This window comes from Diadema antillarum, unplaced genomic scaffold (genome assembly GCF_040938485.1).
Source record: "Diadema antillarum isolate AM-2024a unplaced genomic scaffold, OU_Dant_1.0 seq00001004_RagTag, whole genome shotgun sequence".
NCBI classification, from domain to species: Eukaryota; Metazoa; Echinodermata; class Echinoidea; order Diadematoida; family Diadematidae; genus Diadema; species Diadema antillarum.
In genome coordinates this window covers 685,942-746,889 of record NW_027271842.1, presented here as the reverse complement: position 1 = coordinate 746,889, position 60,948 = coordinate 685,942, and the positions used below count along the sequence as shown (strand labels likewise).

Genomic DNA, 60,948 nt, shown 5'->3' with positions numbered 1-60,948 from the left:
CATCTGTGTCAATTTGCAAAAACAACATCTTGCGAAAATGTCCCCGATCTCCTCATTCGTGAAAACAACAGCTTTTACAATACCTCAAATTTACTCTAACAATGTGCAATTGACACAAACTTCAAATTTCGATTTCTTGCAACCTTCTGTTACTTTCACGGGAACTAATTCAGTTTTCACCATGAATGACCGCATGTTTCAGTCTCTTAAGATGTCTTTGTGAGTAATCCATCCATTAATAAATTAATTTCACTTAAAATAAGGCTTGTGCGGAAATGACCAAATGCAATGAAAATGAAAATATAAATATATTAAGTATTGAGCGACAGGAGAAAATGCCGGTAACCCACATAAAATCAGATAATTTTTACAAGCCTTACAGCTTAAGATTCTTCTTTTTCCTCGAAGCTTCAGTGCACTGGAATCCACAGAGGAAGCTTTCCATTCTAATTACATATACAGTATTGGAATTGAGATGTTTTCCTCTAGCGTATTGTTGCATTCTTGAGGGTCGGCGCTCTGACAAAGCCCAGCTTGGTCTGGAACGGCTTGTCTTGCCACACCGCTGTGCCATCATCCGAAGTCTTGAGGTCAACCTGTGTATTTTTCACCAGGGGAAGATAAAGCCAGCAGTAAAAGGATGAAATATTGAAGAAAAGGGACAATGCAATGTTGCAGTATGAGGCACCTGAATGACAGCATGAGTAAAATGGAGGAATATGATACACAAAATATAAAAAAAATCATTCACCTTGCTGTATAACCTCAAGAGTAGTTTTGATGTGTCTCTAGTTGGAAAGAGAAACTAACGACCAATGGCACTTACTATTGTATACTTCTCCAAAAGCACTTTGTCACCAACATGGCTTGCTATGATGTACATTTTTTCCCCCATTACCAATTCGAAAGTACACTTATATTTTCAGTGCTTCATTAACTTCCAATTTTTAAACAATTTGCACTATTGGCTCAAAGGACATCACTTGAACATTGACGCAAATGACAAGCATCACCCACAAAAGTCAGTAATCCCTCACCTGAATTTTCTCAAAGATTTTCTTCTTGGGTTTCAGTTCCTCATCTGGTGTGTTCGTCTCGTATCCCTCGAAGAAAACTCGCTCCCCGGGAGCACTGCCCTCTGGAGGACAAAGCGGTTCAATCTGCCTCGGCTCTTCCCTGTATTTGAAAGATACAAGCAAGTAAGAAGAGATAAACCAGATTATCTCCCCCCCCCCCCCTCCCCCCGAGATTGTGAGCTCAATGTTGGAGAAGATAAAGAGAATTTTCACATTACAAAAATTCTTCAAAATCGTGCACAGCGGTGGGCACTACTTCTCATGAATAATTACTGTTGGAGTATTAACAAAACCTCATATCTAACAAAATGTAAAATGTTCAGGAGAGTGAAAAAAAAAACATGGCAGCTTTCAAAAGCACTTTTACAAATGGGATATCCTTTCCTTTGACACAAAAACATGCCATGGTGGCTTCATTTTGGGGGTAAGACAAAGAGGATTCACACAGAACATTACTTAAGTAATTATCTGACATTCAATTTAAAGAGTGATTTTCATCAAAATTTGAAATACATAGTCTTGTCACCTTTACCAACATAATGCACCTTTGCATGACAAAACGATCCTACATCCAGCAATCCCCTTATTCATACTGACTAATGTACTTCTCTGATTGTTTTTTTTCAATGGTTTTTATACAAAGCAACATATCAGGATGGAATTCTCTTTTCAATGTAACAGAGCTAAACTTTTGGCATCAAACCTACCTGCACGCGCACATAAGCATGGCCTGCGACTCCACACCCCTCATCTTCTGGGGCTTGAGGTTACATAACATCACCACCGTGCGATCGACCAGGCTCTCCAGGGGGACCACGCCTGCTAGGCCGCTGACCACCGTCCTTGGGTTCTCCTCCCCGACGTCAATCTGCTCTATGTAGAGAGAATCTGCATCTGGGTGCTAGAAATCATCCAAGGAAATATGATCACAGCTTTCTGTCTACACCGAACATATCACCATCCCTGACATTTGGCATAGTTTTGCTGGTATGTACATGTACTGTGCATGTCTACTTGTTAGTTTTTCACTGTTCTAGGTGATTTGGATTCTTCATAATAGCCAAGATCACACTGGCAAAACTTTGAGAGAAGTTAAACTGTGAGAAACTTCACAAAGTTTGCTCATTTGTTGACACTGGCAACGAAACCTTGACAAGTTCTCGAAGTTTGTGTCACTTGTGCGCATGCACGACAAAGAAAACAGCATTCACTGTCTGATGGTTTTGGAGGCACTGCAGATAAGACATGGACTGGACACATGACAAACTTTCAGCTGTGGACATCGACTGCAGAAACTTCCAGAAGATTTGCAGGGGGTTTTAATAATTTCGTGAGTTTTAGTGGGAAGTCTCGCAAAAAGTTTGTGAGAAGTTTGCATTCAAATTGGCCAAACTTGGAAGATTTAAAACTTCGTGAAGTTTTACCAGTGCGACCGTGGCTATAGTCTGTTCAATATGATTTCCACAAACAAAATGTATCATAGCAGAATAATCAAAAGTGTGACAACATAATATATTTGCTGTCATAGTGACAAATTTGATTTGAGAATCTCTCAGGATACTTGATATGCCACTCCAGATTCAAAATTTACTTTTATTCATAGAATGACATCAGACGGGGGATGACAAAAGTGGCATGAAAATTTTACTAGATATAGGAACAGTCATGGAATTTTAAAACTTGTGTGGTTTCACAAAGCAATGCTGTTGCTAATGTTCACCTGTTGAGGACGGACTGGTTTTGCTACAACATGCATTTCCCACAGACACTTGCCCGAGTATACTCAGGACTCGTCCTCAACGGGTTAACATATGCAAATTAGATCAAGCGATAATGCTGTCATAGGTAGAATATGTAACTGAAATCACTTTTCCAGTCAATGATTTGGCAGTTACACCTACACTCTCAGTTGTAATAATCATTTCGGCTTTACACTGATTCAGAGTAAAGTATATAGACCCTGACAATTTCTTACTGCATCCATTTCAGAAAGAGCAATTCAGCAAAGACTGTCATGATTTCTTGGTGCAGGGACACATAAAAAAGTTATAGAAGGGGGGGGGGGGGAATCTTTACCTTTTCAGCCGAGAGGATCTTGCCGACCCTCAAGTCCAGCCTCGATGGGATGATTTCCTCCTCGGCCTGGCTCGTCGCACCCTTGTTACCCCCCTCTGCGGAAGAGGAACCAAATTGAAGATATCCATCGTTACCAAGGTTAGTCCTCTTTAATCATACAGCCTATTCTGAGAAATTTGAGATACATCCCCTGTACTTTGAATGTCAGAGACACATGTGACTAGGTTCCCACATATCTATGTTAAAGTTGTAGGAAGTAAGGTCAAAGTAAGTTGGGTAAAGAAAAGAGAAATCAGATATTTACTTTAGTAGTAGTAGTAGCAGTAGTAGTAGTAGTTGTAGTAGTAATAATAGTAATAGCAGTAATAGTAATAGTAGCAGTAGTAATAGTAGTAGTAGTAATAGTAGAAGTAGTAGTAGTAGTAGTAGAATTTGGATGCGTCAGAATTTCTAAGAGAGAAAGCAATTTTCTTCCAGCCACTCACTACACCACCCAAAAATAGCTAACAGGGGAAGTAACATGAACCATATGACGTGTGTGATCAGACGGCGTTTTACTCAGCAAACACTTTGCTCAGTCCCGAAAGATGGTTTGGATAAATGCCATATCATCACTTCATACACATCATCTCAAAAATATCATATCACAAATAGGTACTACAAATTTAATTTGAAAGCATAACTGACAGGAGTATTCTCTACCTCTGTTTGTCTGTCTGTCTGTCTCCCCCCCCCCCCCCTCTCTGGTTCTAGGACAATCACCCCAGTCCCTGACCCTAAGCCTGAACCTAATCCTAACCCTAACCCTAATCTTTACGCTAACCTTATCACTAACCAATATTTAGCTGGGGGGGGGGGGGGGGGGATAATGGTCAAGATATGCTCTCGCTCCCAATCAATGCATCTATGTATTGCTCCATTAATCTGTCCACTTATTTATCTAACTGTCTACATAAATTATATCTATTTGGCAGGTGTTTTTTTTTCCAGTGGCATCTACAAAATGCACATGAAGGTTTCAGAACTTACAGGATGACACAGAGTCTGCATTTCCAAGCCCCCACCCCTCATCCTCCCCACTTCTTTTCTTTCTACTGGATCCAAATTACTAAAGAATAGGTAAACAAGAAAAATGAAAATCAAGTATCTTAGAACAGTAGTTGCGAATACAAGTTCTTACTCTTCTTTGGAGGTGGAGGGTAGGCCTGTGCCGTCAGCTTCTTCATCTCGGGCGTGTCAAACTTCTTCCTGATGGGGTCCATGAGTTTGTTGAGCTCTCTGGTCACTGCCACCTTAAGGTCACCGGGATGGACGTCCTGTAAGAGTAGATGACCACAAGGACATTCCAAAAATAATCAGCTTACCAAAGATTTTTTAAAAATTCGTAACATTTGTTCCCTCGTCACTTTTTAAAAAAAATCTTTGTGTATGTTTTATTCATTCTTTTAAATGAGAATAAAAGCACATGCCAAATTTTGTTAATACCATGAATACATCTTCAGTGAAAACAGTTGAGCAGAACACAAAGTCATGCCCACTTGAAAATTTCCAATGTACAAGTTATTGTTTATCAGAAGTGAAACAGATACAGTCAAACCTGTCTATAGCAACCATCGTCTATAGTGGCCACCTGCCGTATGCGACCACTAAATGCAATCCCCCCCCCCCCCCAAGAGAAAAGCCATGTTAACGATCCTGTCTATAGCGGCCACCTGTCTATAACCACATCTTTTTAATCTCCCTTGGATGGTCACTATTGACAGGTTTGACTGTATTATCCTAGTTGTAAATACACACAAACATGAGGAGATATATTTGCCCACACTCTCAAAATGCCAGCATTTTCTAAAAATGTCTGTCTGCCAAGTGTAATCAGTAAAAAATATACTCACCTGATGTACTTCTTTCAAACTTGGAATGCTAGATTACAGACTGTTGAAATTGTAGAGATAACACTGTGTGCGTCTGAATGTGATCTCTTGCTTTAAAACATCAGAATATGTGACAATTTCATGTAGTATTTATATTCATAATCTCTCAATCTAAATCACTTGAAAACAGCAAACTATAAATACAAGCACACAGAAGAATTGAATTCACATTAAACAATGCCATAGGAAAAGAATATGTGACGTCAGCACAGGCAGTGTTAACAAGTCACAACCGCTTCCAACTTACTCCTTTGGCAAAAGCCTCCTCCAGAGCTTCGTAAGTCGAAAAGCTAACATTTCCTCCGTGTTCTTCACTTCTCTCAACGACAAAGTCTGCATAAAAATGATGGATCATAAACAAAATGATGAGGATGAACATTCATATTTTAGTTAAAACATGACATTTACTTTCACATGGACAAGCACAAGATAGTGTTGTTTCTGTCCTTAGAGTACAATATTGACTACCTGCAGTTTTTTTACATTGCAATTGGAAATGTTCACATGTAAACTGATGAGGGCTAAAGAAGTCATTTCATATGATTGGCTTATTAAAGCTAAAGTCAAAGGAATTCATTCATTCTGCCATGTCACCTACCCTACATATGAAAATGCTTTATTACTGCACATGACATAGATATTGACCACATACATGAAGACGCAAGTGAGTAATTTCAATTACTGTTCTTTCTTACTTCTTTCAAATGAAAATCAATAACATACATGTACAGATTTCTTCAATTATCAACAATGATCACAGCACCATAACAAAGTCCTACCTGTCTTGATGTTTGGCAAGAGCACAAATTTAACAAAGGACAGCACTCCGTTGTTCTCGATGTTGCCCGGCTCACAGAACGCCTTCTTGATTTTCCTCTTCAAGGCTGCAGCATCATCAAGAAGATCAATTTTGGAATCCTTGGAAGGAACAACAAGAGGATTTAGGGACAAATGACAGTTAGCTTGTTGTGACTTTGGAAATGATTACGATTGATGGTACCTTGAAAATCCAAACCTACAACATAGCCATGAATTCATGAATAGCACCTGACTCGCAAAATTCGCAAAAATCAAAACCTCAAGAAATATTTGGCAAATACAGAACTCTGCTTTTCAACCCTAAAATGAGGGAAGACAAGGCTTGACAATGTTTTATAGACACGATACTTGGCAGAAGGAATGATACAGACATACATGATGTGAATTTCTTCAATTAAAATCTATCTCAAAATAAATCATCGGTCACAACGAGGTTTTCATGACATTTTGCAAGTGGTTGCAACCAACATCCAATACTATCTGATGAAACATGAGATTTTACAACTCCGCAACTTGCTCATCTTACATCGTATGTCTGGTTCTGATTATGCTTCGACCAGTTTGTTCATCTTAGATTATTCTTTCTATGAGACACAACACAAATACCATGTGGCACTATCCTCAAATGAGGATTGAGCTTCCAGCTGGAATGCCAAACTTGTTAACAGCATTGCAGCATTCTGTGGGCTTAAAAATGGGGGGAAAACCTCATATCTACTTTTTCTACAATAAATGTGTGAAGTAATATTCTTTGCATTATTAATGTAGCAGTGTGTTGTTCACCCCGTTTTACTACTGCCTCCTAGTTTAATCAGCAGCACGGTGGCTGCCATGGCAAATTTTTTGACATTGCAACTGTTTAATGAATTGGCCTTCATCGACATCGACTTGGAAACGTCAGTGTTTTCCATGAAACCTGCATTACTTTTGAACAGCACAAAATACTGACATTCGGGGGGGGGGGGGGGGGGGGGGGGAAAGAGAAGTAATATAGTTGGCATCTTGGTTCCAGTATAAAAACAAATAAACAAACAAACTAGTGTCACACTCAGATTAAGGACTCACCTCCTCAGAAGAGCTCATCTTTGTGCCAGTTAAACCAGGTACTGTAAAGTGATCACATTAGCAATCAGAGTGAAAACTGTGTACCAAACACAATGGCAGCAATATACAACATTCATGTTTCTACATTAGGTTTACACAGCATTCCCCACGGCTATGGCAATCCCCTAATAGTCTGAAATGTAGTGCACTGTCAGATTTTGGCCATTTTTTCTTGTTGAGTTCAAGATTTTGCTTTCTTTCTTTGCAGCATGGTCTTCTTTTTCTGTATTTTAGATGCGGTGCTGCGTCATTCACCCCATAATACTATGGTCCTCGTAGGTTTATCATCAGCACTGTGGCTGCCACTGCAAATTTTTTGACATTGCAACTGAGTATTCATAAACTGGACTTCATAAGCATCGACGTAATTAAGCACTGATTATTCAGTGTTTTAGTAGTAGCCAAGATGAAAAAATCAGGGGCATACATACTCGGATTGGATTTGAATGAACAATCTCCTCACTGCTACTATCAATGCCTGCTCTCATCTGATACACATACACACATTTAAAAAAAAAAATGTGAGCAAACACACACAAACAAACAAACACGCACAAACACACCACACACACCCAAATCTACATTAAATTCTTTCTGCTGGTATTCTAAAATCTAAATTGAAGCTTCACGCATTTGTGCCAAAGATACTATCGGTACAGGATTATGATGAGTGAACGAGATGACACTACTAACACCAGCAACACCAAAATGAAAAGATGAAGGGAATATTTTCTCACCCATTGGATTCATGAGGTGTATTCTCTTGGCATAGCCGAGTTGTGGAAGGTACTGTAAGGGAAGAGTTAGGTTTGCTTTTGTTGACATCAATCGTTGTATACTGGGTACAAGTATTCTCAATCACACAACATAGAAATTCAACACGGACAACTCAGCCTTTCTTTGCCACAAGTCTTGGTTTGTTTGTTTGTTGTTGTTGTTGTTGGTTTTTTTTTTTGGGGGGGGGAGGGTCATTGTAGGATTCTGGGCAGTGTAAGACAACGAAGAAAAAATAAGAGAAAAATACACTTCACTTTTGTTCTGTGACATTTGCATGCAGGGACAGAGTACTGTAAAAGTGGAAATTTGTGCGTATTTTGCGCAACCTAACACTAGCGCAAAAATAAAAACAGACAAATATTTTTGCTTGCCGTGTGTTCCAGTAGTTGATGTCTTTATTCCGTGTAATTAAAAACACACAAACTTCTTGCCCAGCTGAGAGCGAAATATTAGTTGCGCGAAAATACCCAATTTTACAGTAACCGTTCCCACATAGTGTATCATCTCAAAGCACAATCGATATTGTACATATTGTAAACAAAGGTAACAATATAGCTAAAGTACTCTAATGGTCCACAAAATTTTGCAGTCACTGTGGCATGGGTCAAAGGATGCCGAATCTTGGATGACTATCTTCATGACATGGGCATATATATTTTATCATTCTGTGGCATGATTGAAGGAGTTCAAATGCCTTTTACTAATGGTAACAATCCATACAACGACCTTAATAAGTGTTTAATAACAACAGAGTGTTTGTTAAATAGATGTTTTCAGTCAAATTAAAAGTGGGTGGAATGTTATTGATGGAAACTGTAAGCCATCATATTTGCCAAAACAACAAAAATTTTACACAAGTGAAAACAAACAGTTTTTTACTCTCAGTCTCATATTCTTTCTTTTCCTATTTTTTTTTTTGAGGGGGGGGGGGGGTGGGAGGGGAGACTTTGCCATTATTTCAATTAGGCTTTCCATGCCATAAAGTCTCTTCAGTATACATTTAAATGCATGTTCAGACCTTCACTATAATGATGGCAGTTTCGGCACTTCAGTAAATAAGATTAATGCTTACAGTGAGACAGCGTCATATGTATGAGAAAAGAAAGAATACAAGAGACCCGCGGGTCTAGCGCTCACCTGAGTATCGCAAGTTCACCTTTCACGCAGTCACTAATCTAAATTATTCACAGCTCTACCAAAATTTGACCAGGCATTCTGAAGTAGAAGATGAAAATGTACAATAAGGGCCCAAATTTTTAAAGATTCCTTAATTTGGGGAATTGGGGGCCCCCTGGGGCCCTCTGGGTGGGGCATGGTGCCCATTTTGATAAATTGAGATCCTGACCCCCTAAGGATGCTACCTGCCAAGTTTGACGAAAATCTATCATGAGGTTTTCAGGAAGAAGATGACAATGTACGATTCAGGCCCCCATTTGGACCTTCCTAACCAACCCCCCCCCCCCCCACCCCTGCCCCCAAGAGGGGCACCCCTGGATCTCCTATGAACAAACTCGAAACTACAGTCATTAATGTACTCACTCATAGTATTATCTTAGCTGTATAACTTCTGATTCTAGAGAAAATTTTTAACGATTCCTTCATTTGGGGGGGTTTGGGCCCCCCTGGGGGCCCCCTGGGTAGGACATGGTGCCCATTTTAACAAATTGAGATCCTAACCCCTTAGGGATGCTACCTGCCAAGTTTGGTGAAAATGGGTCATGGGGTTCTAAAAAAGAAGATAAAAATGTACAATTTAGGCCCCATTAGGACCCCTCCTCACCTCCCTCCCCTGGGTCCCAAGGGGGGCACCCCTGATTCTGCCATGAACAAACTTGAAACTGCAGTCATCAATGTACTAACTCATAGTATTAACTTAGCTCCATCACTTCTGGTTCTAGAGAAGAAGATTTTTAAAGATTCCTTAATTTTGGGGGATTTGGGCCCCCTGGAGGTCCCCTGGGGGCCCCCTGGGTGGGGCATGGTGCCCATTTTAACAAATTGAGTTCCTAACCCCCTAGGGATGCTACCTGCCAAGTTTGGTGAAAATGGGTCATGGGGTTCTCAAGAAGAAGATGAAAATGTACAATTTAGGCCCCATTAGAACCCCTCCCCACCCCCCTCCCCTGGGTCCCAAGGGGGGCATCCCTGATTCTGCCATGAACAAACTTGAAACTACAGTCATCAATGAACTAACTCATAGTATTAACTTAGCTCTATCACTTCTGGTTCTAGAGAAGAAGATTTTTAAAGATTCCTTAATTTTGGGGGGTTTGGGCCCCCCTGGGGGCCCCCTGGGTGGGTCATGGTGCCCATTTTAACAAATTGAGTTCCTAACCCCCTAGGGATGCTACCTGCCAAGTTTGATGAAAATCGGTCTTGGGGTTTTCAAGAAGAAGATGAAAATGTAAAAAGTTTACGCACGACGCACGACGGACGACGGACGACGGACGACGGACGACGCACGACGGACGCCGGACGAAGGGCGATCGCAATAGCTCACTTGAGCCTTTGGCTCAGGTGAGCTAATAAGTTAGCACTTTGCAGATACAAACTTACAATCTGATCAGATCCCCTTATAATTTAAATTTTTTTGTATGAGAAATTCAAGATTTGAAATAGAATCGTAAAATTTTCACCTTTTCGGCAAAAGTGAATATCTTCCTCTGGTCGACTCCGCCAAACTGGCAGTCGACCTTGAGGTACTCCTCGTCCAGTGCTTGCAGACCAGGGTAGAGCAGACCGCTCAGGAGAGGATGGTCAACCTGCTTGACCACTTCGGCCCCAGCCTTCTTGGCGTCGTGCTCGGTGACCACAGAGGAGAGACGGTAGACGTCGAGAGTGTACTCCCTGTGGGCGGGAATTGCATGTATAGCCCCCTCGTGTGTTACTGTGAGTGCAAAGTATTTGCAGTGTGGGAGTTTTTGTGAATTTTGTGCTCTGCTAACTACACGAAAAATAAAACCACACAGATTATTGGTGGGTGAGATCTAACTGTGAAAAGAAATAATCTCAATCTCATCGGTCAAAGATATTGTCATGTATAAGGTGTGCTGTGGCTGAAGGCAGCCTGACTTTTAATTTCCCTGCTGAAAACAGCATCATATGAGTACTGCATGTCACGTGTCTGATCAGAAAGCGTTTTTCTCATTCAGAACTTTGCTCAGCCCCGAAAGATGGTTTGGATTAATGCCATTTCATCACTTCAAACACGTGGCTTCTCACAGCTCTCTAACCACTTTAGCATTATTGCATTACTGTATTAAAAAGATGTTATTTTGTCCAACAGATATTTTCACAAATGAGGTTATAGACGTTTTGACAAGATATTGCTTTTGCAAATTGACACCAAGGCTATCACAATTGCATGCCACAGATACTAGTACATACCCAATCATGTAGCGATATTTTGTCATATTGTCAAATTCTTGGCCCAACAGTGATTCACAAAATTTGTGAAAATTGAACCCATGCAAAAATAACAGCTTTTACAGTATCATTCCAGTATGAATATCTTAAGATTCACACTAATGGGGAAACAAACACCATTTTTTAAAAGTAGATTTAAAGGGACACTTTGGCAACTACATTTGAAAATGTGCTCCTTGTTTGGTGAAAGCAATGAAACTTGCGTGCATTTCATTGCATCAGAATGTTACACGTGTTCCTTTAATTCTCTGAGTTGTGATACATCCTACATCATCCAGGCCAGTCAACTATTGCTTATTCCTATTTTTTTTTTCGTAAGTGGAGACATTGTCATCTCATTGAAAAATTCCTACGATCACAAAAAAGAAATAAAAGACTTTGTCGACATAATGTTTAACATCTTTCATAGAATATATTACACAGAGAAAGACAAGGAGTTAGAGATAAACAAAAAAAGAGATGGAGCTATACCAATATAAGCATGCAACAGATGTTAACATATCAGCCTATCTGGTACATCTCCTGTTGACAGAAGTCCTGTGAACGGTTAATGGTAATCAGTATCCCATCAAAGAAGCAACGACTGCATGCAGTTACCTTACTGCATTAACCCTTTATTTACTGCATTTCAAAGAGCACTGCAGATAGAGAGATACATCAATCCTGCTAAACTACACGGTGCCTAACATCCACTGATGTTTGAGGGCATCTACTACTCAGGGATCCTAGTCATTACTGTAACCAACTGTCCACTCAAAGAGGTGGCGACTGTAAACTGTTCACTGACTGCATCCCACCCCTGCCATCTCACCTACTCAGCTGGTAATCGGTGCCGCGCACAAACTTGAGCTTGTCGATCGGCACGGAGATAGACTCCAGCATGGCCTTGATGATTCCCTCATAGTACTTCGTACGCAGCGCCAGCAGGTCCCACGGGGCCTTCATGTTGTCGAGGTAACCGTGGAGATCTGCCAGCAAAACGGTGACCTGTCATGCAGCAAGAAAAGAAAAGCATGCATACACATCATAGATCTCCCCTTGCTAAAATGAAAGGCAAGTACCACCATCTCCTTGGTGTCTGTACCATGAAGATTCTGCCACTCTCGTACACAGATAGTGCACCATTTGAGGTACAGTATGCTCATGGAGAAGATATAGGAACACAACACATCCACAACATTTCTGGTAAAATCCCAAGATTTCTAATGGGAAGCATTAGAAGTGTATTGATAGATGAAGAGGAGGGGACACAGCATTTTTCTCAGCGTGATTTCGATAAATTCCACTGTAAATGCATGGGAATGGACCATGTCACTATCTCACAAGACTTCTGGTTTCCAGGAATAAAGCTAGGCCTAGACTTCACATTGTAATTTCATTTCTTTATTATCAACCTTATCAAGACCACCAGCATAAAAATGCCACAGACATACACACATGCAAAGAGGTCAAGTTGCAAGTACTATGCATTTTCCCTACGGTAGAAATTGAGTATATGAATATAAGAACGATCAAAGTCCATGGAAGACCATTTCGAGTAAACTAAAAAAAACTTCATATCTTTTTTGTTTGTCCAATAATATTCTATTCAACTGTGATGGGAAGGCAACATTGTATATACAAATTAGAACATACATTATTATGACAATTAATCCTATACTATAATACTCGAAGTTGTTGTTGTTGTCGCGGCCTTATGTATTTCCTGTTTTATTTCGGCGTTGCTGGTTTCTCTATCTCCTCCCGAGCCGTCGGCTCCGGGCAGTTGCGACCGTTGCCGTCGGCCGCAGGAGAGTATCCTACATCGAATGGCGTGGGTTTCGTCCCCTCTCCGCCTCCGTGTCGACGTCGAGGACGAAAAAGAAAAATTAATTAGCTACATGCATAATGCATTTTTGTGCGTGACGAAAGAGCCGAGCGTTTCAATATTCACGGAACCTGCGCTGGCCTCCTGCTTTCTCGATCTTCCATCTTTTAGCTTGCAGAGACACTGGGGGATACTAAAGATGATGGTGCAGCGAAATCTCTGACATCTTCCGGCGGACGCGCACGCACACACACAATGTACCTCGCACAAAGAGATTAATCTCTTTGACCTCGCAGAACTCTATACACACTCTACACTGTGTGTATATAGTTCTGTGATGTACCTTTGCCTCCGCCTGTTACGTGTACTGAATGTATTGACGATGGTTACACGAATCTGTGTGTGCGTGATATGGACTACAAGGGCATTTACGTACAGTTCGCCATTATTGGCGTCCCCAAATGAAAACAACGAACGTTGGTTATGTAATTGTATTTTGCACAACTGCAGAATACTATATGCAGCTCAGGTACGTCATTTAGTTTGCTCGCCGTTTGCTCTCAAGTCCGGTGTCATTGTACGCCAACTGTTTAGGACGCGGCTAAATATATTTGCCGATCGTACCCCAGATTACACGCGCAGCTGTGTCCATTCGTTTACTGCAGAGCTGCTGTAATCATACATATTCATAAGATGAGCGGACGTAGAGGAAAACCTCGCTTTACCGACCGCCTATTTTTAAAATTGCAAGTGGAAATAGAATGTGTGGTTCTATGGTCTATCAAACCAAGTTTTGGTGACAAAAAAAAAAAGAGGGAGCAAATGAAGACGAATGCAGTGATGTATATATTCTTCTTTCTTCCATAACATGAAAAAAATATTAAAGAAAAAAAAAAACGAGGTCGTGAGAACCTACTCCCACGGGTGCCTATTAAACCTGATGACTATGATCTCCCCCTCCCCAAATAATAACAATGATGATAAAATTAATAATAATAATAATAATAGTAATAATGATAAGGATAATGATAATAATGATATAATAATAACAATAATAGGAGCAATAATTGTAGGCCTAATATTAATTATGATAATGTACAATCTGAAGCAGATGTAGTTCTATATTAATATGATATATCAAGCCAAGTTTTGGTGATTAAAAACAACAAGGAGGGAGCAAAATTATGAAGACGAAAATATCTTATTTTTCTCTCATAACGTGGGGAAAAGAAACATGAAAAAAAAAACACACACATAACAAACCGAGGCCTTGAGACCAGCCGTGGATTCCCGCGGGTGCCCGCGTGGATGCAAGAGCAGGGGGTAATCAAAGTCATAGTGTTAATATCTTCCTGTGGGCAGAACTTTCGGGGAATCTCATTTGCGTTTTTGGTAATTTTTCCCTGAATGTTTTTGTTTTTTGCCCTGCGGAGGTGGAAATGTGTGTGTGCGTGAGGGGGGGGGGGGAGGGGTGAGGGGCAACAAGACAACTGTTGGACTTCAACGGGTGCAAATAACCCCTCGAAACTCAAGTTCTATAATAAAAGCAAGTAGTGGCGGGAATGATCCCTACCAATGGACCGGATCGCCTGGCATATACTACAAAAATGTATTATAAAATTTCTGGGAAGGGTGGTCATTTAGAAGACAGCACAATTAACGAAAGAATGAGAAGACTTTTCTTTTTATTTCTTCAATAAAAATGTGCAAAATCGTATTATGAGAAAAAAAAAATAAAACCCCTCAGACCCATGGATTTCCACGGGTGCTGCTAGTCCTATACTATAATACTCGAAGTTGTTGTTGTTGTCGCGGCCTTATGTATTTCCTGTTTTATTTCGGCGTTGCTGGTTTCTCTATCTCCTCCCGAGCCGTCGGCTCCGGGCAGTTGCGACCGTTGCCGTCGGCCGCAGGAGAGTATCCTACATCGAATGGCGTGGGTTTCGTCCCCTCTCCGCCTCCGTGTCGACGTCGAGGACGAAAAAGAAAAATTAATTAGCTACATGCATAATGCATTTTTGTGCGTGACGAAAGAGCCGAGCGTTTCAATATTCACGGAACCTGCGCTGGCCTCCTGCTTTCTCGATCTTCCATCTTTTAGCTTGCAGAGACACTGGGGGATACTAAAGATGATGGTGCAGCGAAATCTCTGACATCTTCCGGCGGACGCGCACGCACACACACAATGTACCTCGCACAAAGAGATTAATCTCTTTGACCTCGCAGAACTCTATACACACTCTACACTGTGTGTATATAGTTCTGTGATGTACCTTTGCCTCCGCCTGTTACGTGTACTGAATGTATTGACGATGGTTACACGAATCTGTGTGTGCGTGATATGGACTACAAGGGCATTTACGTACAGTTCGCCATTATTGGCGTCCCCAAATGAAAACAACGAACGTTGGTTATGTAATTGTATTTTGCACAACTGCAGAATACTATATGCAGCTCAGGTACGTCATTTAGTTTGCTCGCCGTTTGCTCTCAAGTCCGGTGTCATTGTACGCCAACTGTTTAGGACGCGGCTAAATATATTTGCCGATCGTACCCCAGATTACACGCGCAGCTGTGTCCATTCGTTTACTGCAGAGCTGCTGTAATCATACATATTCATAAGATGAGCGGACGTAGAGGAAAACCTCGCTTTACCGACCGCCTATTTTTAAAATTGCAAGTGGAAATAGAATGTGTGGTTCTATGGTCTATCAAACCAAGTTTTGGTGACAAAAAAAAAAGAGGGAGCAAATGAAGACGAATGCAGTGATGTATATATTCTTCTTTCTTCCATAACATGAAAAAAATATTAAAGAAAAAAAAATACGAGGTCGTGAGAACCTACTCCCACGGGTGCCTATTAAACCTGATGACTATGATCTCCCCCTCCCCAAATAATAACAATGATGATAAAATTAATAATAATAATAATAATAGTAATAATGATAAGGATAATGATAATAATGATATAATAATAACAATAATAGGAGCAATAATTGTAGGCCTAATATTAATTATGATAATGTACAATCTGAAGCAGATGTAGTTCTATATTAATATGATATATCAAGCCAAGTTTTGGTGATTAAAAACAACAAGGAGGGAGCAAAATTATGAAGACGAAAATATCTTATTTTTCTCTCATAACGTGGGGAAAAGAAACATGAAAAAAAAAAAACACACATAACAAACCGAGGCCTTGAGACCAGCCGTGGATTCCCGCGGGTGCCCGCGTGGATGCAAGAGCAGGGGGTAATCAAAGTCATAGTGTTAATATCTTCCCGTTTCAACGGGAACAACCTGTGGGCAGAACTTTCGGGGAATCTCATTTGCGTTTTTGGTAATTTTTCCCTGAATGTTTTTGTTTTTTGCCCTGCGGAGGTGGAAATGTGTGTGTGCGTGAGGGGGGGGGGGGGGAGGGGTGAGGGGCAACAAGACAACTGTTGGACTTCAACGGGTGCAAATAACCCCTCGAAACTCAAGTTCTATAATAAAAGCAAGTAGTGGCGGGAATGATCCCTACCAATGGACCGGATCGCCAGGCATATACTACAAAAATGTATTATAAAATTTCTGGGAAGGGTGGTCATTTAGAAGACAGCACAATTAACGAAAGAATGAGAAGACTTTTCTTTTTATTTCTTCAATAAAAATGTGCAAAATCGTATTATGAGAAAAAAAAAATAAAACCCCTCAGACCCGTGGATTTCCACGGGTGCTGCTAGTATTAACATTAATTGTGGAGAGGCCATTTTGTGTGATGGACTTGGGTCGTTCTTTGATTCATATGGACTTGGGTCGTTCTTTGATTCATATACATGATATTCTGCTATAGAGATGAGAGAAGGACGAAAGAGGGCGCTATAATAGGAATGTAAGAATGACCCAAGTCCTTCATTCTTACATTGATATAAGATTTAACTCATTTATTTCAGGCACTTCCGGGGGTAATTAGGATTTATCATTTATACACAAGATGAGTCCATGCATAAGCTACAATTTCCCATGTCAAACTGAATTTGGCCAAAAATTGGACTTGGGTCGTTCTAATATTCATATACTCAATTATTAACAGTGAATATACATGTAAACACACTACTTGACTACAGCTGGATAAATTGTAACATATAATTCAATCAGATTATGTGTTCACACTGGTCTCAAAGTTTAGGAGGAGAAAGCCACTCATTACTGAAGTTTTCCCTTTCCCTGCCTGACAAATTTGGCATGTTTGGGTACCTAATCAATAAGAGGAAAATGATATGTTGAGTGATCAATAAGACATCCGCACATATGCACTGTATGAAGAGTAAGAGCTGGTAGCTTGTTCAGGTGTAGGATGATTATCCCACCATGACCTGTAAACCAATCAAGTATGAATGCTTCTTTGCAATGTGCGGGGAGAGGGGGATAAATAAATATGCTATTTAAGCTGTACCTCCACTGTCTGCAACGCGACAAGTGAGAATCTCAAGATTAAAACCTCATCTCGTTTAAAGATAACAGGTTTCCCAAACCACGGCTGTTTTTACCTGGCAGCCCGCTTTCAGGAAGTCGGCGATTTTGCTCATGGGAACGAAGTAGGCGACATGAGGCTTGCCTGTCGTAGCAGTACCCCAGTAGATCGAGATATCCTTGCCTTCTTTCACCAGCTGCTCCAGTTTGTCGCGGCCAAGCGTCTCCTGCACACACCAAGAATGGAAGAATGAGAGAGTATGCAAGTGTGTATTGTGTGCATTTGTGTGTGTGCTTGCTTGCATGAAGACACAATATTTCAGATAGTCTTAGAACAGCTGTATGCTTTAAGAAAAAAAAAAGTCTTGTCTGGATGTAATCTGTATACAAATCCGTTATCAGGTGTTTCTTGTACAACACAATGTGCAACACCTGTAAAACTATCCATTTCCAGTTTTTCTTGTGTTAGTGATTTCTGAAAGTTTGCAGACATACATGTAGCTTCCTTCACTGGAAATCTAGCAGGCTGAACAAAATGGATGGCGACGACTGATATTTTTTTGTTTTTATTTAGGCTCTGAACAGTAAGACATATACTACAGAACGCATAGCAGGAAAACAAACATTACACTATGAACGCATGGGGTATCGTGAATATTACTGCATATTATATCAATATAATGCATGGTAATTTGCAGTAAATTTGAGGCAAACTCATCTGCCTGTTTCTCCTGTTTACAGGTGTACGAAGAATAACTCTTCCATGCATGCCATTCATCTTGGTTCCATCTCATCTAGTCCTGCGACAATTGCTCCCATGAAATATCTTCACACTAAGTGGAACATTAATTCTACCTACAAAATAAACCTAACCCTAGTCCGAATCCTAATCCTCACATCAAACTAAACTTAAAACCCTATCACAACCCTTACCCTAACCCTAAGTTCTTGGAGAAACTACATAAGACTGGGGCAATTGTCGCAGCAGCAAATGTCGTATCACCATTCATCTCACCTGTAGATTCCTCGTGATGAGTTCCAACCTCTCTTCAGGAGATGCCATCGTTCTTAAGTTCTTCTTCTCTCTCTTTTATCTGACTCTGAGCTGAGCTGTAACCTGTTTATTATACAGAAATGAGGAGAAAAGTTAGAGATGGGCAAGTTAGACAAGTTGTAAAGAGAAGTTAGAGATTGGTAAAGGACACATATGACGGGGTCAATTCTAGACCGACATTTTGGTCATCGACCTGCATCCCATTTAAAGCATGGTGGCGTGGGGAGACCATGCAATTGGAAAGCTGGCTAGTTTCTGATATGTAGAGATCGCTGTAACAAATTGTGCATTGTGGAGTGTTTTGTTTTGTTTTGTTTTGTTTTGTTTTGTCTTGTTTTTGTTTTTTTTTCACTGATCTACCCTATGTATGTACACACATAGCCAAAGAATCTTAACTGGAGTTAAATGCTTAAATGCATACATTCACTGACAGGCGATTCTATTTTGGCAGGCCTATGCTATTTGCAGTTATCAAATGTACAACAGTTTTCCAATGATTTTGTGTTGGTGCTTAGAATACAATTAAATGCTTGAATATGATATTGCAAGCAAGAAACCATGGGACTAGCTGCAAGGAATCCTGTCGATTCAGAACAACTGGAACCCAGGCAACGAGGAATTGAGTGCCTTGCATATGGATATCGAGCATAGTTGCTGCTGCCACAGGACTCAAATAAGGGATCTCAAATTTGCAAAAACCATGGTTATCTTAAGTACTTAGCCATTTGCACCACTGAGCTTTACCTCAAATTAAAACAAAGAGTGTTTGAGTGTAGCTTGGTTCATTTTAAGGTCAGGGAAACTTCATTAAGAAAAGAAATTGAACAAGTTTTCAATGAGCTATTGAAGAGAATATTTCTACCCAGAGAAACTTTCTGAACATAGAATCCACCCCATATTCTTCCACCATCTTCACAAGCACAGCGCAAATTCAACTTACTAAAAATCACATTAGTGCTGTATACAAGTAGAAGAATCTAAACACTTCAGTTGCACTTTATCTAAAAATGTTCTGAGGCAGAATCGTAATCCTAAACTTGTTTGAGGCATTTTGGGGCGATAATTAACTATACACAGCCCTGTCGCTGTACACAAGTGTCACGGCCATGCTGATGCACAGGGACGCTGTGCTTTGCATGGCGTCTGATCAGGCTAGGCGATAATATGCAACCATGTTTTCAAACATGTTTAGAAACACAGATTTGAAACGCAATTCACAGGGCGATTTGAAATGCGTTTGAGACCATGATCGTCTTTCTGTGAGTAGATAAACGCAATACTGTTTTGCATGCTGTTTCTCCAAGCTGTTAAGGTCAACTTCCAGTATACGGTACCTACACGCCATCATGTCATTACAAGTGTACAAAAAGCTGACCTACAGTGTAGAGTACTTCACGGATCAAATGGTGCAAAGCAGTTCTGTAGTTTGACCGAAAGATCGGTCTGTATCTGTCCGTCAGGGAAAGTTCCGCGGAGACTGCGTCTGGCTTCACCGATCCCCTCCGTATACGGAGGAGAGCGTTAATGGCAAAAAATAAAAGACTCCTCCGGACAGACGGATCTTTCTGTCTACTCCGTAGTCAACACCCAAATCTCCATTTCATTATTTCTACTAACACTTGTTAGATGTTCAGATAAACGGGCCACCCTAGCAGAGAATTGCGTGTTTCAAACCAAACTAGTATGCATAAATTTATGCAGCACAGCAAGCTACCGCAGGTTCTACAATACTACTAGTACTACCCACGTAAACGTAGCTCCAATATTTTACTTGACCGAAACTTTATACAAGATCGGTCTGTATCTGGTCGTCGGGGATATGTTCCGCAGAGACTGCGTCTAGCTTCACAGATCTCCTCGTCTCTGGAGCTGGAGGAAAGTGATAACGTCTAAAGGATAAAAGACTCCTCCAGACGGACGGATCTTTCTGTCTAAATTTACTCCAATACCAGCTATACAGTATCACGCTCTTTTCTTTCCTTTGATATTTCTTTTCTCTAGTGTCTACAATAGTATTAGTACAAATTTGTATTAAGTAGTAGTACAACATGACAACAGATTCGCATACTCTGCAGAGTAATTTTTCTCATATAGTACATTGTAGCAGTCAATACTGCAATAAAGAAGTCAAGGTTTTCAAGTTTGACATAGACTAGACTCTACAGTGCAGTGAAAGAAAGACTTAAGTGGGCCGTGGGATGGGAGGGCAGCCATTACACGTTACAAGCATGATTGTATTGTCCTTCCAGCGAGTCGTGAGAGGCCCGTCCGACCAGACAGGTGAATACTTACAAGATTTCTTGGCGATAAATGCACCCTCCAAAGTTTCAGAGAACAGAAGAAAATCTGCGGATACAGCCTGACTATCTGGGTGTCCCCGATTAGGATTGCTTCCCAGTTCAAATGCGCGCAATCTGTGTTATTGTACTACTAAGCTGAGCAATACTTCTGCAACCACAGTGTACACGTACATTTACATGTGATTGCATCAGACCGCGTCGCGTCCCGATGTGCATGTGCTTCGTGTGTGATTCCAAAATGCTGTTTGCCGAAACGAGCTTCATACCATGCCCACGGGGCCGTCCCTCGCCGCCAGCGCCCAGCCTTCGCGGCGTGACCACGCATCTGCATTAACGCCACCTACGTCAGGTTCGGCATCATCTTGCATGAGTTGTGATACTCCCATCAATTTTCACAAAATAGGGTATTGTGTACTATTTGAAAGTGTCATCATAAAAGATTTTTTTTTTAAATAATATAACATGGAATGTCAAACATTCCAACATTCTGAGATAGTCGAAAATGCTTTGTTATGTAGGCATAATTAAGTGAAGCTCCAACCCAGAGCCTAGGGTAAACTTTTGCTACAAAGGATGTATATTTCATATTTTATTTTCGACTCGTGTTAGAGGATTGCAACCCACGTTATTACTAAGAGGTCATAATGGCTCAGAAATGACTCCTGTGCAGAGGGGAATGGTATCAAGTTCACAGACAAATGACGACTCCTTCACAAGACAAACAATGGAAAATCAAAGGAGGTTTCATCACAAACAAACCTATAAGATGTTTTCTAGTAAAACGCACAAATAAGCAAAAGCACAGTAATCAATGAAATAAAAGAAAAGTTGGCCTGTAAACTAAACACCATATTCGATGCGTCCAAATACTGAGAATGATGGTATGAATTCTTATACAAACTTTTATGAAATCAATGCCCTCCTTACTCTATAGAGGGTCACAACAATTCATGATGTTACTATTTATAGTGTAATACGATATTACGAAGAAAATGTAAAGAGAATTTCACTAATATGCTTTTTCCTGAGAGCTATAAAATAGATATCTTGACTTACCTCCTTCAGAAGACGGAGAGACTATAAGTTGACGACAACTCAATTATGTCAGTTAAAAGATATTAACATTTTTACTTTTCATTTTCAAACAATGAAATTTCCTGCAATCGTCTTTCGTGCTTTCTTCAGATCATTGTACATTATCATGACAACAGTGGCGGATCCAGTCGGGGAAGCACCGGGTACGCGCCTAATTTTTGTTGAAACAAAAGAAATAAAAAAAATAAGGGGGCGAGAGTCCCCCTTTAATTTTGTACTCCCCCCCCCTTTTTTTATGGAAATCCTGGATCCGTGGGACAAAACATTATTGCTGTATAGCCTATCAAAATTCCATATAAGAGCGAAGAAGGTGCAAAAAAAACTTGAAAAAGAACAATATTACATCTATTGAACGGCTGATGGTATACCATTGTTCAAATTTCATTGATTACTGTGTTCTATACTTTTGCGCATTCAATGAATCCACATAGTATTCAAAGATCTACCGTCACTGTCTTGCTTGCAAGATATAGTGCTATAAGTTACACTCATAAATCCATATTATATGCAAATAAGATCAAGCTATCATATCATAATCATCCGGCCCCTAACAACAGATACTTCACTCTTCCAATAAGTGTGTAAAAAAATATAATCCCGCCTATTGTATAATATACTTCAAAGTCATTTTTGGCAAGTAGATACAATTACCGCGTAATTACATCGCAAAGGATACAACTAATTTTTTTTTTTTCATTTCAGAAAAAAATATACAAAGTATCAAAATAATCTATATCTGTACCGGTTCACGTGAGACTTTTAAAGAGATGGTATCTTCATTGTCACTATTTTCATATCTATCATTTCTATCTTCATAATATTCACAAGACTGAACACGGAGTCCAGCTCGTTGGATCTTGTCAGTGCACGTGCTGCAAAATAGAACAAATAGGGCATGCCCTATTTGTTCTATTTTTGTGTTTATGCTGTGTGACTGAAAACTGGACAAAAGAGGCCTCTCCGAGATTACATAATTGAGAGTGACGCTCTTCGTTCGATGATTTTTGCCTCCAGAAACAAAAGTGTATATAAAGGCATTTACTTGCAGTCAAATTAATGCTTTGTGAAAAATAAAACATGATAAAACAATAAATGTGAAAAATATCACTTGATTTTCCCCATGCAAGATTAAGCACTGGATTGTGCTTCCTCACGTGGGTATACTAGAATGTTTGTGTATTCCTATACACCAAAAGCTGCAGTTTAAAAATAGCAATCGCGCACTATCTGACTATAGACATAATGCGCTTATCGGAAACGTAGGTAGCGCTGACGTTTTATGTTTTTGATCATTTCATCGTTTTCGTATAATCCGCAATATTTGAACATAAACGATGAGTATTACCAAGGTGGTTGGTCTCGCTCCTACATCCTTCATTATGATTATTTTTTTATCACGCTTGCCTCAAAGGCGCAAAACTCGTGGAGCATTGCTTTCAAGACTGATGATAACGCGCTCCACCAAAGTATAATCCGTGAATCGCTTCATATGCCTAAATGCTTTCGATATACGGCATCAGAGCTCTGTCTACAGGTATAAATGAGAAAAACAAGAGAAAATTTCGGACATTGTTCTGTTTCATTGCGCCTTGTCAAATTCCTATAGCTGCAGCTCGCCGGCATGGCTGTCTACAGCGGCATGATTATGGCATTCTACGTGGTTCTCGTCTGTATTGGGGTGCCAGGAAATACAATCATTCTAGTCGGCTACGGCCTGCGAAAGAGGAAAATCGGCACTGACATCGTGATCATGGGGATGGCGTCCATCGACCTCTTGTGCAGCCTTCTCCATGTCATGAAGATGAATGTGGGAAGCTTTGCCAACGACAACTTCTGCCGGTGGTTGACGTTTTTGTCGATGGCCCCCATTTTCGTTCAGCTTCTCCTTACCACCACGGTGGCCATCGATAGATATATGGCGATCTGCTGGCCGCTGAACCGGCGCCTCACTCCTCGCAGGGCTCTCGTCGCCGTATTTCTCTGCTACTTTGTTTCGACCATGATACCTATCCCCGGCGTCGCGATGGCTTACTACGACAAACGCTCAAAGGTTTGTAGGAGGACCGATAAGTCCATCCAGTGGGTAAGATATTTCCATGCAGTTGTTTTTCCAAGTTTTTTCTACCCGTCCCTGCTTATGACTGTCCTCCTCTACATTCGAATCGCACACGTGCTGTACAAGAGAGTAAAGATTCATGCCACACTCGTCGGACTTCCGAAGAAGCCGACAGCGTCAGCGACGGGAACGACGAGCGCGACGGTCTCCGGGCAGCTCCGACTGATGCAGGAGAACTCGACCGCAGTGACGGGTGCTACTACATCGCACGTCCAACATATCGAGATGGCGCCGGCGGCCAGTGGCACGACGCACAACCAAGGATCATCTCGAATGGCCCTCCCTGCTACCCAGGGCGACGAGATGAAAGAGAGAGGGCCAAGCTTCAACACACCAGGTATCAAGGGATCCGGAGAGCACCCCTCGAGTGCTGCCCCTTCCTCTGCTGCGACAACGGCGGACTCGGCCATAGCAGTGCCGCCAGGCGGACAGCGGGCAAAGGATGGTGCCGATGCCGATCAGCAGCTGCAAGAGCAGAAGACAACTCGTATGCTGGTCGTTGTCACGTTGGTATTCTTTATCAGCTGGATACCTGCCATAGTCCAGTCCCACGTTCCTCGAAGTACATGGTATCGAATCGCTTTGTCGTCAGACATCATACACACCCTCTACACTCTCAGCTACCGGCTCCACGAGATCAACTCGGCAACCAATTTCTTTCTCTACTGGGCCTTGAATTCGCGCTTCCGTCGCGATTGTAAGATTCTCTATCGTAACATCCGGAAACTTTTCGGCATCTGACGGACGAGTCTCCGTAATGCATTTTGTCTTGGCTTGGTTTAATTCTTTGGGTGTTACACCGTACACGAATGGATGTCACACAATTATTCATGAGGCAAATGAATATGGATGCCGACGCACTTTGTAAGAATGTGAATACATATCTTTCCCTATAAGTTGATCAGTAGTATCATGATTATGATATTTCACTTGTGATTGTACTCATTTCATAGCTTGTTTCTTGTGCGGATAATGAGTGTTGATGTTGGTATTTTTAATATCATTTTTATCAAAATTTTACGTTACATATGAATTCATTATAGGGCCTATATCTTTTTGTAGTTTACATGAGTGTAGGAGATCAGGCGCATCCGTGCTGATTGGAATATAGATATCACAAGTCTTGCGAGCAGTAATGTAAAGTTTATATTCACAAGTATCTGAGGTATATGTAATTGCAATTCAGATGCAACTGTTTTTTCTGTGAGTAGCCTGTATATAGTTTTATTAAAGGAGACCTCCGGATGATTTTCAGATTTTTACACTTGAACAACTATAAATTAGTTATACTGAGGACAGAGTTTCAGAATTTGTGATAATTGGGACGAAGAATAAGAATATTTTCAAAATTTAGAACAAATTGCAATGAGCAAGGATGATGACATGGCAGAGTCACCGTAAGAATGCATGATTTGGGGCTCAAGGAAGCAGAACAAAAGAAGAAGGCATGCATAGATTATACACAGGTGAACTTGCAAGCAAGCGGTATTGTAATGGAATTACACTGCTACATTTCTGAAATATGTGAACCTCCTATGTCATCATCCTTGTTCAGTGTAATTTCTTTTAAGTTTTTCAAAGTATTGTTTCTCTGATCAAGAACCACAATAAATTCCACAAATCTATACATGGAGTTGTCGATTTATGTGCTACATGATGTGAAATTATGAAAATCGTCTGGAATGTCCCTTTAAGGATAATTCACCCCCAGATATACATGTGGATTCAGTGATTGAGTGAATACATCAGTGACATTTGAAGGAAATCGGGCAAATGGTTGAAAAACAAATTATGAATTTTAAAGTTTGAGAGAGAGAGAGAGAGAGAGAGATACATGTATTGTATTCTGCTAGCGCTAGCATAACATGTGTAATACACATCACTATTTTTCCTGAAAACTTATCACTACCAGGTGGCAGCTGCACGTTTGTTTCTGTTCTGTGCCTTTCACATGAATCGAAAGCATTCCATGACCTCGACTGTCAGTCTCTCTGCAGGTAGTATAGCCACCAGAATATGGTCATTAACACACTACTCAAAGGTATCTCTGACAATTGGAGGAATAAAGAGACTATTATATGAATATTGATGTTAGTATAAATGAATAATAAACAAATAAGCAAATATATAAATACATATATATATATATATATATATATATATATATATATCAAATGCATAAGGAAAATATGTTATAGTGTTACAAATATATATATTTTTATCATATGATCACGTCACCATATATCATTTCAACGTGACTGACGTCACCATCTTTCAAGAATGTGACAAGTTTGGTGAGAGTTTGTCAATATCATTGACGCTGCAATTAATTCTGATATGCGTGGGCATCACAATGCCTCACGCTAAATTGTTGATGAGATTTGTTGTTGTCCCGTGTTTTCGTTTATGTTTTGTTTTGTTTTCTTTTCTTTTCTTTTCTTTCGATCACCACAATATTGCGAGGAATAAAGTCTGGAGCTTTAATCGGCCTAAATAATTAATCCCCGAAAGTGAGGATTAATGCCTTTCAATGAAATATAAAATAAAAGATACCATCAGGCTTACCCGTATACAATGAAATACATGCACATGAAGCGTATGTAACGTCGTTTTGTTTGGGGAAAAACACACAGCAGTCATGAAAGGCATGAAATAAATGCTATATCGCCGCTATTGATGCAAGAACACGATATTCAGAGAGACGGGGACGAAGTCCTTATCATGTTCTACAGATGCATATGATATACTTGTATCTTGGCCATGTCTTTTTGTTTTTTATCATTCAGTGTGTATTTGCCGTAGATATATTCATCGACCGATCTTTAACGATAGTTTTCGTATTTTGCCTCTTTAGATATCACTCTATATCACACACATTATGATTTTAAACTTTGAGTGTAAGGACTTTCCCAGATAATCTCTTTCCCTCTCCCTCTCCCTAACCGTCTGGCAATTCATGCCAGATAATCGTATTATGTCACCTCCTTTGAGCTGTGCAAATTATTGCTGATAGTTGAATACAGTTTGGAAATTCGCGAAATCTAAACATAACAGCTCACTATGATTGCTTTTACACGCTTCATTTTGATTTGCTCAACATTTATCTTGTATAACATGCCGTTGCCCATGTCGGAAAGAAGCGTTGTTCAATGTTATTAAAGAATAAATGAGATATTTCGGTTGGTATTTTTGTTCCGTTTTATTCTGTTTAACGCCTTCTTACAGAATTTCATTCGGTTTCAAAATAATGAATGTATCGGTTGAGATAGAAAGTATAAAACGTAATGAGAGATTAAAGGTATCGTATAGTTTTGGTTGAGACTTAACTACATGTTTCTGTCATTTTTCAGTGACAGGATGAAAAACCTGTAATAATAATTGTATGAAAAAAAATGTGATTTAAAGAGGAATACAACGTTTATTTGATGTAAATCGGTTTTAAAAATGGCTGAGATATCCAAAAGAGTGATACTAATAAAAGGTGGGATGCACCTTTAATTATGATTGCTTTGTTTTACTTTGTTTTTGGATGTTTCAGCCATTCAAAAACCGATTTCCATCAAATTAGACTTTGAAGTCCTCTTAGGATTGTATGTTCTATATGCTATTTCATAAGTGTGTTTTTTTTTGTATCTCACAAAAAGTTAAAAGCCTAATCCTCATCTCCACCAATACAATACATGTACCATCCCTTTAAGATTATAACAGCAAGTAGGATGAGAACATATCAAACAAGGAACAAAATAAACAATTTCCTAAACCGACTGGATGTAAAATGAAATGCACTTGAAAGCGTTTGTGTCAACCAACACGAATCAATGAATGCACTTTTCCAGCAAAGCAATTATCAATTAAAGCACTTTTACGTTGACATAAAATTCCTTATAGAAATCGATAAGCGCGGCTTTAAGAAGATTGTTACAATCATATAAGTCGTGTATAGGATTGTATTTCCATTCGCGGTTTTTTCTTTATGCACTATTGCATTGATTCTTTTGTGTATAAATGTGTCAGTGTAATTCTATTTGTGTTGAAATAAATTAAATGAAGAGAAATAGAATAAAGTCTCTTACATCTGTCCCTTCGGACCTTTGGAAGAGAAGACGAGAAGACGACTTGTCGAAACTCCGCCAGGTAATGAGTTTCGGCAAGTCGCCTCGACACTTCGGCGAGTTTCGGAAATTCTCTTTCCAGCGCCGTGTTGTAGACGAGTCGCCTTACAATGTAAAAGGCGAGTTCAGTGAAGTGACCTCCTCGAATTTTTGTCATATAGAGAAGTAGATTTCGGAGAAATGACATTTCGCTTTCTCATTGCAAACAAGGTGCCTAAAGACAAGTTAAACAGAATTATCTACTCCCAAACTTACTGTGAATGCAGTGTATTATAGTAGAATTAGGAAAATTAGCACATCAATGAACTTATGGAGAAAATCAAACAAGCCGTTTAAAGTCCACATGAATTTATAAACTTTCGACAAAATACTTGTGACGTCATCGCCGGATAGGAGTGTTCCAATGATTTTGAAGGAGAATTCGACAAAATCTAACCTTGTAGAGAAAGTACGTACTCCGTCAACTTGTTGCTGATATTTTATGTCAACGGCATTATATATCATATTCGTCTGTGTTGTGAAGACGTTATGTAAAGTTAGTGTTCTTTCATTTTTACGCCATAGAAAAAAGTATGTGGAAGTCTCTCTATTTTCTTTATATCATTAACTGAATGTGGCATATTAATTGTCATAGAGCCTTCTTATCCAACAATGACGGCACCCTGATTAAACCCAAATCTGGTTTTAAAAAAAAACACACAATTTTTGAACGGATTATCCGATTTTCCTCAAACTTCAAATAACTACTACCCTGGAAACAAAAATCCGCTTGAATACATTTGCGCCTTTTAGCCGTAAATAAAACGAATATCCTTATAGTTTGGAGAGATAATCTTCTTGTCTTAACTTTTAGCCTCACATCTATAAATAATTCTCCACAACACACTCGTCAAAACACATAACACAACAAAAACAACATTTTAAAATACGCAAAAGATTCAATGTCCTTCGTGTTTACAGCAAAATAAACCAACTTGTTTCAGTTTAGTACAGACTTAAGTTGTAAGGGAGTTTTCAGCTAAAACTTCGCTTAGAGATCCTACAAGGTGAACTATGATTTCATGATTCAATAACTGCACATCTCTATAAGCCGAAACAAATATATACCAGGACACCTATTTCATAAAAGATGTTAGGATAGCAACTCTTGCTGCATGGAATGCCTCATGGCAACTTCCTACAGCAACAACCAATCAGGAAGCTGGAATCTTGTCGTGACCTGCATGATAAGTGCCATTCCAGCAAGAGTTGTTACCATATAAATTTTTGAATAAATGGAGCCCAGTTGCGTGTCCAGCCTCAAGCTGAAGTGTATTTCATGGAGGGATTTACCCGTGTCATCTCACCTCACTAGATCTTTCCAGGTGTTATAGGCCGTAATAAATTAATATGATTGACTTTATTAGTATGTTTGAAACTTTGAATCCTAGCTGATCGGACAAAGAGATGGGATGTAATTTCCATGAAATGAAGACCATTCTGCAGAAAAGTTCGACCCTACAGAACGCCCTCTTGCGTTCTGCGAAGCTAGCCCCAAGCAGACAACTTCGATACAGCTGTACACATGTACAGCACAGGTCGCATCCCTCTCAGTTCCGGGACAAATGACGCGTGGGAGGGTAATACAAAATCGTTGGAAATACTGTGTCTACGTCTGGATAGCATGAGTGAGCGCAATTTATTGTCCCCGCATGAATGAAGAGGATTTACGTCTTTTCATTCAACCCCTTGGCACTCCAGTGGGTGGACGGATTTGGACTATTACAAGGCAGTGCAGCGTAGAGGAGAGTAACCAGCATAGGGTGTAAGGTATTTTATTACAAACCAGTGCTTTCTATTCTAGTTTGATAACTGATCAACAAGTTCTTCAAGTCTTCTACACTTCTGAAGGTAGGTGTTTAACTGGAGACCATAGTGTGATGAATATCACTTTCACAATGCTTTGAATAATTATTATTTTCTGCTGGTGCGACTTTCACACAGCTAGTGACAATATACTCTCGTATGTCGTTTGTAAATTCGGGAATTAACCTGCTGTAATTGTATAGGCCAAAGAGATTCTGTACGTAAGAATGTCTTCTTTGTTGGGGTATGCTCAATCCGGTCTGGCACCCACTCTCTCATGCGTGTAGATCACTAGATGGAACGTCGAATATTATTTTGACCATGCATGATGCATGGAGGTGCCTCCCACCTCCCTGATTTGACCGAAAGATCGGTCTGTTTCTTGTCGTCGGGGATATGTTTTGCGGAGACTAAGAATAATATGTACGTCTGGCGTCACGGAATCCCCTCCTATACGTCTACGAAGGAGAGCAATAACGTAAAATAAATAAATAAATGAAAGACTCCTATGGACAGACGGATATTTCTGTCTAGTCGAGTGTAATGGGAGCAGCTGATGGGAATATCGCAGTGGGAATATGTAGAAGCGCATACACATCCGATTTTTGTCGCCGATTTCTTCTGTTTGTGGATGTGGTGTGGTTGTTGTTAGAGTGCGATTCCTTCTGCCTTTCGTTCTTTGAAGCATCACGCATCGGTTGATTTTGGATATATATGTAGAGGTGTGTCGTAATATGGCTTGTCATCCGTACTTGAAATTATTTCAAGACAGAGCTCTCAGTGGCCTGATACATATCCCATTCACCTGTATTCACCTGCCTTGTCGGGCCTCTGGAAAGACAATAGTCTTGTATTGCCCTACCATGCACTTTTAGCAAGCTTTCATCACTGTAGGGCCTATGCCAAACTTGAATACCTTGACTTCTTTATTGCAATATTGACTGCCAGTATTTGAGAAAACTACTCTGTAGAATTAATAGGCACCCTATGTGAATCTGTCGCACTTCTTTGACGGGAATGCGTCAACTTCTAACTTGAATATATTAGTTATAGTTGCTTCCCCAGCCGTCTTTGGTAGCATATATTCCTGTGAGATACTACCTTGTGAGTGGAGTGACCAGTGAAGAGTTTGTTTGCAAAAACCGATAAGTCCATATTTGTCAAATGGAGATATTTGCGATTAAAGGTCAAGAAAAATAAAGAGAATAATAAGAAAATTTTTGCTTCTTTTGACCATAACTTCAAAAACGTACCTTTATATTATGTAGTGACCAACATAGGCGCCGGAAGTGGGGGGGCAGGGGGGGCGGCCGCCCCCCCAATCCAAAAAGTGGGGGGGCAAAACGCATTTTTGCCCCCCCAAAAAGCCCCCCCCCCAAAAAAAAAATGATAATAATAAAAATAAATGAATAAACAAAGAAAATAAAATAAATATGTATATATATAAATAAAAGGGGAATAATATGGCTACAAACGGCAGCTTTTGGACTGTAAAATGTCAAAATTTCCAAGCTCGCTCGCTTCGCTCGCTCGCATCCAGCAGTTGAGCCCGGTGCGATTACCCCTTAATTTCTAAAGCGAAAAATATAGCTACGACGGCAGTTGTTGGACTCTAGAATGTCAAAATTTTCAAGCTCGCTCGCTTCGCTCGCTCGCATTGAATCGTTATGCCATTCTCCTAATGTTGCTGAAAGTAATTGCCAGTAGTTGCGCCCGATGCCCCCACCCCTTAATTTCCAAAGCGAAAGATAAATATAGCTACAAACGGGAGTTTGGGGACTGTAAAATGTCAAAATTTTCAAGCTCACTCGCTTCGCTCGCTCGCATTGAATCCTTATGCCACTCTCCTAATGTTGCTGCCAGTAATTGCCAGCAGTTGCGCCCGATGCCTCCCTTAATTTCCAAAGCGAAAGATATAGCTACAAACGGGAGTTTTTGGACTGTAACATGTCAAAATTTTCAAGCTCGCTCGCTTCGCTCACTCGCATTGAATCGTTATGCCATTCTCCTAATGTTGCTGCCAGTAATTGCCAGCAGTTGCGCCCGATGCGCCGCCCCATTAATTTCCAAAGTGAAAGATGTAGCTACAAACCCCAGTTTTGGGACTGTAGAATGTCAAAATTTTCAAGCTTGCTCGCTTCGTTCGCTCTCATTGAATCGTTATGCAATTCTCCTAATGTTGCTGCCAATAATTGCCAGCAGTTGCGCCCGATGGGCCCCCATTTATTTCCAAAGCGAAATAAATTATAGCTACAATTAAAACTCCAGTTTTGGAACTGTAGAATATCAAAATTTTCAAGCTCGCTCGCTTCGCTCGCTCGCATTTTATTGTTATGCCATTCACCTTATGTTGCTGACAGTATATAATTTGTCGATCGTTTCACACCGTCATTCCATAATCCATGTAAGGAAAACTTACAATGTTCCTCAATGACTGCGTTGTTGAATGTATCACATTCAGTAATGTATTGTAGTCCCATTATTGCTTACGCACACACGCACAAGCATATACAGACCGTCAAAATTACTTTATGGTTCCCCCATGTTTCGACCCACCGTACGCCACTTTACATATATATATATATATATATATATATATATATATATATATATATATATTTATATATATATATAATAGATGTGTGTTCGTGTGTGTGTGTGTGTGTGTGTATGTGTATATTGTGTAACATATGCATGGTCTAATCTTGAGCCCCCTCCAATGTTTGCCCCCCCAATCCAAAACTGCTTCCGGCGCGCCTGGTGACCAATATATCATTTAAAAGGTATTATTTTGTACTTTATGACAGAGACCGCACTTCGAAATCTTCAAAATGGATTTATCGGTTTTTACAAACAAACTCTTCAGTTGTTCCCTGATAATCTATATTCAGTCGTACATGTTGTTTCCGTATCTTGAGGTTGTGGCCTCGAAGATATAAACTCTCTCATCTTTTGTCTCGAAAAGTTTGGAACGGTTGGTGTCGGTGTAAAGCCATTCATGATTCATGATTTTGAAGACTTTGATCATACCATTACCAGGGAGGTGGCTCGATTCCTTCAATGAATGAATTAGTCAAGGTCATGTTTCTGGGATTACTATATAGAGTGTTGAAGTTAGGAGGCATATGATATATTATGTTATGCGTGTCCTAGATGCCGCTCATATTAACAGACAATAATGTATTATATAAAGCAGGAGTACTTGTGATAAGCAATAATGATAACTACGCACGCACGCTATACCATTACATTTTGGCCCTACTAGCTGTAGTGATCGTTACTGCAGAACTATTTTCATTACAATCATGCAATTCCCCCCCCCCCCTTCCTCCCCCGCCTCCTCTCTAGTTCTATACACTGTATTTCGCCCTCTTTGGGTCTCCGTGATTCACTTATGTTTTGTATAATATACAATGCCCGTGGCATGTACATGGAACCGATGTTCTTGGAGAAGGACCGCAAGGTTATACAGCCATCATCGGATCGCCTGTGGCTCCCTTCACCGTCACTCACTTAACCCATCGAGAACGAGTCCCGAGTATACTCGGGCAAGTGTCTGTGGGAAATGTGTGTTGTATAGCAAATCAATGGGTTAATGCAGGCCAAAAAGACTATAAGAATACAATCTCTCTGGACTAGGTCCGATGAATGGGATAGACGTGTGCTACTGTCTGTGGGCGCGGCCGCGCAGAGAGGAATACTCAGAAACGCGATGTTTATCGCCAGCAGGCAAGCAGAACCAATTACGTTTACAAAGTGAGAGAAGCACGTGGTGCACAGAAGGTACTGCGTCTGGAATTTATCAGCATGCGTTTGAGGTGCAATGTAGAATGTCAACGGTAAACGGTTGTTAGAATTGAGGTCAAATCAACGCCCCCGTTGTCAGTTCAACTCAACTGTAGTGAAAAATTTATGTGCACTTCGTATACAGCAGCAATTTAACCGGAAGTATAGGCGGAATACGAAGGATTTTCAGAGGGGAACCCGGATGCGAAATGCATGGTACCTTGCTGACTCAGTGTTTGCGCGGCATGTATGCTTTCCTATGTCAATAAGGTTGTCCTTATGTTTATTGCGCATTTCCAGGAAATAGGAAGTGCACAATTTATTTCATAAGGATAACATATTATGCCCCGTTCCGAAGGGGGCCTGATCAGACATTTTATTCTTTCCATGCCTCGGCATTCGCGTAATGTATAGGTCTATACACGTAATATGTTTTCTTTCTTTGAAATTTTATTATGAATGTGATGAGTCGAAATTCCATTGAGCAGTCGGCTCATGATTTCACGCCAATAAGGTGCGAAATTCAGCAGTGTTAGTAGCCGGGATAAACACTCCTCTACAGTTTATTCCGCCGCTGCCCTTTCCATTATATATGACAATGCGTTGTTGTTGGTTTGTTTGTTTTTTCTTTTGGGGGGCAGTAATACTACATAAAATCAGTCTGCAGTCCTATTAAGATCTGCCTTTTTTAGTGGATTTTTCTCTCTCTCTCTCTCTCTCTCTATGATATATATATATATATATATATATATATATATATGTATATATATATTATATATATGTATATATATATTATATATATGTATATATATATTATGTATATATATATATATATAATATCTTTCTTTGTTTCTTTGTCTGTCTCTGTTTGTCTGTCTGTCTGTCTGTCTGTCTGCCTCTCTCTCTCATTCTATCTCCTTCGTGTATTGGTAATCACGCAGCCATAACACATGAGATAATAAACTTATCGTGCTGAAATTGTGTCAAGGGATTATATTGAGTTACAAAAAACATAAACTTATGTATAATTTATGAAGACATGGTCCTGTTTACCTTTGTGGACAGTGTTCACGATATCACATTTGATGCCTATGTTTAGGTCTGTTGTATCACAAAACACCCTACCATATGAAAATTTCGCAATAAAACCTAGAATATAAGGAGATAATAATCAGTATTTTCTCAAATAACCATAACTGTAGATGGTTTGTCTGGAAACATTTTTATTATAACTGTATGTTCACATTTTGTGTATTTAACAATACCTAACATCGATTATATGGATTTAAATTCTTATAGTGGTTGTTTCTATACCTAACTCATATTTTAGAACTATTTTTAATCACTATAATGCTGGGTTTTGTTTCATCTGCAAATGGTAATACTGGGCGAGCCTGTACCATGGAGCTACTACGAAATGAGTCGAAATGTGCTGTACGTGCTCTGATTGAGGACATAACATTCCATTGATTTCGCTGCCTCTTTTCTGTCGGTGGGAGAGACCGCGGCAGATGCTGTCATTGAGAAGGAATGTTTGTTATACTTTGCTCATCCTTAATTCTTTCAGACGGGGTCATGCTCTATTAAGTTCCGTTATTATACACGGCTGCTGCACACAATATCAATCACATTCGAAGAATCTAGTGGTAGAGCCTACAGAGAAGAGACGCTGTGGAATCAACAAACGACGACGTTAAAGTCTCAAGCAAGCGGATAAATAAAAAAAAATGAGACCAGGTTCAGACGGTATATGCTACAGAATTCAGTGTAATTTTGAGCTGATTAAAGACCATTTCGATTTTAGCACTGTTTTTTCTGGTAATTTCTCATTGCGGGCTTCAGATGATGCCTTATCGAAAGATAACTTTATGCACTGACATAGCAACGCACCTGGCTCATGAATAAACCATTCCTTGGAAGCTCCCCCATGTTAAGTATAAGTTATAAGTTATCTATATTCGAGAGGCAAATATTGTGAAGGGCAGTGTTAACTGATTTGAAAACGAGCTTGCGTTCAGATCTCAAAATTCTAACCCCAGCGCATAGTTATAAAGGGTATGTTGCGGAATATTCTGTTCGCGGAATAATGACGAATTTTACTCAAACTTTTAAGATCCCTCTCGATAAAATGATGCAAAGTTTTTTCCTGTAATAATACTTTTCATGTGAGACAGCTAGGGATTTACTTCGATCGTCATCCATATGTAGACCCAACGACAGCTTATTGGATCACGCTGTCTCATACCGAATTGTGTGCAAATCACACATATGCACACATACGCACACACACAAAACACATAGGCACACTCAATTGAAAATTGCGTAAATATTCTTATTTATACAAAATGAAGCGAGGCTGGGTCTCCATCCTTATCACTGAGTGGAATTTAGTTATCATCTAATAGTCCATTAAATCATTTGCTATTAAAGCGTTATTGCCACGTACCACCCATGAGATAAAGCATGTCTTCGGCTGTATGAGTTCATTCAACTGCGCACGCTTACTACTGATTAGTGACGCAACACGGCTTTTCGTTTTAATTAATAAGCGTGGGCTCGCTAGTCTACGAGAATATTCCTCGTGAAATTCTAAGCACTTTTAGTCGACTGGGCTACTCGAATTTAGGCTCGTGAAGGGGACCCGCCAATTAACTTATATTATGTATTTGAAAGACTTCCATATGTACCCCCCACTAAATATTATACACCTACATTGTACATTGTTGTATGAGCTTCCTCTGAAGTCCGCATTTCCCTAGGACACCGAGATCAATGTTACCCTATCTCTAACCCTAACCCTAACCCTAGTCCTAAACTGAATAAACTCTAATCCTAATCCCAAAGCCACCTAAACTTATTCATGTTACTTATACATCATGTACATGACACATAGCGGGGGGGGGGGGGGGTACATATGGAAGTCTTGCCTATTATATGTATTGATTAATTTTATGAATTGAGGAATGATTTATGTAGAACCGAAATCAATTTTTTACATAATAGATTTGGCGTACATATTCTATGGTATTTTCTTTTTCAGTGATAAATACTGAGTGAATCCAATTAACAGCAACAACACTGTGGACAAGCACCTTCTGAACAGGTGTATTACAAATGAAAATCACTTTTTATAAGGGCTTTTCTTTCATATCCTACTTTCCTGATGATTATTTAAGTGTTTTGAGTATAGAAATAGGAAATAGGTCATGTCGAAAGCACTATTGTGTTAGGTTTTAGCATAATACTAAGGCCTATTGAAGAGCTTGCTTCCACAAAGGCGCAATTAAATCCATCATTTTTTCAATGGATTTAGCGCCTTGTGGAAGCGAGCTCTTCATTTACATACATATAAACATGTATAATGTTGAGTATATATATGCATATATATGCCTATATACATTATATTATATATAATTATAGTTATCATAAGTATCATGTTTATAATCATCATGATAATAATTACCGTCGTTTTATTTCGTGTCATTATTACACTATGCTGTATATCTATAACTTGTATAATCACAATTCATGCTGTAATACAATCATTACCATGTACATCCAATGCTACTCAAATTTTCCGTGAAAGAGACTAGAGAAACGGCATTATAATAAGGGGAAAATCACTTTCACTGAGATCTTCAAGCGTGTCTGAACGACAGACTATGTCTTTGGACTAACAATGTCCGAGACAACGCGTCACAGTAGACTGACCGTTGACAATGGTATCATCTGCCATGGTACTTTCTATGCACAGCGATTCTGCGTAACAATATCCAAGTATTGAAGAAGCACACCCTCCCACATAAAACACATTCGGAGCCCATATTTGAGTACACGCATTGTGAGACATTCGTATTCGGAGTTCTCGACAAGACTAGTGATGTGATTTTGCTCAGCGTCAGAGTGATTACCAAATTTCGACTCCTACCTCAGGTAAGCTTTATACGAAGAATACACCGTATGGTCGTCTTCACAGCGTTCTGTGCTCTTGTAAGCTTTGATTGAAGTGAGTAGGGAGCTGGAGGTGACTTCTGACGTGAGCAAACTCGGTCTTCCATGCATGATTTGATGACGAATAATTATGTTACATAATGCTCCATGTTGGCGTGTGTGTGTCATGAGTCTTTTCGGATACTGCTTCCTACACATAGTCTCTTTTGAAACTGTTCTTTTCTTGTTTGTGTATAAATTTCTTAATTCTTCCTTGTATCTCCAGAAAGCGGTTGACCTACATGTAGGATGGACAACACGACGGATAGCTGTTCCAGTCATGTCGGCTCGATTGGCGAACAGATAGAAGGTGAGCATATAAGGTTGATAGATGATCAGATAGATTGTATAGATGATCGGTACCTCATCATTCAAACGTGGGCATTTTTTTTCCATAGACATGATAGATATATGATATATGGGTACTCCGTAGAGTAGTACTTCATGGGTTATATTCTTATACTGTCCGAGAGATTGGTCTGTATCTTGTAGCGGATAATAATGTTCCGTGAAACTAAGTCTGGGTGCACGGCATCCCTTCCTATACAGAGGAGAGAAGTAACAGTTAAAAAGAAAAATTAAAAATCTCATCCAGACGAACGGCTTTTTCTGTCTAATTCTTATGTCGATATAACACATATATTTTATCTCTCCGCTTTCAAGTGATGCTCACTGATTATCAGGTACTGAAATAAGGAAATATATATCTATGTCTTCTAAAATGACAGTATTGGAGTCTGGAGGGATACCCTCTGTCGATCTAAAGAGAAATCCCTATGGTTCTCCAATGGTACTTGTATTGGATTAAACATAAATAACTGTATATTTACGACACAAGATAGTAAACTACAATCTTGGATGAGTTGACCTCCTAAGCATCCCCTGTGGAGTTTTAACTGGAGGTTGCGTAGAGGGTGGACTTTCAGAAAAAGGATGAGAAGGAAGGGGCCTCAAACAGGGTATGTTTAAACTTTAGGGGGTCCTTTTGGGAAATAGTATAGATGGAGCCAAGTTGTTCCATGCTTTTACAGTGCATGGAAAAACATGAAAACTTATACAGACATCAGCCGTTTAATTTGATCTATCACAAACTGCTTGGTATGTCCCCTTCTTTCTCTTGTGAACTTGTTTCTGAGTATGTTATTGTACTGTATATCCAGATGGCCATGGAAAATCTTATTCAGGCATAATTATATAACTTGGAGAAACTCATACAGACAATGATGATAATTCCACGGGACGGGATGATTACTATTACTATTTGATTGATGGATTGATAGATAGAAATTGCCAGCTAGCTGGCTAGGTATATATATATATATATATACACTGTAGACAGATAGATAATTGTTATATAGATTGATTGATAACTTGGTTTATTGAAAAGCATGCAAAATATTAGGCTAAAGGATATATTACTTATACGTTATACATATTACGTTATTTTGAAATGATAATCTTAGTTATCAATGTATAGGAGCGTGTAACACAATGATAATGCAGACACATAAACGCATGCACATTACACACACAGCTATACCCATACTCCCTGCTCACGCGCCCATTTATACAAACACAGGTTATAATTTCCCTATTATGAGAATGGAACATTATAAACAAACTAGGGATCGACATGATCATAATCAATCTTCATTAAAAACAAAAACAAACAATCGACGATAGGAAAAAAAAACCGTCGACATTTTATTAACAAGATTGGAGACGCGCAAGATTACATGGAGACATTTGACCATGTATAATGTAGTATACTGAACATTTCCCTGCATGTATAAAGGGCCCAATTATTGATTAGTAGGACTAGTAGCATTGGTTAAGCTCACTTTCATATGAACGAACAATGTAGAAGCAATTATACAGAGTGCCAGAAATACATGGGGTAAAACGGGCCTCGACACTTTAGGCTGTCGCTTGAGCAATTTTCATGACTGCATGCCCTCCTTTCTTTCAGTGTTGTGTGAGGGCCTTGAAGCGTACCTCAGAAGTAATCAGCCCGTAGAGTACCCCTTATCATTAAAGGGAACTCATTACATAATCGAACCTCATAGTATGCAAAGGCCTTTTGAGCTTCTTCATCACCCGCTGCTGTCGGATGAGCAGACGAAATGGCGTCGACAGGGCGTCGAGTATGCCGCGGCAAATCTTTTCACTTGTCATGTACTATAGCCTATACCGATGACTTATTCGCAGACCGCATTACAAAGCAATAAGTTTTGCTTCACCTCCCGGAATTCGCTCCCACCTACTCGCGCACTTTGCGTTGGCCACATTTAAGGCAAAAAGAAAAAAGAAAAAAAAAACGAGAAGAAAAAAAGAGGTAATCATGATAATGGCAATAATACAAATAACAAAAACCTAGGTTACCACCAAACAAAGAAGAAACATGAAAAGGGATATGAATAATAGGAATCATTGTTTGGAGATGGCGTAGAGGGAGATGGGGAGGGGAACAAACAGAAACATAAACTGGCAGTCGTATACCATCAGCTAGACAGGTGAATGGATTAAAGAAGCTATAGGCAAGACAGATTAAGAAAGAGTGTGTGTATGCCTGTGTGTGGGTGTGTTATATATCATGATTGTGCGTGTGTAAATAGTATTCATGTATACTTGTGTGTGTGTGTGTGTGGCCCATAAAGATATACGTATAGATAGCGGAGATAATGTCTCATCATAACTTTACTACGCATTATTTTGTCATGGCATATTCAATATCCCATCTACCAACTATCACAACACTTCAGCAGTCTGTTGAATGTTCATACTTTTCATATACTGATTCGCATATTTCACAACAGATTACACGCGAAATTGTGCACAATCATTTAAATACCGTCGTTCCGTGCACCGTTTTACTCTTTAATCCTATACTTATATTGGTCGTACAGTTTCGCCGAAAACCAGCTTGATGTATATAGGTATTTACAATTGGGGTTTTTTGGTTGTTGCTGTGTAATGTCATCTATTGTGGGTGTGTCACAAATCAGAGTTTCGAAACACGTCACGGTTTCTATGGTGATATCGCTATGTTGCAGTAGACATACGAGTGCAATCTGCGATATGCATACTTAATCATTCATTGTTACGCAACAGGAGGATCGAGGGAATCGGATAGAGCAATTTGATCCATGATAGTTATCAAAGTGAGGGTCGCGAGCCGGATGAAAGGATATCCTCACTGATGTATCATTATCAAGATTTGCGTGGAAATGGGCCTATAAAAAAGGAGTAAAGTGCACCAAAAACCTTCGCGATATAATATGCGGCAATAAATGATAACATATCCAAAGCAAGGGCAGTATGGTTAACGAAAATTATGGGCGTGTGAGAAATTACAGTAACACTATAAATAGTCTACCAGCTTTTTTTGTTCTTCTATAGATTAGTGAATATAGTATACGCATTTTCCTTTTCCTACAATGACTGAAAACTGTGACGTGGATACTTTTCAGCCTTCTTGTTAACAATTTACCCTGTCGAAAAGCATGTCACAGTAGCTGTCAGTGTCATGGATAAACCGGGGACTCTTATATAGAGAATCACAATGATTGTAAATTCTTGTGGTTGCAATCAATTACTTGGTATGCAGCGGGTTAGGCAGCGGACTTGCAGGATACGATATGTCTGTTGAAACTTTTTAAGTTGTTGATGTTTCACATGCAATTATTGCAATTAGCAATAATTGGAATCATCTTTATAAAACGCTCCCAAAATGAAATTGGTGTACGCTTTCCACCTCGATTTGAAATGCGACGAAAAAAGTGTACTTACATTAAATTTTCTTTCGAGCATGACTTTTTCGCCAAACAGATACACTGCATATTATTTCTTTTTCAGTGTTTCATTTTTTTTTTTCACTGTCCTATACTAGTCCTACACATTACTGGACCTGTTAGCTGTAACATGCAGGTAGTCGTATTCATATTTATTTATTCATTTAATTTTTTTTTCGTTTTTTTTAAGATATAGGCCTAATTTGCAAGAACATTAAAAAGATAAACTTGAAGAACGACAATTTAAGATGACAATGGACATGACAATATATCCCCCTTACCTGAAGTATATGTGTAATATATAATATGTATTATACAATGTGTAATTTCTTATGTTGATGTAATATGTTATGATGTATAATAAATGATAATATGTAAAATTTAATGTAAAATGTTGAATATATAAAATATTTAATGTATTATTTGCATTAATATAACGAGACATGATAGAACATTATGATTGTGCACTAATGATCAATTTTAATGATCAGTATGTACACTCTGCTCGATGTTTGACTTTAATATGTCTTTGATGTATTTCTCCTATCTCTGTCGACCATGCCATACAGCCTTCCGCAGCATCTACTGGGGGATCCCGCTTCTATCTTTCCTCACCGTGTTCGCCGGGCTCAACCTGTGCATGTTCATCCATTCGTGGGTGATGATCCGGAGGCACGTGCCTTACAGCGCCCGCCGAATCTTCCTCGTCCGCTTCTTCGCACTGTTTCCGGTGAGAGTTTGAACCAAACACGTCCTGGGGGAAAAATTCTTGTTTTGCTGATAATCGTTATTTTCTTGTCGACATCAAATTAGCAACGCTAATGCGTCTCTTTTTGCATGTCTGATATCGAAGGAAATGGCAGCTGAACTGAATAGATGCAGATATTGACAATTTGAAAGAGAAATAGGAATTGCCGATCTTCTGTAACATGTTGCCAATATTAAATCAGTCATAAATATTCAGGAGCTCGAGAGGTCTTTTAAAATTCTGCAAACAAAACTAGGAATTGTATTCAAACAACAAGCAATGGCTCAAATGTATGTTCTATTGATCTCTAGTTCATATGCATGTAGTACTCTAATAATGACAGTGGATATTGTAATACAAAGCACAGCACCAAACCACAGACATAATAATATTATAAGGTTTCTGAAACCTGATCAGTTTAATCATCACAGTATTTCTATCAGGAAACGAAACACAAGTCCATGATCCCATGTTTTCCGTGGCTTAATACCGTATATCTTTATTTTGATTTGTATTATTTGCTGCTGCTTTTACTGTTACGTGTGCAGTCAGTTTTTTATGCTTAATGCATGTCTTCTTCTTCTTCTTTTATCTTTTTTTGAAGAATGTTCAAAAGCTGATAATGAGCTAATTTCATAACTGATCCTTAAGAATGTAAACATTTGTGTCAGAAAATTCTTTCCTTTTGGTATTGATATGGTGACGCCATCACGGCTTGATTTCACAAAATAATGATGATGTTGACCACTGACATTTATTGTGTACAAGTCTGCAGTGCTGTGCCTTTTCTTTTTTACTTTTTCGTTTGGCACATACAAAAATTCCCTTAAGTGAAACAATTGTGATAAGTTTACGTTTTAGAGATATGCCATCAGTCATTATATAATCGACATTATTGATATCGTTATCATTGTGATACGCCTGTCTTGTTAGCACGTGTACCCCATTGTATGTTCTCTATATAAAGCTGTGTACAATGGAAATGCATATTTGGATTTGATAAAGTCTTGCAATGAATACCAATGCCATGACGTGCGGAGAGAAATCTTACACACTTGTCTGTTTCCCCGTAAATATTCCATGGGTTTTCCCCGTGGTGTCACCACGTGCCCTCTTTATGACCTTTAAGCGCAGCATATCCTGTATCTGGTCTCGAATATCCGAAAATGACATGATTTCGCTTTTCGTTGATGTATATTGACAGTATTTGTTTCTTCCGCAGATTTACTCGTTCACATCGATAGCTGGTCTGTACATTCCCAGAGCCGCCCTCATTACGAACTGGGTTTCTAGCTTGTGAGTATAGGCTATATTGGTGCTTAACATTTATAGTTACAGCTCATATATCCGCATCGCCATCCCAGTAACCATTTTTCTTTCTTTAACTGATGAGTTTCTAGATTGCGAGTATATGATACCCTGTCATAAATACGGTTACAGTTCGTTATTCCGAAGGTTCGTTATTCCGAAGATTCGTTAATCCGAAAATGAAACAAAGCTCGTTATTCCAAAGGTTCGTTACGGACCCTATTTCATTGTCGGATCACCTTCGGAATAACGTACCCTATTTCATTTTCCGATTAACGAACCTTCAGAATAGCGAACCCTATTTCATTTTCGGATTAACGAACCTTCAGAATAACGAACCTTCGGAATAACGAACCTTCGGAATAACGAACAGCACCCATGAATACCCATGACATAAATCATTTTACACTGTAACCGGTCCAATTCACCATAGGGTCGTTTGTGTGTGTGTGTGTGTGAGTGTGTGTGTGTGTGTGTGTTTGTGTGTGCGTGCTTGTTTAGATGCATTTTGGATTTGTGGGTTGATTCATAAGTCATAGTTTTGTATATCATATGTGAATATATATATATATGTATATATATATATATATATATATATATATATATATATATATATTTACATTATGAATTATATGGGCACACTCTTTCATGTACACTGTCTACACACCTATCAATCCCTGATCAAACCCGACCATCAATAACGCCAATCAATTGAAGAAGAAAAAAACTAAACAAAACTGTATATCGCTTGGGAATATGTTCTTATATCAATTGGCTGAGCATTTCTCCCTCTCTCATCCCCTCCTAGATACATGTCCACCACTCTCTATGCCTTCGTTCTGCTCATCGTCGACTACTTCGGAGGGATTGAGAAGATGGAAGCGTACATGACTGGTCGGGAGGTGTCGCTACGTGCCCCGCCCTTCACCTGCTGCTGCCCCTGCCTACCATCCGTCAAATTCTCCATGTAAGACACCTGGCAGGTGGACCTGTTGATGTAATGGTCTTCCGTGGCATCAATAAAACCAACAAGTTAGAATTGCATCTATTGCAGTAACATTGCCAGCGTAACATAACGTGACGTAACATAACGCAACATAGCGTGACATTGGCCGCCTAGCATAAATTATGTTAAAGTACTTGTATACTTGGTTCTACAGAAAACCTATGGGGTTACAATGGGGCTTTTTTTTTTGTATGCAAAGTACATCATATTTTCTACCACGAATAAAAAGAAATCATTAGTTTTTTGCGAATTTTGTCATTTTTTTTAAAGCAAGCGAAGAAAGTAGATTGATATATGTCCGGAAACACTAAAGGTTTTATATTCAATATCAACTGGAATCATATTCATTATTCAGACTGTTTGTAGCTGCCTGTCAAATCGTATTTTCTTTTTTGTGTGTGTGATGTGAAATTTCTTTGTACCTGAATGTTGATTTAAGTAAATACAATTTCTTTGTGAAAAAAAAGAAACATTGGCAGCGTAGCACAAGGAGAAGAAGGAAAGAGGAGAAAACAGATGATAACAAAAATTGAACAAAAAAAAGAGGGACAAGTGAAAAAAAAATGAGGAGGAAGAAGAAAGAAATGAAAAGGAGGAGAAGAAGAAGAAGAAGAAGAAGAAGATGATGATGATGGTGATAATGGTGATCAAAGAGAAGGGAGAAAAGGAGATTCTTAAGTTATAGAAATAGAAGTGCAGGAATAGTTTTGTCTAATTCCATTTCTTTTTTTCAATTAGCAGTGGATGTGTTTGGAGGGGAATTCCCTACCAAAATGTATCTATTATTCAGCTTATGCATGGTGCAAAATGATAACCGAAGCACTGGGTGAAAGTTTTGAAGAAAACCACATAATTCGTTCAAAAGTTGTAAAGTTCGTATTGATTTCGTGAGCTCTAAGTCATTCGTGATGCCACAGAAGTAGAATGATATAAAAAATCAACAAGAAAATGAATTCCATTTACATTTTTCCTTCTCGGCCATCGAAAAGAGTATTTCGCGTAGCTCTTCCAAAATGGCATGATGAATAATATTTACCTGTTATACAATATCTCATTAACAGCTGACAGGAATAAATACTTTTTTTTTTCATTTTAAATGGATATATTTGTGGGATTCCTTTATACATCATTTTTCCCGTTTTGTTGATACAAAAACAACATTACAAATTGGCATTATCCTGATAGTCATGACAATGTCTTTCCATCGTCTAGTCAAGAGAGAATTTCAGCTCTAAAAACCGACAAAACGACAACAGCAACTGTGATTTAAATGTTGTAGTATTAGTACTTTAATTGATATTCAGATTTTTAATTCATTCGTTAAGATCCCAAATCAAGACATTGCTTTTAATTCAGATCTATTATAATCTCTTCTCGTGTGATCCGTCTCAGGAAACTTTTTCACACTTTCCGGGGGCTAGTCTTGCAGACAGCGTACATCCGTCCCACCATTGTCTTTATCGGCGCCGTTTTGTGGGCGGATGGAATCTACAACCCGTCCTCGGTAAGTTTGGTGTCACCATGGTTACGCAACTATCGTTATCATTATAATTTTCTCTCTCTCTCTCTCTTTTTTTTTTTTTTTTTTTTTTGGAGGAGGGGGGAGGTTGTGGTTGTAAGAAGGGCATGATGTCAGTTTGAATCCGTAGTCCCTGTGGTTGCCGAAACAAGAGCCTCTGTGATTGGTGAGCTCTTCGCGCCTAAAGAACAAAACTGACCAACTGGCAGACGACGATCCTGCCTTCTGAACATAACAGTGGATAGAGGAAACCCACAACACCCTAAGTTGACGCAAATATCATGGATGATATATCAGACAGATTAACATTTGGAAGTGATTCAAAATCGAACTATCACAACTAAGAAAGTCGTGAGATTTAGACAAAGCAAATAGTGATAGTAATGGCAACCTCGTGTGTTTTAGCTACGGTCAGATTGTGGCGCTAGTTTACAACTCTACAACGTGTGTTTCTCTTATTTGAGTTAACAGGAAACAAACGGCGTAAAATGAAACATAGAGAAACGGAGTAAACCAGAGACTAATATACCGTTCAGTAGGTTGACGGGGTACTTTCCGCACGAGTCGCCTCCGTATTAAAGGCTCATGCGTCACTGTAATGACACGACCTTGATTGTTCGATTTTACGTTTCTTGTAAAGATATTACCTATGTCGTGGTTGTTCATAACTATTACCTACCAGCAAAATTTTGTCAAAACGCGACTGGCGTTATATTCAATTGCTTTTTCGCGGTAACGTGACCTCCGCGTATGTTTGTATGTTAGGACGTGCGGGGCAAAGATTGTTTCCCATGCTAATTTGTAGAGCATCATGCGCTGAGTGTACACAGCAGCCTTCAACTCTATTACAGAAGCATAGCTCCTGTGTATCGTGAATACTGGCATGGCGCAGTAAGCTAATAAAGCACAATGGATTACATGTCAACATGTGATCGTAATGTAGAGATGTCATGGTCATCGTGGGACCCTTATAATCTATGATCGTCTGCCAAATATCAAAGCCAAGGTCTTGAAGTGTGTTCACTGCAGCCTCAAAGGGTCAAGTAGATATAGGAGACTATAAGTCCAAGTTCGAGTGCAGTGAAGTAAACAAAACAGTGTTACTTTTAGTGCAGTTTTCACCCGGTTCGATTTGACTGTTATTAAAAAGGAGACTTCCGGATGGTTTTCCGACTTTTGCATTTAAACATCTATAAATTGGTTATGCTGGGTACAGAGTTTCAGAATTTATCGTGATTGGGTCAAGGAATAAAGATATCTTGAAAATGTAAAACAAATCAGAATGAACGAGGATGACGACACACCGGCTTCATACAAAAATTCACGATTGGGCGTCCATGGAAGCAGAAGACTACAGTAGAAAGAATGCATAGAATAATCATGTTCTACACAGATGAACTTATTAAGCAAGTGGTATTCTAATGGCATTGCATTGCTATATTACTGGAATATATTAGCCTCCTTGTCTGTCATTACCCTTGGTCAGTGTAATTTATTTTGGGGTTTTCAGACTATTGGTTTGTCTGCTCAAGGACCACAATATACATTGTATTAAGCAAATTTATACATGACACTATCAATTTATATACTACATATAATGCGAAATTATATGAATAGTCTGGAATGTCTCTTTGATGAATATGAGAGACAAAGAGAATGGGATGGAGAGTTCCTGTCAATAAGATGAAAAATAGAAAGTTAGGGAATTGTGCAGATTACTCAAGTAAAATATTTGATACAAAAGAGATAAAAGCCACACAAGCAAATGGGCGCAGGCGGTGCTCTCCCTTCGCGATAAAAAAGTTTCTCCCATTGGTTTGTGTACAGATAATATGTATCATGTTAATTATAAAGCAGCTACAAGCTGTTTCCCCGTAGGATTAATCGTTGCTAGGTTACTTCCAGACTGTTGGATGCAAAGGATTATAGATTAGTTTAATGATTTCATTCCAAAGGAAAGTATAATATTTCCGTGAAGATTTATGTGCGGGTAATTTGAAACCTATAATAGTAAAGTGACGAGATCATTAATTCCTCTTTCCTGGTTGCTTCTGGTATCACTGTTACTTGAAGAAAAAGAAAAAAACTTTGCAACTGACCAGACATATCGCATCACTTCCTCATTCGTCTTTCCGGTAGACTAGCTCTGGTTATTCTTATGTACATGAAGCTGTGCTTCGTTTTTCTCTTTTTTGTGTGTTCCGTGGCTGACTTGGCTGATTTTTTTCTTCTGATGTCATGTATTTATTCATCTATTTTTGTATCATGTTACGCTTCGAGAAATTCTGAATAGATTTTATCACGTGAAAAAAAAAATACAACTACAAAATGCAAAGCTTCTTAATTAGGTCCGAATCTGACGGAACCTGACATTGTGGTCGTGTGCCTTAACTACAAGCTGTATATTATTTTGTTCAAGCCAAGTTGGACACGGTCTGGAATTTCACATAATTATTATCGGTGAGGTCTCACATACGCCTATAGCAGAACTGTCCTCAGTACAGAAAAAAAAGTACGACCATGTCATTTTATAATTATCTAATAAGCTATAATCATGAATATGACTTGTGCTATCGTTTTGATTGTCGTCTCTGTTGTTAGTCTAGTGGGATTTGGGGAAAATATGACTGTTAGAGGCATTTTTTAGTAAAAGTTGGGAACCGGTCTATTTTGTATAATTCAAGTACGCTGAATCCAAAAATTCCGGTTCCCAAGCGGAATTTTGAGTCTAAGAGCATCTAATTTGCATAAACAAAATGGCCGCCAATTCATTGCTTTTTAAGGTGTTTCGATGATCTAATTTTCATAGCATCTCCCTAGACATGCAGAAATAGTAGTAATTTCAGAAATTAAGGTGCAAAGACAATATCTAGGTCATCATTTGTTCATAACTTTCACTTTTATATGCAAATTAAGAAGTGAAATATGCAAATTAGGCGTTGCCGCTGATACAGTAATGCATTACCGCATATATATGCACATGTATAATACCCACGTGTTCACTTCTGTTTTTAATCATTTTAACAAGTTAGTTACCGGGCAAACAAAAAGTACTTTGTGTCGCCGGAGTCGAATCAAAATAAATCAATTCAAAAGAATTCAATCAATTCAAGAATTGAATTACACTTATGCAAATATCTATTCATATTGGTACACAAGAGGATACATAACTGGCAGGATTCTAGATTCTACAACGCATTGCTGCAATATATGGATCTGAATCATAATTCTGAAGATAGTTGTCATTGTATCAAGACCGGTTCACGATTCCTAGTGCGCTAAAGAGATACAAGAACCAACCTTATGTATTAAAACAAAACATGCATCTCATTTACATAATAAATTATGCAAATATTTTTCCATTTTCTCGACATATTTTCCCCTAAAACGAAGTTCTGCTATTAAAATGTACCTTGGCGTAGTGAAAAATACAGATATGCTATCGGTCAAACAAAGTGTTCATGGTGTCATCTGAGTCCGAGGAAAATCGAGTGTTGGAATCAACCAATTCAGAATAAAAAAATGAATAACAATGTTTGTAATAACGTATGCAAATTGGTACGCAAGAGGCTTTACTACGACAGGCTTCGAGATTCTACAACACATTGCCGCGATATATGAATCTGAATCATTATAGTTATGATATAATTTTGTATACATACATATATTTTGTGATAAAGGAGATACAAGAAAAAAACACAGTTATTAGAAATACCCCAATAATCTAATTTGCATATAGATTATACAAATTTTCTATGGATATATTCCCTAAAACAAAGTCTTGCTATAAAAATGTACCTTGGCGTACTAAAATACAGCTAAGATATCGGGCAAACACGTTGCACATAATGATGTCGTCAGAGTCCGAAGTAAATCAAGTACTGGAATCAATCAATAAAGGAGAACTGAATGATACTAAAATGAAATATGTTTGCAAATTGATATTCAAGAGGCCGTAGACCAGGCAGGTTTCGAGATTCTACAACGCACTGCCGCAATTGGTATATGAATATGTTTCATAACAGTTATAACAATATCAAGACCTGTTAATGATTCCTGGTGTGATTAAGAGATGCAAAAATTAACTGCAACTAGTAAACAACACACATCTATTATCTCATTTGCATAATAAATTATGCAAATATTCACCCATTTTCTATATGCATATTCACCACCAAAACAAGGTCTTGCCATCAAAGTTATCGAACAATCACATCACTATACATTACTCTATGGATTAGTGCAAGGTCGCTTTTTCCACCCTGTACTTTGTCGTTTTCATTGGATAGATTGGTTTATAATTATTTTCAATCTGTTGAATTTGAAATCAAGTGGCAACTTTCATAAATCTCGTCATAATTTATGGGTTTTTTTAATCTATCTCTTCACCCACTCTGCAGGCTCAAGCAAAAAAAAAAAAAAATGTAACAAAAATCCTGGTATCTCGGACAGTGTCGGAAACAGAAACGTAGAATGAACTTTGTAATTCTAGTAATCAACACCTTTATAATTTGGCTGAAAAGAAACATAATCTGAGTCAAAAAGTCTATTTCTCAATCGAGCTAAATTGATCTGCATTCATGCAAGGTTTGCATCATCACATTGTTGCTAACATGCACACACTGCTGTACATCGTAGGCCTAATTTGTGACATTTGCATCGAAATGTTCTGCAATGCTTTCGCATGCACATGAAATCACCTCAAGGCAAATTTGCAGGATTGGAGCTAGATAATAAAATCAGTTGTACAGGCTGTAGATCAGATCAAAACGTTCCCATCCAATGTCTACTGGTGAAGAAAGATCAGGTCTGGCACAGTGAGCAGGATTTTCTTCCTTTTTTTATTTTTTTTTAAAAGATACTGGAGTATTGTCGTTGGACTGCTTTTCGAGCATCCAGTATACTTTTGTCGGTAAAATGGCCGAACATATTTTGTGCCAAACGAGCTTGTGTGATGCATCTTTTGAATCGAATATAAGTTTATTCTTATAAAGACGACTGATAACAACCATGTTCTTGGAACCCTTTAGTTTTTTTCTCGTACAAGCAGCATCCTTGATGATTGTGAGTCATTGTGAGTGCTACTGTCAGTATCAGTCTGGCAGAAAAAGCACAACTCCAGTATCTATATGGAAGAAGGCCTCCTTAAGGTAGCTATCGGATAGATGTTATCTCTCAAGGGATCAAAAGTAACTTCATGTTCGCAAGGTAATGGAAAACCCAGGTCCTCCATAAAAAGATCCATATCCTAATTCTTAGGCAGAAATTCAAGTGACAATGTGGATATTCAAAAACTATACTTGATAAACCATATAATGAGAGGCAAAATGGCGTCCATTTACGTCTGATATGAAGTGGAATCATCTGTATGTAACATGGTTTCTAATGAGTATTCATTATTCCTTATTTCTTACAATCTACTGGCCCATAAAGCTATAGAGGCCTGTTTGCTAAGAATGTCATTTCTATGATCTGATATCAGAAGTCAGACAGACAAGGGAGCGTGGCGTCGTCCAGTTAAGAATAAATTGAAATGCATCATACTTGGTGGTTATCACTGGCGGCATGTTATCCAAGTATACTGAAAACAAAAACAAAAAGGAACAGGAAGGTGTAAACCCCTTATTTCGCAGATTGCACTGGCTGATGCAATTTCAGAGTTCGAACTGTCTTGGAAGTTGACTAAGTTACATTCTTATAACAGATGTAGAAGGATATAATATAGGTGGATGTGTGCCACACGTCTTTTTTTTCCATTTCTTCTCCCTCACTGCTATTCTAACATCGTTATTAAAGTTTATCATGATAAGGCGCGGTCAGAATGGTAAAAGATCGCAAAGTTTAAGATCGCGACGTCTTCATGATCTTTTGTTGTCCGGTCACACTGGCAAGAGATCGAGAAGTTTGGAGAGGACAGCATTATAAAATGAAATATCCCTAGTTGTAGTGGGAAGTTTCGCGGAAAGTTTGCAGTCACACGCACTTGAAAAACTTCAAGATCTTAAAGACTGCGATCTGAAACTTTTCGATATTTTGCCAATTTGGCCGCGCCTTTTGAGATCTTGGAGATCGCGATCTTAAACTTCTTGATCTTTTGCCAGTGTGTGATCGCGGCTATTCTACAAACTTAACTTTCCAATGGATCCTTCTCCAGTGTTATATATCTAACGGACTTGCAACATAATTTTGTTTATTCATTGGGGCATCAGTAATGTTTGTTGTGACATTAAAGGTATTTTTCGTCGACTTGAAAAAACAAACCAAAAAAAAAAACACCACTTCATAAGACAAAATAGAATAAAACCACCAATCCATTTCAACCTATAGACGAATGTTTGCTATATATAATCATATGTTATCTTTATTATCATATATATATATGAATACCATGTTCTGGTTAACTGGGAAATAGAATTTCCGTGCTAATGCTATAGATTTGCATATTGGAACAATACAATAATGGATGTTGCATATGAACAAAATGGCATTGTTCGATGACATTCCCCCCCCCCCCCATAAAACGTTGAGTCATGATCCGTGTAGAGAGAGTTTTCATCAACTCGTTTTGCGATTATCAATGTACTAAAAACATATTGCATGATATTAACAATTTTATGGCAATATTGCAGCTATTTTGTATGTATTGTGCAAATTAGATTTTAAAGTTCATTCGCTTGAAAAAGACCCGTTTTTTGTTTTGTTTTGTTTTTGTTGTTTTTTTGTTGTTGTTTTTTTGTTGTCTTTTTTTAGCCCTAACGCAATCATTATTGGTTAAGAATCGGGTTTCTTACTTGAATTCTTTAAAAAAATCCAAAAGGACCATTTTAAAGGATTTGAAAAATAAAATCTTACCAGGGTATATAGACTATTGAATGAACTGCATGCGCATAAAACTCATGAAGCCTGCATATAATTTGCCTACCGATACAATACATGTATTTGCATTTATTTTGATACCACTGAGAAGGGATTCAGATTTCATCTAACCCTCCAAACCTTCAAGTGTATATATCTAATATTCGTAACATCCCTCTCAAGAAAAAAAAATATAAAAAATCTTCCAGTGTTAATATATATTTATCTGCATATTTCAGTACTAATTTGCATAATTATGAAAGAAATATATTATTTAACACCTGAGAAACGTTTATCCCTCAAGTTGCTAATTCCATTCTATGTACATAGATTTCAAATCACTTTTTTCCAGCTCGTTTACAAAAAAAATAATCTAGAAAATGCGTGTCTGGAATTCACAATTTCTGTGGCTGGGCAGCCATTTTGTTTATGCAAATTAGAAGGTCAAGATCGGTGAATTTTGCTTGGGAACCGGAGTTTTCCTAACCCTCAAAACCTTAAAGTTTACATCTTTAGTGTTAAACTTGCCTCTCAAGAAAAACATTGTAACAATTACTCTTCCAGTGTTAATATATATTTATCTGCATATGTCAGTACTAATTTGCATAATTATGAATAGAATATACTATTTACCATCTGAGAAACGTTTATCCCTCAAATTGCTACTTCTATTATATGTACAAAATATCAAATCACTTTTTTCCAGCTCGTTTGCAAAGAATTTCTAGAAAATCCGTGTCCGAAACTGAATAACTGACAATTTCTGTGGTTGGGCAGCCATTTTGTTTATCCAAATTAGATGGTCAAGATCGGTGAATTTCGCTTGGAAACCGGAGTTTTCCTGACCCTCAAAACCTTAAAGTCTACATACTTAGTATTTAATTTGTCTCTCAAGAAATAAAAAATGTCAAAATTACTCTTCCAGTGTTAATGTATATAATGTTATCTGCATATTTCAGTCCTAATTTGCATAATCATGAATAGAATATACTTTTTGCCACCTGAGAAACGTTTATCCCTTATAAATTGGTAATTCTATTCTCTGTACAAACATTTCAAATCACTTTTTCCAGCTTGTTTGCAAAGAATTGCTAGAAAATGCGTATCTGAAACTGATAATTTCTGTAGCTTGGCAGCCATTTTGTTTATGCAAATTAGATGGTCAAGATCGGTGAATTTCGCTTGGGAACCGGATTTTTCGGATTCAGCATACTCAAATTAGGTAAAAGAGACCGGTTTCCAACTTTTACTCAAAAATGCCTCTAACACCATTTTAGAGAGCCCTTTTTCAGAAATCCCACTAGACTATGTTATTACTGTGTCACTATCGTCATTATTAGCACTGATACAGTTGTATTAAAAAACAAATCATCATTATTAAGACATTATTTCATCAATTGTTGCTATTTTGCTGACTCCATGCCGTAATTTCCGATCAGATCGCGCCGGACTCCGCCTTCATCTACCTGACGGCTATCGGCCTCCTGTCCTCACTTCTCGCCGTGTTCGGCCTCTCGATCATCTACAACGCCACCGCCGAGCCGCTGCAGTACTTCATGGTCGGCGCCAAGTTCAACGCCATGAAGTTCACGCTCATCCTCACCAACGCGCAGAACCTCGTGATGGGCATCTTCGTCAAGACCGGCGTCATCCCCTGCGTCGGCCCCTTCAACACTGCCTCGAGAGGACAGGGTGAGTCCAATGTTTGTTTTTGTTTGTTTGTTTGTTTGTGTGTTTGTGTGTTTGTCTTCCATCTGAGAAGATGGCTGGATAGCCCATATTTAGCTACACTAAGCTGGGGGTGTTTCATAAAGCTGTTCTTAAAAGTTACGAACGACTGGTGATCAATTCTTGTGCTGAACTATGGAAATTCTGATAAGTATAGCACATCAGAACTGATCACTAGTCGTTCTTAAGTCATTCGTAACTTTAAAAACAGCTTTATGAGACACCCCCAGGTCTTTCATGGGGTCCAGTTGGATGTTAGAGGGGACCGCTTCACGGGGTTAAACATCCTGCTCTTTGCAATGAGTGAATGAAACGGGATCTTTTACGTGCATGAGTTACGACTCTCTCACACATGGCACCTCCATTTTAATATGTCCTAACCGAAGGATAGAATGTTTTGCCTCTACTAGAGCGGATGGCATGATTACACAACATTGCTCCGTCCAGACTCGGGTATCAAACCCGGGTCGCTTGGGTCGGATGCAGACGCGATACCGACTGAGCCAACTCATTGCCATGTGATCATATTACGGTCGCCAGAACCCTGATTGGAATAGCACACCAAGTATTTTGATAATGTTACTCTAAGGGATGGAATAGTTTTGGTTTAGATGCATGAATATTCAGGTTTTAACATTTTGTGAGATAAATAGAAATCACTTTTATGCGTGTTGCCGACATCGCGTCAACTACAAGTAGTACTTTCTCGCAAAATAAGGGTAAAGAATAGATAATTAGATAGATAGACTGATGTGTAGATATGTAGAAAGATATAATCATAGATAGGTAGATATTTAGATAGCTAGCTAGATAACTAGATAGATAGGTAGATTGATATGTAAATACGTAGAAATATACAAATAGATACGTAGAAAGATAGATGGATAGATTGATATGTAGATAAGTAGGGTATCAATGTGGATATATAGATAGGATATAATATAGATTGATGTGATTTCCCTACCTGTCTCTATCTCAATTTAGTCCTCTACAACATGCTGGTGATCTGTGAAATGTTCCTCCTCACCGTCATGCTGAAATTCTACTACTGCTGGTGGATGAGCAAGAACGAGTACGGCCGCGACTCCCTGAGCAAGACCGTCGGCACCCACCCGCTCTCCGACCCGGAGAAGAACAACGGCGCCGCCGGCGAGAACCAGTCCCAGGACGTCGAGAAGTTCAGGGTGACGGATGCCGAGAAGGCGTCCGAGAACGGGGCTTACGTCAACGAGATCGCCATCGACTACGAGAAGAACATGAAGGACGAGGACACTCCCTTGTAAACCAAGTAGAAAAGCAAAAAAAGAAAAAAGAAAAAAAAAGAAAAAGTGCCCACTGCTTTCTTTTTCTCACCTGTGCGTACAATGAAGTTGTGTGTTTTTTTTTTATCTAAAAAGTGCAGCACAGCCTTAATATTTTATTGTTGTTTTGTGTAACCCGATGAAGGCAACTTACTGCAAATTGTTCAATCTACCTTACCATCGTTCACCGAAGTGTCTTTCAACAACATTAACAACAACAACAACAACAAAACAAAACAGCACCAAAAACAACAACAAAGAAAACAACAACAATGACAACTATCAACAACATAAGAATCAACAACCACTAAACCACACATGCAACCATTTTGTCTGGGATGTCCAGATTAAGCCTAGACATTGTTTTTTGTGTGTACTTCAGAGGTTTATGATATATACATACAATATTTATAGTCATGGAATAACTGATAACGGCTGATTATGAAAAACAAGAACTTAAAAACCTTGCGGTTTACCTGTGAATTTGTACATAGATATACCTGTGCTCTGTACATACTTTGTCTGTTCACCAAAGGCCTTTCACTGCATCGCAATGTTTGTCACGTCCATTTACGAGATCTGTTATTATTATTTATTATTATTATTATTATTATTATTATTATTATTATTATTATTATCATTATTTTAATTTTTATTATTGTTATTTTTATCTTTATTTCTATTATTATTATTATCATTATTATTATGTACACGTGGGACTGAAGTACAGCTCCCAAAGTTCCAGAAAAGAAACACTAAATTGTTAGTACCTCTAATTATTTTGTAAACATAAGTAAATGCGTATTGAGAGGTGTACAAGTCGTTGACGGAACATTGTTACTTGTTTGATAACTATTGTATTCTAGTCCCTGCCTGATGATTATATCAAAATCAAAACATATTATTTTTTTCATAATTTGTTTCATCGCCTTCAGTGCTATTCAACTCTCAATGTTTGTGGGGTGAAACACCTCAAGAGAGATTAACATGTTTATGTAAAAGTTATGTCACGTTATTCTAAATGAGGTTGAATGAATATGCAAGGCTGGTGCTTGTAGGAATTTTAGAGCTACATACAGGTAAGATACCTTGTATATAAAGCCATGAACAGCACAACGTATAGACAACGTATAATTTATAGTTTTATAATCAATGTGCACAAATTTGACACTTTTTATCATTGATCGTACGGGTTAGCATGGATCTTCATTTAGGATGTTTAGCTGATTTCATTCACTCTGTAAACGTGTGATTATCTTGAATGGTCTCTGTAAAAGTGAAAACAAGAAACTAGACTGAATTATGTACACTTCGAGGTTGAAAAATTTTAGATACTTAGAGTCTTACCATGCAATCTTGCCATGCAGGTAGGCCCACCGTGTGATGCAGGGCGAGCTATTTTTACATGTATATCCATTGCCTCTTTCCTTTACCCATCTGAACGTATATGGGTAGCAGACACATAATCGGTCTTCTGATTCTGTTTTGTAATGTTTAAAAAAATCATCACTATCAGGCATTTTGAAAAAGTATCATCGATGAGAATCATGAGAGATAAGAACCGTTGTGATGATAATCGTTATCATTATACCATCAAATGAACAAGAATTTTCGATTTAAATTGTGAAGGAAGTCAGGTGACAGTTTTGACTTTGACGTCACGCTGATGTCGAAAGCTACTGATGAATAATCCAGTGATTGGACTTGATGGCTAGATAGTTAAGTAAAATATTTTGAGTTTAGAAAATAAATGCCTTAATTGCCGGATGGATTCAACGGGAGAAAATGGCATGCAGTCCAAAGAATATGAAGTATTTATGCTTTTGAAAATCCTTAATGATACTGCACTGCAGCGCAACTAATACATGTGTAGTATATCTGGCTAGCAGCTAATAAATCGTATTTCAAATTATAACTCTACTCACGTTTTCATAAATTGTGCGTAAACTATATAAATATACAAAGCGTATAATGAAATCATTATGTACTTACGTTCTAACCCTTTACGCGAGTAATAAAACACTGGTATATTTATTGCATGACCCTCTGGAAAATTACACAAGAAGAACTCTTCATGAGAAATTGAGGAATCTTAACAATCACAAATTGTGCATGTAATTTTGCTATATGTACCAAATGATATGGGGTGATTATATACCAAATATTCTGTATTGACTATGAGCCAACTAATACAACTGTTTGTGTCCACGAAAGATTTTTCCTGTCGATTGATTCTTTGAGGAGTGTGTGTGTGCATGAGAACCGTGTCTCTATATTATGTACAATTGTGGTTGATCAAGTGATAACGAAAGAGAAAATAAGTTGAACTGCGACACATTCACTCTCTTTTATTTCATCTCTTCAAAATTAGTACAACGTTTCTGTGTCCTACGGTGCAGTCGTTGTGTCTACGATCAAAGGGAAATACATCTCCATGCTCAAGTGATGTGAATACGTTGCGGGTAACCTCAGGCAAGCGCAGAAGTGAAAGCTTTCAGTCGGACAGAGAAGAACATTAGTACAGTTAGTGGTCTAAATTTGAAATGTTTTTGATCATAATCACAGTAATACTCACAAGTAGTTAGGACGATGTAACTTTGATAATTCTCTGTGTATTTATTTGTCAATAATTTGGTGACTAATGTCGTTCTTTCAGTTACAAAGTCATCATCGCTAAATCATAACTACTCATGTAATCAAATCATGTCAAAAACATTAAATGTGATAATGATTTGTGTGCAAACACGGGAATTATACGTAGGCAGAAACTGTACGGGAGGAGATGTGATTTGTCACGAGATACGGTTTATTTCGAAAGTAATTTTCATGCTTCTGTGTGTGTGTGTGTGTGTGTGTGTGTGTGTGTGTGTGCGTGCGTGAGTAGATCTCATGCATCTCAGTTACAAATCAAAAAGATTTGTGTAGTTTTGGTGGAAAAAAAGAAAAAAGATTATTTGTAAAGTTCTTCTAATGAATTTAGGCCTACTTTTTATCGCTCTTTTAATGTACATAGTATGAATTACAGGAGTTCCCATCCAAGGGATACCAATTCTAATTAATCTGTCAATAAATCATGATAGCTTTTGAACGGATTGTCGGGTTTTCTTCAAATTTTCACTGAATAAGCCTCTACTCTAAAAAACACCCCCCCCAAAAAAAAAAACAAACAAACAAACAACAACAACAACAACAACAAACAAACAAACAAACAAAGCAAAGTAAAACAAAACAAAACAAAACAAAACAAAACAAAACAAAAACACTTTACCCACATAAATGTTAAGAAATAGTTCCCCTTTGGCCATCGTGTAGAATTGTCCGGCCGCAACGAGCGGCCCTTCGATCACAAAACGGTTTCTTTCGCGAAGTCTTTGAAGTGTTCATTAAAATGTAATTTTTTCCACACATTGGGCAGGCATCTCTAACCATCATACAGAGAGGAAGAGGAAACACACATGCACACAAGTAACTATGACGTTGAACAAGTTGCGTAGAGTTTATTTCGTCGTTTTCACCGCGTCCATCTTAACTGCGACACATTCAGTTATAGCATATCGAGTCGATGGCACTAAGATCCTTAGTTGTATGACCCATCTGCCTTGCCTATTGCGGATATAAACCTTCTCAAAAACCTTCTCAATGAGTGCTCATCCGATGTAAATCAATCAAGGACACATTCGCGAACGTGGCATGATACTCGTTTGTTTTTAAAACAGGTTACTCTAAGTTATAGCCAGCTACGCAAGCTCGCATTAAAATGTGTTCTCGATCTAAATCCCTTCATTTTTTTTTATCTTAGCTTGCCCAGCATGCCCAGAGCAATTCGAGTAAATCTTGCTGTTTTTATCATTCCTTTACAGGAGCGAACTTTGTGTTCATGTACAGTTCTTTTATGGAGTCGGGTCAACGAATCTTTAGGTAATACTGCAGGATGCTATACCAATATACAAAGCACTGTCACGTAGACTTGATGCTACCGTGATTATTATGGTATACCCGTATTTAATGGGATGTGAAGTAGCCGCAAAATCATGTCATTAGAATAAGATGAGGTTAACAACAACTATAATTAATGCATACAGCTGCTTCATAATGTAAGGAAAAAGAAAACCGAAGGTGAAAAGCCTTTTTGTTGGAAGCAATGTGACCTCGTACGTATAGTGGAAGGGTATAGATGCGCTTAGTGTGTTTTGCTCCTTGTGTGTGCGACGCATTCATGTACATTACTCATTTAGTAATAATGACTGGCGATTTGGTTTTTTGAACAGTCAGTTTCGTTTCTGCAAAATGCGCCACGTGATAGCAATTTGTGCAGTACACTTGAATATGTGATGCTCCAGTGTGCATTGACCAAAGAGGCTATACGGAGATCATGGAGATATCGTAGTCACTGTCTATTCGTATAATACCTCTTTGGCACTGGTCCATACCTCTCGCCATCTTGCGAACACGCGCACGCACATGCTCATGATTTTGCTGCGACAATCAACTACGACATGCAGAGAAGGACCAACTACTGTATAATGAGGAGGATGGGAGTAGCTTGGTCCTCTTTACGTTTTCTGCAAAGGTCCAATATGAGCTAAAATTGTCACCGGCCGATGACCGTCCTTATATGGCTATTTCATTAACACTGCGAATATTTGGAATGTCGAATCATCAGTATCTGTCCACCACCATCATGCTGTCCGAAACCAGACGTTTTGCGTATGCAGCGTGTGGTGACCAATACTAGTAACTTACACGACACACTAAAGCACATTGTCCAAGGAATTTTTTTTAACATGCTAAGTTGCAATCAATAATGAGGTAACACGAAAGATCCAAAGGAATATCAAGTGTGCCACTTTCGAGTGTACATGGTAACGTGTCCATTGCCTGCATGACTATCTAGTCAGCACTGCACGGGTCCTATTCCAAGGT

The 60,948-nt window shown here is 38.8% G+C and overlaps 3 protein-coding genes across 3 annotated transcripts; 2 read left to right on the top strand and 1 right to left on the bottom strand.

Moving 5' to 3' along the window:
- Positions 1-461: 461 nt before the first annotated feature.
- On the bottom strand, positions 462-18,534 carry LOC139742525 (tyrosine--tRNA ligase, cytoplasmic-like). The gene is made up of 13 exons (XM_071653057.1): positions 18,487-18,534; positions 17,549-17,698; positions 12,021-12,196; positions 10,420-10,630; positions 7,744-7,795; positions 6,968-7,008; positions 5,863-6,001; positions 5,331-5,416; positions 4,333-4,468; positions 3,153-3,247; positions 1,784-1,977; positions 1,038-1,176; positions 462-596 (listed from the first exon to the last, which is right to left on the bottom strand). The coding sequence occupies exons 1-13, from the start codon at positions 18,532-18,534 to the stop codon at positions 486-488; spliced, it is 1,578 nt and encodes a 525-aa protein (XP_071509158.1). The 3' UTR covers positions 462-485.
- Positions 18,535-23,541: 5,007 nt separating this feature from the next.
- Positions 23,542-24,777, top strand: LOC139742524 (uncharacterized). The gene has a single exon (XM_071653056.1). The coding sequence runs from the start codon at positions 23,542-23,544 to the stop codon at positions 24,775-24,777; it is 1,236 nt and encodes a 411-aa protein (XP_071509157.1).
- A 13,241-nt stretch (positions 24,778-38,018) lies between these two features.
- Positions 38,019-56,007, top strand: LOC139742523 (organic solute transporter subunit alpha-like). Its single transcript, XM_071653055.1, has 7 exons — positions 38,019-38,079; positions 42,130-42,290; positions 43,531-43,604; positions 44,425-44,583; positions 46,015-46,126; positions 54,436-54,688; positions 55,709-56,007. The coding sequence occupies exons 1-7, from the start codon at positions 38,019-38,021 to the stop codon at positions 56,005-56,007; spliced, it is 1,119 nt and encodes a 372-aa protein (XP_071509156.1).
- The last annotated feature ends 4,941 nt before the right edge of the window (positions 56,008-60,948 follow it).

Excerpts from the sequence above, each read along its gene's own strand:
- LOC139742525 (XM_071653057.1), bottom strand. The coding sequence starts at position 18,534 with ATGGCATCTCCTGAAGAGAGGTTGGAACTCATCACGAGGAATCTACAG. Across the intron at positions 12,197-17,548 it reads TCCTGAAAGCGGGCTGCCAG|GTCACCGTTTTGCTGGCAGA; the intron begins GTAAAAACAGCC and ends GCTGCATGACAG. Across the intron at positions 5,417-5,862 it reads CTTGCCAAACATCAAGACAG|ACTTTGTCGTTGAGAGAAGT; the intron begins GTAGGACTTTGT and ends ATTTTTATGCAG.
- LOC139742524 (XM_071653056.1), top strand. The coding sequence starts at position 23,542 with ATGGCTGTCTACAGCGGCATGATTATGGCATTCTACGTGGTTCTCGTC.
- LOC139742523 (XM_071653055.1), top strand. The coding sequence starts at position 38,019 with ATGGACAACACGACGGATAGCTGTTCCAGTCATGTCGGCTCGATTGGC. Across the intron at positions 38,080-42,129 it reads GATTGGCGAACAGATAGAAG|CCTTCCGCAGCATCTACTGG; the intron begins GTGAGCATATAA and ends CATGCCATACAG. Across the intron at positions 44,584-46,014 it reads CCATCCGTCAAATTCTCCAT|GAAACTTTTTCACACTTTCC; the intron begins GTAAGACACCTG and ends GATCCGTCTCAG.